Here is a 72,089-nt window from a genome sequence, read left to right on the forward strand (position 1 = left end):
AAAAGCTTAAAATGTAAATATAATAAAATTAATGTAAAAAAGTAGAGCTTTTGTTGGATAGTGAGAGCGTAAAAATGACTATTCCCACTCCAGTGAGTGCAACAGTAGGGAAAATGTTGGATAGCGTAGGGGTAAAAATTACTATTCCCACTCCAGTGAGTGCAACAGTAGGGAAAGCGTTGGATAGCGTAGGGGTAAACATTACTATTCCCACTCCAGAGAGTGCAACAGTAGGGAAAGCGTTGGATAGCGGGAGGGTAAAAATTGCTATTCCCACTCCAAAGAGTGCAACAGTAGGGAAAGCATTGGATAGCGGGAGAGTTAAAATTACTATTCCCACTCCAGAGAGTGTAACAGTAGGGAAATCGTTGGATAGCGGGAAGGGAAAAATTACAATTCCCACTCCAATGACTCCAACAGTAGGGAAGGCATTGGATAGCGTAGGGGTAAAAATTACTATTCCCACTCCAGAGAGTGCAACAGTACAGAACGCATTGGATAGCAGGAAGAGAAAAATTACTATTCCCACTCCAATGAGTGCAACAGTAGGGAAAGCGTTGGATAGCGTAGGGGTAAAAATTACTATTCCCACTCCAGTGAGTGCAACAGTAGGGAAAACGTTGGATAGCGTAGGGGTGAAAATTACTATTCCCACTCCAAAGAGTGCAACAGTAGGGAAAGCGTTGGATAGCGGGAGGATAACATTTACTATTCCCACTCCAGAGAGTGCAACAGTAGGGAAAGCGTTAGATAGCGGGAAGGGAAAAATTAATATTCCCACTCCAGTGAGTGCAAAAGTAGGGAAAGCGTTGGATAGCGTAGGGGTACAAACTACTATTCCCACTCCAGTGAATGCAACAGTAGGGAAAACGCTGGATAGTGTAGGGGTAAAAATTACGATTCCCACTCCAAAGAGTGTAACAGTAAGGAAAGCGTTTGATAGCAGGAGGGTAAAAATTACTATTCCCACTCCAGTGAGTGCAACAGTAGGGAAAGAGTTGGATAGCGGGAGGGTAAAAAATACTATTCCCACTCCTGAGAGTTCAAAAGTAGGGAAAGTAATGATTTAATTGTAAAATAAGATTACATTAATTATCAATACCAATAAAAAGTTAATTAAAAATAATTACCAATTAATAACAATTAATTACCATTGAAAAAAAATAATTAGCAATTAATACAAAATAATTACCAATTAATAAGTAATTATCAATTATCAATACACATAAATAAAAACATTAACATTTACTTTATTACAATTAATTTACTTCCCACCCAATTCCCCTATAAACCCACAACCCACTCCCAATAATGAAAAATACAATTAACATTATTATCAATTAATCAATTAATAAAAATCATTTTGCAATTAATAAAAATTAATTAGCAATTCATACAAATTATTTACCCATTAATACAAATTAATTACCAATTAATAATTAATTATCAATTAATTATCAATACACATAAATAAAAAATAATAATTTACTTTATTACAATTAAATTACTTCCCACCGAATTCCCCTACAAACCCACAACCCGCTCCTAATAATAAAAAATACAATTAACATAATTATCAATTAATCAATTAATATAAATTAATTACCAATTAATAAAAAATAATTACCAACTAATAATTAATTATCAATCAAATAATTATCAAAACATATAAATATAATTATTATTTATTTAACCATAATTAAATTACTTCCCACCCTATTCCCCTATAAACCCACAACGCGCTATGGAAATAAATTACGCAAAAATTAAATTACATAACATTCATTAGTTTATATAAATTAAACATACATTACAAAAATAATACATAATTTTAACACATACACTACCATACATAACACTAATTTTTTTTCGATATTATAGATATCGATATTTTTAAATTCGATATTATGGTAATCTATATTTTAAAATTCGATATAATGGAATTCTATCTTTTTAAATTCTATATTATGGAAATTGATATTTCGTACCCCAATTTCGATATTCTGACCTATTTATATTTTGACTTCGATATTCTGGGCAGTCGATATTTCTGATTCGATATTTAGGGTGTTCACCCATGCAGATGTGCGTGTTGATGGCTTTGCGGAATTGTGGATGTAGGCCTGGAGATCTGTAGATGAGTGTTACTCTGAGGATTGCCAGGTGGTTGCAGCAAAACCGGATTTGTGACTGAGAGGGTGTACTTGGGAATAAATTGCAATTCATCCTCCGGGATTCTTGCCGTTACTGCGGGTGATCTTGTATCCGTCTGAGATGGCAATGAAGAACTTGTGTGCTGAGGATGCTTTTGACCAGGTTACTGTCATGAAGGTGATGTGTGGGGCCATTGTGTTGAGGAGGTAACAGAGTCCAATGGCGTGCTTGTGGATGGAGCAGGTGTGGAGTAGGAGGCACATGACCTGGTTGTTCTGACAGGGTCTGGTAGGCGGGGCAGCGCTGTGTAGGCAGTTGGAGTTGCACACTCAGCATGCAAAGGGGTCGTGTGTGCGCTTAGGGGTTGCCTGATAGCAGGCGGTTGATTGTCTGGAGGACATTGCTTGGAGGGTGGCAGCAGCATGAGCCTGTTGTGTGACGTGGGTCATGCAAGGACCAAAGGCTCGTGCACTGTGCACGTTGCAGGCGCAGACGGTCCTGCCTTTGGCACGGCGTTGGTGCAACAGTGGCACAGACAAGCTGCTGGCTGCATTTAGAATGGGTGGAGGGGGAAGGGAGGAGGTTTTTGTAGGCGTGTGGTTTGCCAAATCAGGGCACTCGGTGGGGTGGTGCCGCAGGTGAGGCAGCAGCAGGCGGAAGGGGTGAGAATCTAGGCAAAAAGTAGCACACAAAGACAAGGAGGTCAGAAAGGCACAGTGCAACAGGTGTATGTAAAGGAAGGAGTGTCAGGTTACTCATGAGTCACTTCGAGAAAATGTATGAAGAATAAACAAAAATGACGGCCACAGGATCAGGCAACAAAATGCGGAGCTGCGCACAGGAGACACACCGTCAGCAGGCATTGACGTCCCATCGTGGGGAGCAACCTGCACAAATACATACACAACCAGGTACTTTATGCACAATAGAGATTATTAGCCATGAAGAAATGCATGCATGTTGCCGAAGTACACATACACTCATATGCTCAATCTTTGACAATTATGCCATAGATGACACATGCAAACTAGCAAGAGATATGCAGTGACAGAGATGAGGCACTTTGGATTGTGCAGAACACCTTTATTGCACAAACTCACACAAAGGGAAATGCATCCATACAAACAGACTCACAGGTCAGTTAACAGAACATGTGGGACATACGCTGGACCCCCCCTTCACAACACGGATGTTGTAAATCCCAATGAACTGGCACACAAGTCAAGGGGATGAGCCAAACACATCCTGCTGCACACGGAGAGGCTGCAAATCACCATAGAGCCTGTTGTTGTGATGTCCCACACTATGTCCACCCGTAGCATCTGCAATCTTTCAGAGGCAAGGTTTACGCACATTGATGCCTTCATCAGACTCCACACTCCACTACAGATGACTGTCAAGAAGGGTGACTATCATGTCATGGGAGTGATGCTACATGTTATATGCTCCATGGTGAGAAGACATGTATGCATGGCACCACAACATGCACAGAAGCAGTCCCCACACATTCCAAACCCATACCACCACCAAAACCTTGCTGCAATCCTTACCCAAACTGATATTTCCATATGTCCGTGCATGGAACGCTGATTCAGCACACGTTGCAATCCTCATGAGGAATAGCAAGAGGACAAAGATGACACGAGCAGACAACAGGCGCAAAAACCTGGGAATGACAGACACACAAGAAGTCACCTAAAACAAATCTCGCCGCACACATGGTCAGTTACGAAACATGAACAATGTTGGACACATGCAAATTTCAAAGAAAGTCTCTCTGCAAAACTGTGTGGCATGACATCATCACTCGAGTGACACATAAGTACACACATCTAAGTCACTTTGCATTCAGTCAGCTGGACACACACATTGCAACACATGCCACTCAATGCTGCAAGCTTGCACAATCATACCCAGTGACTCACCATTATGAGAAGAAGTTGCGTATGAGCTGACTCCGGATATCATCCTCCTCCTCCTCATCACTTGCCTCATGACCAAGCCCTGGATCCTCCACGGGTGGGTGTTGCTCCTCATCAGGATCAGGGATGAGTGGCACTGCCTTCTCAACGGCCATGTTGTGCAGCATGCAGCACACAATGAAGATTTTGCTTACCTTCTCCGGTGCATATGGGAGGGACCCGCCTGTCTTGTCAAGGCACCGGAATCGGCTCTTCAGGAGGCCAAACATCCTCTCAATCACTCGCCTGGTCTGCCCGTGTGCATTGTTGTCCCTGTGATCTGCAGCTGTTCTTGGGTTGCGGAAAGGTGTCATTAGCCATGGCATGTTGGGATAACCAGAGTCCCCTACATGGAAACATCATGTAAATAAGTGGGTCAGGAGATGCCGTAAGAGCCAAAGATACCTCAACACACTGGACCAACAGAGTATACCCACCAACAAGACATGCTCGTTCATTGTGCAGCCGCAGCATCATTTGTGGCACCCTGCTATGCCTCATGATGTAGACATTGTGTGCTGATCCTGGAAAACGTGCACAGACATGGGAAATCAGCATGTTAGCAAGACACACCACAAGGGCATTTATTGAGTGGTAATGTTTACGGTTGCGATAGGCTTGCTCCTGTGCCTGAGGTGGTACCAAAGCCACATGTGTCCCATCAATGGACCCAATGACATGGGGCATCCCTCCCAGGGCATAGAAATCACCCTTCACATCTGTCAACTCCTCAGGAGTAGGAAATTTGATGAATTCATCAAGGTGCTCCAACATGGCTGCCAAAACATCACGCAGGACACGGCTGAACATTGTCTGTGACATCCCACCAACATCAGCTATGGTCAATTGAAACGTACCTGTGGTAAAAAAAATGTAGGGCTGCAATCACCTTCATCTTTGGGGTCAGCGCAGTAGGATACCTGTGTCGCGGTTGGAGGTGTGGTGCCAGCCTTTCGGTCAAGTCCTCAATCAACTGTTAAGTGAATCTGTAACGTCGGATGCAGGCACGTACCCTCATGGCAGCCAAGTCTGGCATTGTTCTCGGGACAGGCAGTGCCCTGCAAGATATTGTTAGGAATCATGAAGATTGAGAGTCTGCCAACATCAATGTCAATGAACATAGCACATGCTAAACTGCTACTACACATCAGGTAACTATGGAGTCTGGTGTGTGCAATACATCCAGGACACATATGCCACCTTGCTGGCACTCCTACGAAAGCCAGATACACCTGTTGATTGGAAAGTCTACATGACAGGCCCTGAAATGAGCTGGGGGCAAGTCTGAATGAACAGCCAGAGATATCACCGGAGTGACAAACATCCACATAGCTGCATTGGAAGGATGTCATCTCATCCAGACAGTTGACTGCAAGGCACACGCACAGGTCACATGGAATGTCAAATGTACATATGACACATATTGCGATGAAGGGGTACACGCGACAACAATTAAACACAGCCATTGAAACGATGCACACATGTATGCCTGTGAAAATATGATGTCCAATGCACACAGAACCTACAGCTGTGGGAATCCACATGTGGCATGGTGTGCGTAGATGTGTGCCATGTCCATCTCTACACAGACTCATGTTGGATGCACCAACAGCAGATGCAATTGACGGAACACTAACAGCAAGCTCCTGGGAACACATGACACACACCTGACATAGTCACATAGGGGCATGCTGATCGTGACATGTCAGTTGAGAGAGTGTCCATGTCCCTGGCATCAGGAGACAGGTGCGGGTGGTGATGACTGTGCCATCCCACTGCTGCTGTGCATGACACAGTTGGACTACAGACACACATGTGGCAAGTGTCAAGGTGATGTGTGCCACATATTGCCCCATCACACATGCCAAGTGTACACAGGTCATCACACATCAATTGTGCAACTAGATGAGATGACCTGTGCAATATCACTGGCTGACACACCTAGGGCCTGCACATGAAAGTATGCAATGACAAGTACTTGATGGACATCCTTGTGCGACTCGTAGCCCTCCATTCCTGGCACGTGTACGCCTGTATTACCATTGTAAGCGTGTGAAACGCACCGTAAACCCGCTATCATTGCGTGTGTACCCTTCGTTTCACCATTGTACTTGTGCCGTAGGGGTACGTATGAAACGCACCGTACACCCGCTATCATCGCGTGTGTACGCTTCGTTTCACCATTGTACTTGAGCCGTAGGTGTACGTGTGAAACGCACCGTACACCCGCTATCATCGCGTGTGTACGCTTCATTTCACCATAGTACTTGTGCCGTACGGTTACGTGTGAAATGCACCATACCTGTGTGTGGATTTCAAAATTACATAGGGGATACATAAAGGACAAGTATTAGGCCCTAAATGCATGCTGGTTGTCATGGATACTGAGTTTTCAGTTGAAATGTGTCCATCAGGTGTCCTGGAACAGTCAGTTGGCCAAAAAATACAATGTTGCAAGGTGGTTGTTGACTTGACATGATGCTCAAAATTTGAACGATGCAACTGTGTGTCATAGGTGTATGTTTAAAGGGATTGGAGTAAACGTACGATGCAAATGTGTCTGACCAATCACTATGTACTCCTCACAATGAATGCCCCTCGGCAAGACAGATATAAGGCAGCCAGAACCCATGAGAGGGCACTTGCCTGCACAACTTTCCAGTCGACCACACTGCTGCTGTCTCTGCTTCCTCTGGACCATGTCACGTACTGTGGAGAGGGCCCAGCCATTCACCCTGGAAGAGAATGGGGCCTTGCTGGACGTTCTCCTCCCACAGTACCCCAAGCTGTATGGGAGACCAGGGGAGCAGGCTAGTGCTGACTCCACTACCTTTACCTATGCACCTGTTGTGTGACTGTCACTTCTGGCATTGTGTCCAGGTGTGACAGACATACACTGTTGTTTAGAGTGGGTCCCAGGAGGGGGTCATGCTTATGTCTCTCATGCAGAGCATGAGGTAGTTCCTGTGTGCACTCCTCACTTGCATTGTGCTTACTGTGACATTCACTGCATAGTGCATGACACATTCAGCCTGGCAAATCCTTGGTGGCTTTTTTTCCTATTGTCCTGAGGTGATTCAGTGGTCCCCCCGGTGTGACAGGTGACTGTACCCACAGATGTGTATGAGTTGAGTGGACCTGTGGTGAGAGTGTCCAAATGATGTGTATGACCTCATGGACATTGATGTGTGTGAATGTTCCTTGTCATGTGGGTGAGTGTCTAGGTGAAGTGTTGCACCACAGCTGCATGGAGGAGGCAACAGATCTACCCATCTGATGTGACAAGTAAGCTGTGCTGTGTGTCTGACTTGCAGAGCTGGCACGACGCCTGTGACACCCCACTCGCAAGTGGCACATGTGCAGAGTGAGAGTTGTATCTGCTGTTGTGACTGACAGGCGAGTGATCTGTGCCTGGGTGTGTCTGTCTAGACTGCTGAGGGTGCGTCAGTGGAGTGGGACATGTGACTGCTTGACACGTGCTGGCCATCAGCCTGCTGTTGCATGTGCTGCACAGTGTGTGCCATGATCAGTGAGTGTGTCACACCCCTCATGCCACCTGTTGACTTTCAATGCCATGTAGTTCATTGGGGCTTGCACACAGGCCAATTTCTTATTGTGAATGATGCAATTCCTGTAAGCATCCTATTCCCTGTTCAACATTTTAAAGATGTTCAAATGTGTGTCTCTGGGACATGGAGCAGGTGTATTGATGTTGTGTCACTTTGTCATCCTGACAGGTAACTGCCTACAAGAAGGGGGTGATCTGGAGGGACATCGTCAGGGCCGTGAGATCTGCGGGGGAGCGGAGCCTGCCCCAGGTCCGCAAAAGCTGGCATGACATCCGGTGCTGGACCCAGCGGATCGCCGGGGTCCAGCTGGGGATCGACTCTCCTTGCCCCCACGGCAGGTGCCGACGCCTGACCGCCCACATGAGCCGTGTCCTGGCGGTGGTATTCCCTGACCTCGACAGGCAGTTACAGTAGCGACTGCAGCAACGAGGGGGTAGGTACATGGTTGTTTGTTGTTTTATGTGTCACCAGATTTTGGAAGTGCTCTGTAGCCTGGATACACTCCCAGAGTTTATATGTGCAGTGCATTTTCCGTTCCCCAATGTCACCTGGTGCTCTTTTTCATCCCTTCCCCTCCTTGACATGTGTCCCCTGGTCTGTGTGTAATCACATTTGCACATGGTCATCTAAGGTTCCAGTTAATCTAAGTGCACATTGCTTCTGCATCATGTGGGAGGGTGGTCTGTGACTTGTGTTGGTACCTGGCCTGTGCCATGACCTTTTCACTATGTTGGGGGTCCATATTTGTTGGCACTGATGATGATTCTCAACATAGGAGTGTGAGGTTTCAACTGAACACCCTTGCAGCATGCATGACCAATGTGGTGACCTCAGACATGATGTGCATGAGTGTGAGATATGCATAGTGCCATGACGGTTGCTCATTCCAGGAACACGGAGCAGTGTGCCCACTACAGTCCCCTGAGACACCCTGGCCTCCTAATCATGTGTGTCATCCAACACTGTGCACATTCTCTGTGGGTTCAGCATAGGACTGCCTTTGTGGCATTGGTCCCTGGCCTAGTTTGTATTTTTCTAATGTGTGCTACATGTGTCCACTGGACAGGGATACACCATTTTGCTTGTGCATACTCACACTGGGCAGTGCCTGTGTGGCTATTCACAAAAATCTGTTGCTGGTTGTTTGTCACAAATATGTGTTGCCAGCCCCAGGAGGTGATGTTGTGTAAATCTAGCAATTTTGCTGTACAGTTTTTGTTACCCTGAATAAGAGGTGTCACTTCTTGATCTATATCAATAACATTGACTCAGGTATGGGTGGTTGTGCGGTAGAGGCCTACATGAGCACCCCTGATTTTTCCTTGCCAGGTCTGACCTGTGTGTGAGAATTGGCTGTACACAGGATCACCGTGCAGTGCCCCTGTGATGCTGGCCAGTGCTTAATGTTCGTGCTTTGCAGCCTGTGTCATTTTTTCTAAAACATGATTCCTGCTCATACATTTTTGGCACCTGTGTGTGGTTGAGATGCAACGCAGTTTGGACTTTGTGTGCTGACATCTGTGTGGACATTCTGGCTTGCCATGAGGGTGTCTCCACAGTACAGCTATGCTTTTTAACAACCTAATTGCAGGCCTAGTAACTTACGCATTGTCCTGGGTGTGGACATTGGTGCCACTCCAGATGACAGGCAGTAGGTCATATGTGTAGCCAACTGTGTAATCAGGTGACAGATGACCATGTGACAACTGACATAATTCAAGTTGTTACTCTAAATAAATTGTACCTTGGCACTCACAGCACTTGTCAACAGTTCTTCATGTTTTAAATGTGGTAATTTGATGATTTGTGTTGAGAACACTGATGTGCCTGCATGAAAGATGTCTCCCAAGTAATTGCACACCAAACGACATTTCCACCTTCATGGAACACGCTGGCACCTTTGCAAAGAAGCCACTGTTAGAATTAAATGGTGTTGCAGATACTCCATATACATGTTCCCACAGTGGTCTGGATTTTGTGATACTCCTTTGTTGTTGGTGATACAAACTAACACGTCTCAAGACATCCAGACCTCTGTGGGCCCATGTATATGTACTTTCTGCAACACCATTCATTTCTAACAGTGGCTTCTTAGAAAAGGTGCCAGCTTCTTCAAAGACAGTGTAAATGTAGTTTTGTGTGCACTGCCTTGTGAGACATATTTCATGCAGGCACATGAGTGTTCTTTTTGCTAAATGGTGAATTGGCACATTCCAAACATGTCGATTGTGTAAAGGATTGTGAGTCCCAAGGTACCAACTTTTTTTTCGTTTTGTGTTCCAAAGTACTTACAGGTCTCTGAGTGTGGTGACACCTTGAGTATTGAGGTGTGTCCGTTAACGTTGGGTGCACCACTACTGTTTCTTTTAGGGTAAACAAGAGGTGGCATGACTTCATTGTATTGCTGTGCTCACCGGTTCACAGACACTAGCTTCTCAGTGTATTTCTCATTCAAGTAGTGGCCTGGTGTGTTCTTTTTTTCCTTGTGTCCAAGTGGCATAGTGGGTCTACCAACTGGGCAGTACCGGGATTACATATGTGCGGAGTAATCTAGCTGTTACTCATGATGCATTGCCTGATATGCACTGTGATCAATTGCTTTTTGTGCTCATGTGTCAGATGTATACAGGTGACTGATGCATTTTGGTTTCTTCTCCTTGCCCAAAGCATCTTCATCCGCAATGGAGGGAGACACCTGCACGGTCCTGGAGGAGGGACCCAGCGACAGTGCCACCAGTGCTGTGGAGTCAGGAGGAGCCAGTGGCATGGAGGGCGAGGGGAGTCAGTCAGAGGACCTGTCTGGACACGATACCAGCTATGACGCAGACGGGTCCGACGCTGACCTCCTGGGGGAGGCGGAGGCTGCAACACCACCTGGCAGCATCCCCACATCTGTCCCCACCTCCTCCATTACCATCTCCGCCCTCCCAGTTGCTCCCGTCCCTTCTGTCCGGGCAGAGGCCCACCATGTCTCCTTCTGCCCAGGCACTGCACCCTCTGCCCCTGTCACCCCTGCTGCCCTCAGTGAAGAGTCTGTGGACATACTGCGACAGTTGCAGGTTGGGCAGGCATCGGTGCTGAATGTCCCCCTTGGACACACTCAACTGCTCACACAGATGGTGTCGTTCCTGGAGGACATATCAGCAACGATGTCTGACCAACACAGGATTCTGTGGTCCATGGACTCTTCCCTGACGGCAGCAGTTAGTCTCCTGCAGCGCTCTGTCCCCCCTACCCCAGACCCATCCACACATCCCTCTCCCATGCCTGTCCAGCGCACACCCAGACAGTCACGGGAATGCACCCCACCAGACACAGCCAGCACACCCCCAAGTAAGGCAAAGCGCACACCTCCTGGCATGCACACTCAGGGGGATGTGGGCACACCCACAGGGTCTAGGGACAGACGACATACACGCAGCCACAGTCGCAGTCCGCAGTCCTCACAACCCTGTTCCTCCAAAACCACTCCCCTTGGCTCGCCTGCCAAACTCTCACCCAAGGATATCTTTATGGGTGAGCTGGACCTTGCCCCCACTGTGCAACCACCCCACAAGCGGGTGAGGAAGTCCCCGGGCATGGGAGTTGAGTCCCCCACCAGGTCAAACCCCTCCCCCAAGAGCGCTGCACCCCATCCATCACCCACCACACCCTCTGTTGACCCTTGGGAATCCACAGGTGCAGGGGTTCAGATGGAGGCACTGGCAGCGGTGTGCAGCGCCGAGCTCGCCTCCACCTTCGGCACTGCCCCACCCGCTGTGGTGGAGACATCCCCCCTGCACCAACAACACCTACCCTTCCCCCTCCTGTCCCTGCGGTGCCTGGTCCTGCCACAGATGATGCCCCCACCCCGGTCGACAAACCTTGAGGTTCCTTTGTGCAGGCAAGCTAGGGGTAGACGCGGTCCCCTACATCCCCCCTTGGACTTGAATTATGGACTGGCCATTGGCCTCTGTAAATAGTCTTATTTTGCAAAAAATGTTTGTGCTGAATAAAGCCTTTATTTTTACTTTCAACACTTTTGCATTTCAGGTACTTGATGTTGGTGCTGAGGCTCCTGGAGGTGGTGTTCTGGTAATGTGTTAGGGTTCTGAGAAATGTTTTTGTATGATGGTCATGAGGTGTACGATGGTATCTGTGTGCCATCACAATGTCTCTGCAAAGAATCATTGGAAAGTGTGTGTTAATTTTGTTTAGAGACATTGTCCCAAGGAGTGTTCATTCCTCTGTGGCACCTGACATCTTCCCTGCAAACAGTTGCACAATTGTTGTGCTGACCTGTGTCAACAATTCCTTTGTTGGTGACGAATCCCTTCAACAATGGCCATGCCTGCTCACCGATGTCTCCTGCTGAATCGTCTGTGCCATCCTTCCTAGTCACTGTACTTGTGTTTTGAGTATGTCAAAATGCCTTAATGGACAAATTCCCCCTTTTCAGCACTATGCATGTGTGTAATCACGGCCTATCCCACAAATGGTACTTGTTATGCAGGGTATTTGGGCACCTGACCGACAATTGTGGGCATTGTATCTAGGGGACTTCCACCCTATTCCTTCCATGAGAGACAACATCTTGGTGGCTGGACCAGCACATGGATATTCCTATCAGTCCTGGGATGTGCGTGACAGTGTGTGTTCCCTTTGGCTATCTTAGTTTTGGAGGCAGTTACATGACTATACAGTCTTGTGGCATGATATCAGGGTGTGTATTGTGCTGCATCTGCCATGGGTGGGTATGCATGTGTTATATGTCCTCACACCCACATGTGGTGTGTCATGCAGTGTGTGAAAGACATCCATCCTCCTGAGAGTAGGACACTGCTGTCAGTTATGTGTTGTCATAGCACTATCATCATAGTCCAAAGTTAGGGATGCGTCCATACCACCATGTAGGTGTGGTCATCTGATAATGATGTACACCCCCCCATTTCTCTGTCCACTGCTGGTAGTCATGTGCACCCACCCCCATATGTCTGGACACTGCTGGTATTCATCTGCACACACCCCTCATATTGCAGGCCACTGCTGGGAGTCCTGTGCACCCATCCCCATGTCTCTGTCCACTGCTGGGAGTCATCTGCACCCACCCCCATGTCTCTGGCCTCTGCTGGGAGTCCTCTGCACCCACCCCCATGTCTCTGTCCACTGCTGGGAGTCCTGTGCACCCACCCACATATGTCTGGACACTGCTGGTATTCATCTGCACCCACCCCCATATGTCTCTGTCCACTGCTGGTATTCATCTGCACCCACCCCCATATGTCTCTGTCCACTGCTGGGAGTCCTGTGCACCCACCCCCATATGTATGGACACTGCTGGTATTCATCTGCACCCACCCCCATATGTCTCTGTCCACTGCTGGGAGTCCTGTGCACCCACCCCCATATGTCTGGACACTGCTGGTATTCATCTGCACTCACCCCTCATATTGCAGGCCACTGCTGGGAGTCCTGTGCACCCACCCCATATGTCTGGACACTGCTGGTATTCATCTGCACCCAACCCCATGTCTCTGTCCACTGCTGGGAGTCCTCTGCACCCACCCCCATATGTCTCTGTCCACTGCTGGGAGTCCTGTGCACCCACCCCCATATGTCTGGACACTGCTGGTATTCATCTGCACACACCCCTCATATTGCAGACCACTGCTGGGAGTCCTGTGCACCCACCCCATATGTCTGGACACTGCTGGTATTCATCTGCACACACCCCTCATATTGCAGGCCACTGCTGGGAGTCTTGTGCACCCACCCCCATGTCTCTGTCCACTGCTGGGAGTCCTCTGCACCCACCCCCATGTCTCTGTCCACTGCTGGGAGTCCTGTACACCCACCCCCATATGTCTAGACACTGCTGGTATTCATCTGCACACACCCCTCATATTGCAGGCCACTGCTGGGAGTCCTGTGTACCCACCCCCATATGTCTGGACACTGTTGGTATTTATCTGCACCCACCCCTATATGTGTGGCCACTGCTGGGAATCATCTGCACCCACCCACCCACCCACCCCCTTGGAGCAGTACACTGCTGGCCTGGACCTACACACACACCAATATGAAGGTAACATGCAGGGCCAGTCCGTAAGCCCAACATTCATGGCGTGTGTACGCCTCATATCCCAAATGTACTGGTGCCGTAGGGGTACGTGTGGTACGCATCGTTCCCACGCATTCATTGCGTGTGTACGGTCCGTATGACTGTTCTTCTGGTGCCGTAGGGGTACGGGTGGAACGCACCGTACCCACGCATTCATTGCGTGTGTACGGTCCGTATCACTGTTCTACTGGTGCCGTAGGAGTACGTGTGGAACGCACCGTACCCACGCATTCATTGTGTGTGTACGGTCCGTATGACTGTTCTACTGGTGCCGTTGGGGTACATGTGGAATGCACCGTACCCACGCATTCATTGCATGTGTACGGTCCGTATGACTGTTCTACTGGTGCCGTAGGGGTACGTGTGGAACGCACCGTACATGTCCACTTCCGTTGTTGCGGTACGCAGGGGTTGCTGGCCACATTCCCCAAGAACAGACCCTGGTGGTAATGTATGGACTCCATATTATAGGTTTTGCTTTGGGTATGGGGTATGTTTCCTGCCCCTCACCCCCCACCCTGGCCCCTGGGTGTTGTTCTCACCTTCTGCGGCGTGTGCATCGGGTCCGGTGCACCAGGTCTTAGGCTAGGAGAACCAGGATGACACGTACGATGGGGTTCAGGGCGTGTACGTCGCGTACCGGGGCTCCGTTGCATAGCGGTTCGCGTCAGACTCTGCTTTTCTGGCTGTGTTTGGCTCCCGTAAAAAAAGAGGCGTACGGAGTGACGTAGGGACGAATCGTACTTGCTGGGCCGGAAACCGCTGCTTGAATGCGTCCGGACGTCGCGTACAAGCTGTTCTGGATCAGAATCGTTGTTTTTTTTTACCCGTACGGTGTTTTGTACGAAACATACAGAAATAGGCTTTCTGTACGAATCGTACTTCCTAGGTTGTACGGAGAGTTTACCGGGTACGAGTCATACGGAGAAAACGCTCCGTGCAACGATTCGTACAGCCTTTTCCCAGGATTGGAATCAGCCCCTATGTCTGCATACTAAAAATATAATCATTATATGCATTTGAAATATCCAATATTTCTTATGACATAAGTTTAGTATATACAATATCTTTTTAAATGTCAATACAACTATTTCAATACTGTTACTATTATACATTAATTCTGGAAAGACTCAAAATGAAATCCCTCAACAAGACAATCAGACTGTCAATCACACAGCGTACCTGCCATTCAAATCACATATTAACCATCCATAAACATACAACAAAAGTTCAGTAAAATGAAAAAGATTTTATATGTATGCAGCAACAAGGACCAAACTCAAGATCCCTTTATCTGTATATGAATAGACACTTCTCATGTTACACTGAAACCATAAATTTCAAATTACATGATGGATATCTAGATTCCTAAATGATTATATGTAATGATTGTAATCAAATGTTCTGGTCCTTGCGTTCCAATCCAGGGTGGGTGCCTTGGATTGGAACACAAGAACCAGAGCATTTGCAGTGTGATTGTGTTGGATTTTGAAAATGTATTGTATGTACTTCACTTTTGTGAATATGCCATCAGAAATATTGAATATTTCAAATAAATATGATGTTTATATTTTTGTGTAAAAAATTGCTTTCAGATTTGTGTTTTGTCGGCACTGAATTACTTGGATTGATTGCAATTTATTGCACTTCGAAATTATTGATGAGATAGCTTACCAGGCAGGTTGTTTTATGTTTGAATTATGGTCCAGTACAGTGTCACAGAGATGGAAGGTGTGGAATAATGTTGATCAAAAGAAACATTCTCAAATTGTTTGCCAGGAGTCAGTAGGAAAACAACACAGCAGGTGTGGGAAGCACTGCATAACTCTTAGCACTACATTCAGAGGGAATGCATTGAATTGAGGTATATACCACAGGTGATTACACTGTTTTGGGAGAGGGTTGCCAGAGCCTAGCAATGCTGGTGAAGATGTGCAATGTTATGTGTTTGAAGCAAGGTGATTCACAAGGGATCTAAGTGAGAGTAAAAATGTCTGCTAGTTGTTGGGTACATGCCATGGACATAAATCATGACAGAACAACTCACAGCTGTAAGTTAATGTATCAGTCCTGGCCCTTTCTATATTTCCCCTTGAATTGTTTGCTCAAGCATCTTACAAACATCATGTGGACCAGGTGAAGTCTGATGTCCACGCCACACCTTGACAGCTCCCACACCGTTTATTCCTGGAGTTGTGAGCAATAGTCTACTGCCACTGCACCTCCCCCTCTAGTTCTTCTGATCCCCCTGAAATTTGATGCCACTGTGGTTAGCAATAGATCCACAACCCAATAAAATTGTTTCAACTCCTCCCATCAGAGAAGGTACCACGATCAAAAAGACTTCTGAGTCTACCATGAAGAGTAGCCTATGTTCAAATCTCTCCACGTTGTATCCATCTGACAACTTGTGATGACCTAATGACATTCTTTCATGACAAGAGGAATATAATTCAGGCTAAGATCATGCATGACCACTCACTCCTCACAGCTGGGGACCTTGTGGAAAAAATTAATTACTGCTTCAAAGCTACTCTGTGTTTCTCTGTGCGGGTAGCAACCCTCCTGCACTTTCAACAAGAGAGAGAGATCCTCCAGTAGGCAGGCGCAGTAAATACCTGCACCTGCCTGGAGTGGGATGTCTATTGAGTCCATTGTACCCCCTTCCAGTGGGCTTCCCCAGGGTGCACACTGTTAGTGCACCACCTTTTGGTGATGCCTTTCAGCACTTCTCCTAAGAGTATGTTTGCATCTGTCCTTTGTCCATAAAACAGGGCAGGTGAAGAGTCAAAATGATTTTTTCATTTGCATGGGATCACACCCCATACAAATGAGGGAACACCTTCTGAAGAGAAAGTTGAAGCTATATGTGCACCACCACTATCAGTTTTACAGAAAGGGCTACACAAGCATCTGCTGCCCCTTCTATAATAACAACGGGCCCCGGGGATGCTAAACGTGGGCAACACCTGTTGCACCCCATGGGACACTATCTGTAATACCGCCCCAGAAGTACTAGGAATCTACTTGATTACTATTCAAATGTGCTAAGAACCTACCTCATTACTATCCTTTAGGGAGTGGCATATTGCAACTCACACCACTTAGATGTAGTCGCAGGTATGGTCGTCTGTTGGGGTCAGCAATATGATGTGCCAGTGATCAGATTTAAACAAAGAATTTTTCTAATGCAGCCCATTCTTCTTGGAGAAAATGGGACTCCATTAAAAAACAACATATATATTTTTTTAAATCTCCCAAACAACTTTTTGTTTACATTCACAAAGTGGAACGGGTCCTTAACAATGAATTGCTGCTGTAATTGCTGTTGCAAACCATTGATACATAGTATTTCAAATCACAATTTGGAAAGGATGCTCTAAACATCTCCCTTTCAAATTGGAATTAGGAATGCATTTCTAAACCCATTTTGTGATTCTGTAAGCACTTACCGAATCATAAAATGGGTATAATAAATATTTAAAAGCTATTTAGTGATCACAAACCATATGATATAGTAAATCGCTGGCACTGCGACTACTAAATAGATTTGTACATCTGGCCGTCTGGCTGCTGCTGAAAAAACTGATGCTCACCTTTCTGACTGCTAGCTGATCTCAGACTTCTCGTGCATACAACTACACTCGGAGCATTCCTCAACTAACAACGTTTCACAGAACAGGACAACCTCATTGAGGTTCCTAGAGACTCCATCCTTAGTGGGTAACTAAGTCCACACCCATGAATCTGTGACAAGTGTTAACTTCCATGGATCGGGCCAACCATGCTCTGATCCAACTCACTCTTCCGAAAGCTTCTGATACTATGGGTGGTGAAACACCATGCAACTATCCCTTTGCATCATGCAGAATTGAGGGAGTTTTCCTTGTTCGTCTTCTTCGTATAGAAAAAGATGTACCATGTCAACTTGTTTTTTTTTACTTGTCACCCACACTTGAAGCAACTGCAGAGTTTCTCAAAGGTGCACATTGTCACTAGCTCTCTTCAACAACTAGATGATACCTCAGCGCCTAAAACCTAACCTGGGTTTCTGTGTGCATGCCAGTGATATCCAGATTCAAAACATATTACCTAAAATACAGGAGAATGACCAACTATTAATTGAATTAAGTGCAGTTATAAACTCATTAAAACTAGCTCTGTCTCAAACATGAAGTTTCTGTTTCTGATCAAAGGAGACCTCATCCCGCTTGTCTTGACAATCCCTGTTCCATTTGCCTTCCTCTGTCTTCACCCCAAGAGGTACTCAATTTGGAAGTCACTTTCAGGATTTATTTCTGCCTCACTTCATCTTAACAATGTCACAAAAACATCTTTCTTCTATCATTTTCCATAACTGCCATCTATTTCACTACTGCCGCAATGCATAGACCTAATCCTTCATACAATCTTCTTCTGCATTTACTACTGAAATGGCATTTAGGGAAACCGCCCTGTCACAATGCTAGTGAAACTCCACCCTGAAAACAAAATCACACAGCTTGCCTTCTCATTGGCTGGAAATGCAAGGTTTAAATCTCTGCACACCCTATGTTGCTTTACTGAATCCTGGCCAGGCAAAACATTAGTTTAAAAATCCTCTGCTTAGTATGCAATATCTTACATAGCAGGGTGTCCCACTGCTGTTTCAATTTGATGATACCTTGCCAGCTGACCAGCCATTAAAAGATATTCACCCTATACAGAAATCCATCCACTCAGTACAATCCAATTATTTTGGGCAGAATTCAGCATATATAAAGCTAAACACTGTCTAGTGTTGTACGATTATAAGGTTTGCTACTCGTAAATGCCTTTTGTGAATACCCAAAATCATAAAGTTGGACTTTCAGCTCAGATTACCCATGTGAATCAGGCCCATAATTTGGACAATGTGAAAGGTGCGCTGGGGCAATTCATACTTTTGTGTAATTGAATATTATGTAGTTTGGGTCAACCTTTGATATATAATCCTCATTGTCATTCAGATAATGGGTGTAAAAGTTCGCAGTATGATCATACTTCCATTTGTGCAAGTCCAACTGATAATATATGCCCATAAACAACAACAAATATGTGACAGGCCAGGGCTGTATCCTAGGGTTATAGCCAGTGTGCAGCTTACTGTGAGTGCTGCTCTAAGTAAGACAAGGTTAAGTTTTAGTCTGGCCTAAAGACAGCTTTACGTCTCTCACCATCTTTGTGTAATAAAAAATCATTAATAAAAATACATACACATACACATACACCTATATAGAGGGGATTTGGGTGAGCCCCCCTCATTCATTTGTCATTCACATTTTGAGTCCACTGACCGTATTGTACATAATGGAGCAATGGTCCAGCCTACTTTAACCATTGGTTCTCTTGCACTGTGAGTTGTCATAGTTTACTTGATCACATGTGCATATCTACTTAAATAGAGAGCACTTCAGTGCCAGCAGTTTCCCTGGTAACTTTTCCATATCCACCAAAAACCTAAAAGAGAGCTTTTAAGTACCACGACTAGTGGGCCTATACTTTATTTTGCCAATGCTTTTTCTTTCCTTTGTATTTGTTTTCTTCCTTTGCTTATGATTATGTGCTTAGAGCTCAGAGTACAATTTTGCACTCGTAAGAATGATGATCTTATCTAAAAGGAATTTCATACCTGTTCTAAGGACACCTGACACAAGGAGGCACCATTCTATTAACATTGCATGCAGTCATTCAATTAAAAACTAGGAGGTTCATTAGGATGTAGGGTGGAAAAACACCCTTACCGCCATGGAAGCAGAAAACAACCGCCCGCCGGCCCCGTGGGAATACTGGCAGCCAAATTAGCATTAACCACCAACAAAATCTGACCGCGGAGGTACGAGGTCCAGAATACCAGCCCATAGCGGGCACAGATGGCCAAAATCCATCCACGGCAAGCGGAAAAACAACAACCCACCGCAAGTATAGCGAAGACACTGCCCCGTAAATTAGTATATCCCTGACGGTCCCGCGGTACGTACCGCCATCTCTGACCGCCGCGGTCGCACAATGGGATGAATGGGAGAGCCAGCGGAAGAGCTGAAGCATAGCCACCGCGGCGGACGAACTATCAAAAATATGGCAGACGATGCCAAAAACCCACAAGAAGGCCAAAAAGTGCACACAGAAAACTAGACATGCCTCCCAAATACACAAAACACACCCCAATGACACAACCACATGGCAAAACGAAAAATACAAATCCCAGAACAACACACCTGTCAGCAACACCCCAATTGGACTCACCAACATAGCTGAGTATAAAATCAGCCCCTTCACTGACTACAATCCCTTGCAAAACTCCAGGCGAGAAGGGACACATACCCCAGCTGACAGGAGAGGCAAAGGACACAACATCACCAGCCACACCACACACAGCACCTCCACCACCTCACAACCAGCACAACTAACCCCCTGCACAACACACACCATACACAGCACAACCACAACCACCACTCACACTCCCGCACCCACAATCACTTTGCACACCACCCACCATGGCCAAACAGAAAATGCCCAAATTCACTGAGAGTGAGTTGAAGGTCATGGTAGATGAGATAGTCAGAGTGGAACCACAGCTTTTTGGTACCCTGGTTCAACAGACACCATTAGACATAAGGACACAAATGTGGGCTAGGATAGTACAAAGGGTCAATGCAGTAGGGACCACCCCAAGTTCCAAAAAGATCATGAAGAGGTGGCATGATCTGAAGAGGATGGCCAAGGAGAGGAGGAGCAAGAACCGTGAGATGGCTCAAAGGACTGGCGGTGGTCCTCCCTCTCCACAAAAAACATTCACACAATGGGAGGAGAAGGTGCTTGCCATACTGCATCCAGAGAGTCTCACAGGAGTATCCAAGGGAGTGGAGGCTGGTAAGTACAAACAAATGACTACCGCCACTCTGCAATGTACTGCCTTGCACAACCACAAAGCTACACCACCTAGGACACATACCATACATATGCACCACACACCCACAAAAACATGGCTCACAGATCCAACATTGAACCACTCCCATTCACACCAAACATAGCTAACCACATAACCAGGGGGGCGTGTGTACAGGCAGACAGCACTACAACAACCACCAGGTAGCCATCTTCACAATGAGGGTGTCTGGGGGTGGGGGAGCTGCACCACTACTCTCACCATGCCCCCTGTCCCACACCTGAGCAGGATGGATCCCTCCCCCACCCCACTCAGGAGCACTTGGAAGCCATTGCAGTACACCAAACAAACTTACAGGTAGGTAGCAATCTTTCCTGGGAGGGTGTTTGTGTCTGTCAGGGCTGCACTACAACTCCCACCATGCCCCCTGTCCCACTCCTGAGCAGGATGGATCCCTCCACCACCCCACCCAGGAGCACTTGGAAACCATTGCAGAACACCAAACAAACTTACAGGTAGGTAGCCAGTATGTGCATCCACCCATTTTTCCCAAATTAAATGGTGCCATATGACAACACCAGCCCTCACATTGCACAAAGAGGCATACCTACCCCATTGCCAAGCACAGTGTGCACAAAGGTAAGCCAAGGAAACTGTCACAACCACCAAAGTGTGACACACCAATGCACAAGTAGAAGAAAGCCTGGGCACATTCATGCACAGCAACTAGTTACATGTGCATCACCATGGGGCAAGTGCAACAAGGACCATTCTCAAAATATGAAAGCATGTGTGGTGGCACAAATCAAGATATGCACATGACAGGACAAAGGGATGCAGGAGATGACAGTGGCCAGACCATGGCCAGATGTGACATCTGCTAGGTCAGACAACTAAACCATGAGTCCACAATTAAACACATGTTGTGCCAGGCCCTAGATGGCAACAAGTCCCAGTAAACTTCAATTGTACACGGTTTGCATGGAATGCCTTGACACCTCACACCATGGACAAGTATTGCTTGTACCACTGTATCATGTCAGGGAGCACAGTACATTTAGAATAAATAATGAGGTGCCCCGGTGTCCCACAGAACCTGGGTATACGTAGGAAGTACAGTACTGCACACAGTATACAATGTGATGATATGTCAATTGTGCAGTGTACAAAAAGTGAATGACACACAGCTAACCCAAAGCTTGCCGGTTGCACTGCAATGACCATTTCCCGTCTGACCCACAGGTGACCAAGAACTCACTGCTGAGGACAACACCATCAACCTACAGAGCCAGTCTCCACCCCAGGTACAAGGAATCTCGGATGTTGACTCCCAGGATTCCGAGGACGATGAGCTTGAGGCTGGCCCATCTGGTGTGCCACGGAGCAACAGGTACCAGGACCCCCACGTCCCCCCACCACTTCTGCCGCAATAACAACTCCACAGCAGACCCCTGCTGCCATGGCCTGTGCGGCCACCGCCACCACCACCACCACCATCAGTGCTGCCTGCCACACCCTTCCTGTCACAGAGGATGTCCCGCACACATCACCCATGGAGGAGGGCAGGGAGAGGATGCGGGTGCCCACAGTGGTGAGGCAACAGGTCCGTGGCAGCAAGGCAGGTGGGAGGGGCAGGGTCACCAAGCGACATTAGGAGGCTGGGACCCACTCCCTGGAACACATCACCAGAGTCCTGGGCGCATACGAACAGGCCCAGGGACGAACGGGCCGGTCAGACGATCTGTTGCACGAGCTCATCCTGCTGAGGATGTCCATCGACATACGCATGGGACAAATCGTGGACCTCTTGGGCCAGCAAGTGGCGGTACTGAGGGACAGGCATGTGCCCCAGACAACACCTCCGCCTCCCTCTGGTGGGCTGCACAATGACAGTTCACCATCCTCCCCTGCGCCCACAGAGAGGGGTGAATCCTCAGACCACACTGGTCCTGCAGCAGGGCCCCCCCTGCCAAACGATGAAGGGGCCGTCCCAAGAAGACCCTGGCAGTATCTGGAGGCCAAGCACCTGCCAGACGCCAGTCACAGAGCCAGCCATGATGGCAACCCTCTCCACCACTGCATTGACTCTATGGACTGTCCTGTCCCACACTGCCTTGTGATTGGCATCTGCCTGTTGGACTAGGTCACCACAGCAATGTGGTGACTACTCGACCATCTCATCTACCACAACTGTCAACTCACTGCTCCCCCAATGGAAATGTACACCCCCCTTGCATTTCACCATAGTAAATAAAATATTCTCACACACATGTTGTTGTGTCTGCTCCGTCTTTATTGCAGGGTGTACAGTCTTCAACATGATCAAAATGTACCAGGACCATTGGCTGTAGGTAAGCAAGGAGAAGTCGAAGGCACCTAGCGAAACATGACAGAACAACTGTCACATGGTCTGGGTGTGGCATCATAGACATCACAGAAGCCCTAACACCAGGATAACACAACATGCACATGTCACAATGGCCCCCAAGTGTCAACATACACGTCCCATTGATGATCCCAAATGAAATGTCCTATAAACATTTACAACCACCACTGATTCTACAACTGGCTGATGCTACAATTCTCACATGCCCCTTCACAATAACAGTAATATCATTAGACAATGGGTATGTTGCACATTGACACCCACCGTCAAGTGAAGTAGCGGGTGATGAGCTGTTCACACAGGTCAACACCTTCCTCCTCTCCACTGTCCTCATGACTGGACACGGCTTGGTTTGCGGGCTGGGGCCTTGGGTCCTCACCATCATCCAGAAGCAGGGGAATCTCCCTGCAAATGGCTAGGTTGTGGAGCATGCAGCATGCAACAACAATCTGACACACCTTTCCTGGCGAGTTTGGCAGTGCACCTCCGGTCTTGTCCAGGCACCGGAAACATGACTTGAGCAGGCCAAACGTATGCTCCACCACATGTCGTGTCCTCCCATGGGTCTCATTGTAGCGGACTTCAGCCGGGGACCTGGGATTCCGCAGTGGGCTCAGCAACCAGGGACGGTTGGGATATGCAGAGTCACCTAGGTATGAAAAACACAAATAGACATTGCAACGTCGCAGAGTCTAAGGGGAGCAGGTCACACACACAGCACGCCACACGACTAGGCACACTCACCCACAATCCATACACGCTCTGGAAGAAGATTAGCCATCAGCTGGGGCACTATGCTGTTTCTCAGGATGCAGAAGTCGTGGGCCGAGCGTGGGAATTTGGCACACACCTGCGAGATGGTCATATCTGCCAGGCACACCACCTGCACATTGATGGAGTGGTACTGCTTGCGAATGCGGTAAATGTGCTCCCTTGCCTGTGGAGGCACAAGAGTGAAATGGGTGCATTCAATGGCCCCAACAACATTGGGGATGTGTCCAAGGAGATAGACGTCTCACTTCACAGCTGGCAATTCAGCACCCCTGGGGAAATGGATGTATCTGTCCTTGTATAGCATCATGACGGACAGTACATCATGCAGCACCATGCTGAACATCGGTTTTGACATCCCACCAGTGCTGGCCATAGTCTCCTGGAACGATCCTGTGGCAAAAAAATGCAGGGCTGCCATCACCTTATAAGTAAGGGTGAAAGCAGTTGGATATGTCTTGCGTGGTTGCAGGTGGGGCTCCAACAAATCGCAAAGGGTTTTCAGGGTGACTCTGTCCAGGCGGCATTTGCGTATGATCGCAACATCCTCCATGTCCTCAAGCACCGTCAAGTGACAAATCAAATTTGGCCTCCTCCTATTGGAGATGATAGTGGACACATGTCAATACAATACACCAAGAGATGTGCACAGCATATCACGTTCTGGATGACACAATGACAACAATGACTGACATCTATAGTGACTAACAGACCAGCTTACATGGAGGGACACCTTCAGCTACACAAAGGGAACATTGTGTCAACTTACACAAGACGAGTACCTCAAACACCATCTTTAGCTATGTGAATTCACATAGGGATCTGGCCACAGTACACATGTGCACGCCTGGGAATCTAGCATCCAGCATATGTGTAACTAATCAAAACCACTGTCTCCTACCTAGCTGCCGTACCGGTTGTGAGAAGGTGGCCTGATATATACTGTCCACTAGTTTCAGTGGGCACCTTGTATCAGTCCAAACAACTCTTTATGGTGATAGGTTAAAGACAACCTTTATTGAAAGCTATCCTAGTGGTAGCTATGGAGAGCAGCCTTCAGGCTAAGTCTTGAAGGAATGTAAAGCAGCTTGTTTTACCAGTCTATAATCTCTTGAATGATCAAATGAAAAGACAACCACACCAGGTATATATTCAAAATATATGTATTTAAGATAAAACACACCCCTCTAGTCTCTTTATGAGACTGGAGTTCGAAGCACTTAGTTTACAAGATAGCAATCATCAGTATTAGCACAAATACACGCTTGGGCCCTAGGGGCGTACCAAACCATATACCAAAAAAGTGGTATAAGAACCACGACTGGAATAGACACTAGGCCTATAGCCTCTAGAATTGCTGGGACCCCAAGGAACCACCCAAGGTAGTGACACAGGGGACCCACGGGGACTGTATGCAGTATGTAAACACAACCGCGGGTTCCCGTTATCTTCTATGGGCAATGTCGCGGTTGGAAATGTAAAGATTAGGGACACTTCTAATCGAGTCAGGACCAAACCCTTTTGGACTTAGGAAATTCTAGGGCTAGCACCCACAAGAGCACCGGAGTACTCGAGTTACCTCACCCAGGGAAGCCGGGAGCATAGGTGTCTTTGGTGTCAGGTCGCGTCGTCGATTCCGATGGAAGCCTTCAAAGAACTGCTGCTGCCGTGAAGATGAGAAGTGTCCGAAGAGATCAAAGCCTGGATCTGGGATGGAAGGAGCCTGAAACCAGAGGGGACAGAGTCTGGGTCACTAGCCAGTGACAACGGGCAGGATGGACCAATGCCCACAGATGTCGGGTGCTTCAGGTGAGTTGATGGGTGTCTTGACTCTTCAGCCACGAGGTCGAGGAGGTGTCAACGAAGTCCATGAGCTGGATTCAAGCTGCCCACGAAGTCTGTCGAGTGCTGCGGTGTCGGTGACCAGAATGGACCCAACAAGCCTTGGCAACGGCAAGTCACTGGATTTCGGAGAAAGGACTGCGGTGCAGACCAGCAAGGTCTGAGGGACTCACTTAGAGAGGGTAAGTCAGGGCACATCTGGAGCAACCAGGAATGCCCAATGAGAGAAGGAGTTGCCTTTGTGGGGACCTGCTAGCCAACGGGCTAGTGATCGCGAAGGAGCATCGAGCGGTTGCACTTGAAGCTGGCCCATGGGTCACTAGTGGAGTGGAGGCCAACAATCTTCGGTGCAAGAGGTGCTCAAGGCTGGGGATACTCAGAGCCCAAAGCACAACTTTGAGGACGACCAGGAAGATAATGTTGCTGCAAAAGTTCACGGTGTCCAGGGGTCATGGTTCCACTTAACCCACGTTAGCCACAGGCCTCAGCTTTGCTGTGGACTCAGGGTAACCTCAAGGAAGTCTGGTAATCTACCTCTGGTGATGCAAAGACTTTGGCATCTGGCGGGAGCTTCAGCGATGCAGACTGGTCAGTTGCTTCTTTGGTGCCTGCCAAGCAGGGGAGTCACTCCTTGACCCCAAGGGAGATTTCTTCAGTCTTCTAGTTGAAGTAGAACATCAAAGGTCCAGGATATATGTTGCAGAGTTTCGTCCAGGGTAATCTCAAGTCCTAGAGACTGAATTCCTATACTTATAGTAAGTTTAGGAGATGGACTAACTCTAAGGCCCGACCTATGGATGGGCTTGGAAAGAGGGGTGGTTACACCCATTTCCTTTGTCCAGTTTCGTGCCAAATCAGGGGCAGGTAGCCCTTGCAACTGGTTTGAACTGGAGTATTCACAGGGACACCAAGTGTGCCCCCAGTGCCGGACTTCAAAGCACCAGAGAGTGCTCCCGCCCAGCCCCAATACACATCAGCCTGTCTGGGGAGGTGGTTACACCTCCCTGCGACAGGAAACCTATTGTCCAGGCCTCCCCTGCCGGAGTTTTGGTCAGTAGCAGGAGGCCAGACCCGTGTCTGTGGCAGAGGCATCCATTTTGTGATGCCAGGGCTCAGGAAAGTCCTACCGGGTTTAGCCATTGTGAACATGTCTCTCCCTCTAGAAGGGTGGAATGCTACCCCCGCCGCCAGAATTTGCAGGGGGAGGGGTAGTATTCCAAAGCGTTTGACACCAAACACGAACAATTCCAAAGTTAGCATTTACCGCAAGGGTATAATGCACTTAAGAGTGTATGGTATGTCTGTATCACAGAACAGCAACAGGGAAGTATTTCCAAAAGCTGCAGAGGGGCTCAGCTCATGCTTGGGCACCCTCTCACACAAAACCAAGCACTCTGCCTCCAGGATTGTCAAGACCTGCCATAGGAGTGACTTTTAGGTTTATTTGTGTCTGTATAATGGAAGTGATATAGGTAGCCTATACCACAGTAAGGGGTGCAAGCACACCCATACCCAGGCTGCAGTAGCAGACCTGTGGTGCCATTTTGGAGTGCTTCCCAGGGGTGGCATAATACATGTCTCAGCCCCTGGTAGGCCTCTGAGGTACCTATGCCCTAGGTAGATAGTATACCATATACTAGGGGCTTATAAGGCGCTCCAGAATCCAATTAGATATGTACCTAATGTACATGCAAACCATTTTACAGAGAAAGCAGATAGACTGGGGCCCTGAATAGCAGGATCCCAGTCCAACTAAGTCATAAACCAGCAAAACACCAGGAAAAAAGTGGGGGCAACCATATAGTCAGATTCCACCTTCCTACACCGGTCACACCTTTATGCGTCATTACAACCTGGCACACATCCACCACACAATGACCACAGTTGGCGCTGGAATGATGAATGTGTTCATGAGCAGACATGAGAGGCAATGCTAAATAGATCAACATTCATCGAGACAAACATTGCTGTGATTGTCACTGGACCTCAACACATTGACATGTGTATACATTGTACAGTCCAGGACTACACTGTCCTGCCTACACCAACATCAATTCCTGAAGTGAGATTTGAGTGGGTACAGACAAATGTACATTACACACACACAAACATGGCATGTGTAGCCATCATTGGAGTCACTTGAACATTGACATAGTGTGCACAATGATGTGCCATTGAACATGTTGGCACTATGCACTGTTGATGTTTGACAGATGGCCATCGCCATTGCATGGCACCCATATTGCGGTATCTACCGCATGGCATGGGCGGTGTGTCACCAGCACCCCCATTCACACCAGTTCAGTAATCATAGGCATGGAGACATGTGGAATGGCGGTTGGCATGCTCCGCCACTAAAATCGCGGTGCCTTGTGTCAATGCATGGCACCCATATCGCGGTAGCTACCGGCTGGCACCGGCGGTGTGTCACCAGCACCCCCATTCACACCAGTGCAGTAGTCATAGGCATGGAGACATGTGGAAATGATGGTTGGCATGCTCCGCCACTAAAATCACTGTAGCGCACACCGGGCCCCTGCGGTGTTACACCGCCATGGAGCTCGCCCTAGAGCCACTGTGAAGCTCGATAGCGGTGGCATGATGCAATTTTGAAAATCGCGGTACGTGCGCTCCGCCACCGCGGAGTCGGTCATTGGCTGCATATGAAAAAGGCAGACATGGACCACCAATTGCTGCAGCTTGGCACCTTTGAAACGACCCCAAGGGGCTATATATGTGGGAGTGAGCCTCACATTGCCACTGCTCACAGAGCCTGCTGCCTGAGACCCCTCACCTGCTGCTGCCTCCAGGGACTGCTGCCTGAGACACCTCACCTGCTGCTGCCTCCAGGGACTGCTGCCTGAGACCCCTCACATGCTGCTGCCTCCAGGGACTGTCATGTTGAAGTCTGGGTCTGTGTTGTCCCCTCCTGTTCCATCCAGTTCTGTCATTGGCAACACGTACTGTGCCCCCATGATGCCCCTAGATGTGCTCAGAACTAGTTGTGTGTCTGTTTGGACAGAGTCACAAGCAGGGTGTTGTGCTGTGTGATCATCACATGGCTCACTCATGCCTGAGTTTCCCGTTTCCATGCACTGCTTGAGTCTATGTAGTGAGTTGGCACAATGTCATTGCACAGGGTGCTGTGCAACATGTAGATTTTCTCTCCTTTTGTCATGCATTGCTTGCATATGTTTGTTCTGTTTTTGCGATTGACCTGACCCTTCATCTCTCTCTCCCATGCAGCATCACCTGTGGTTATGGAGGGACAGGAGACGGACACCAGTGGGGGTGAAACTAGTACCACAGCTGCCCAGGAGCTCAGTGACACAGATGTTACCAGCGCATCAGAGGGGGCAGGAGTCTGCTGGAAGAGTCCCAGCCTGAGACTCAAAGCACCACATCATCCGATGCCAGCGGGGATGCGTCCATGTTGGAGGGCACAGGGAATGGGGACTCTGCATCGACTTCCACCACACAGCAGCCATTGCCGATCCTTCCAGCCACTTCCTCTGGTGCTGCCCGTGTCCACCTCAGTAAGAGTGTCCTTTAAGTCTGGGCAGAATTTGCAAAAGTGCTTTTCGCAAAATAACGCGAAACGGCAAAATATCTCTGCCATACGCGAAATTTTGCGTGATCGTGGAGATTTTTGTGTGCTGAATAATGCATTACTGAATCTGACTTTCAACTCGGGCACCTGCTTTATTTATATCTGTAAGACTTACAGATATAAATAAAGCAGGTGCCCGAGTTGAAGGTCAAATAGTTAAATGCTTTCTGTTGGTGTTTAATTTTTGTGACAAGAGCATCGTGCCAGAATCCATTCTGCCCTGCATATTTATTTAAGAAGATGCCACCGTTTTGTGCAATACCTCTACTCAACTTGACCCATGACCTGAGCTGTGGCAGCGTCAGAAGTGCAATCAGAGATAATAAAGCAAACAACCATGTGAGTTAGAGGGGGCATGAACTGTACATGTCTGAACCTGTTGTGTACCAAAGAGTGGAGGCAGGGTGGTCTCGAGACTACAGCACAGGGTCTGGAACCTCTGAACTACTTGTACTGGCCCTGGCACCTCCCTACCCCTCCTAGTTAGTACCAGCCCTGGCACTGAGTTCTCCCCTCCCATCCCCCGGCCCACCGAGGGGAGCAAAAAACAGGGCCCATCAGATGGCAATGAACACTAATGGGACACAGAGTTTTAATTATCCTCATCACACATCCTCTTGCAGCGCTCAATTGCAGGAGCCTGCTTGCCTCAAGGCACTCCCCATGCGTAAGATACAGGAAGTAATACTCAGTGAATGGCCCAGGCCTCACCATCATGATTACGAGCCTAATTCTAAAAGTCAGCCACGCGCCTATTAGACCCACCGCCAACATGGAGCATGTGTCTTGAGAGATCAGGCACACGTGGCACTGATCCACCTCGGCCCCCCCCCACGATGCACACACAGGTTCTCCGGTTCTTCCCTATTCCCAAAAAGAAACGTGCAGAGAAGCCCCTCTTTCATTCCTTAAAACTTAAAAGAACCAAACACCTGTTATTAACCCTTGAAGTAACCCAACATGTATTCTGCTGAGCAATTTATATTAAGGGTGGGCAACAATTTCCGTTCCCTCATGGATCGCGGAAGTTTCGACATTTTCACGTTCCGCGCGGAATTTTCGCGACCGGAATGGAAATTGTCGCCCACCCTTGGTGTCCTTCCCCCTTGGCACCGCTGCCCCTGTCCCTGCCCCCCCTGCTTCCATCAGTGCTGAGTCTGTGGACCTTTTGCGCCAGCTGTGTGTAAGCCAGACAGCTCTCCTTAATGCCTTCATTGACCACAACAAGAAATTGGCCCAGGTGGTTGCTTTCATGGAGGGCATACATTCCGACATGGGTGGGCTGCACCAGACAGTCCAGGCTTTGTCATCAACAGTGATGTCTGCCCTGCAACAGGCACATTCTCACAGTCCAGCTGCAGTCCCTTGGTCAAATCCCCGGGCAGTGGCCACGTATGACGATAGTGACCACGGTCCACATACATCAAAGTCATGATACAGTACACGAAGCACACAGCAGCAGCAACCCAACCGGTCCCGTGTGCAGACACCTTCCCCACAGAAGACCAAAGGCACCCCAAAGCGCAGGGAGAAAAGCCCGTCAGGCGACACCAGTGGACAATTAGCAGAGCAGCAGACCACAGGCACACATGCCTCAGTGGCATCCCTATCCAAGGACTCTCCTGCCCCTAAAGCATCGCGCAAACATACATGTAGAGTGTCTGTGCCCATGAAGGAGGTGGTGCATGCCAAGGGTACACCTAGGAATGGCTCCAAGGCAGTACCACCAACCACCTCGACTCCCATTCCAAGCCCAGTGAAGCAGGGGGAGGAGAGCACTGTAGGGGTAACACCTAGTAACAGGGGAAGGGGGGCAGAGGCGAAGCAAGGCAATGCCTGCATCTGCTGCAGCAGTGGTGGTGTGTGTGCCTGTTGTGCCCACACCAATTCCCATTGATCCCAAGTAGTCAAACCATTTAGGATCCCCAAGAAGTGGAAGGACACCCCTCCACAATCTCCCAGCCACACTGTGACTCCCGTCTGCATGACTCCACCTCTACGTGCCACTACACCACCTGGTTCAAACAGCCCTCCCGCTTGCCAAGCCACTGATCGCTCTACCTTAGCTGTTCCGCTCTCTCCCCCTTTAGGTGACCCGACAGTCCCCGAGACACAGCCAGCTCCCAGTCCGCCTGACAGCCAAGTCTGAGTGTTAGTCACCCTCACACACGTGTGTCTCACCCAGGTGGGCCTGTACTGCACATTGTTGCCCCCTGACTGTGTTGCTGACCATGGAAAGATACAGTCACAAACATTCCCTGTGCAGCTTCTCATGGACTCAGTCTGCAGTATGTCATGCCCACTGGCCTTGTTGTTCACTGCTGTTTTGCCCTTGGCTGTGCAGCTTTTCATGGACATGCTCTGCACTCTGCCCTGGCCACTGGCCTTGTTGTTCACTGCTGTTTTGCCCTTGCCTGTGCAGCTTCTCGTGAACATGCTCTGCACTCTGCCCTGGCCACTGGCTTTGTTGTTCACTGCTGTTTTGGACCCTTGCCTGTGCAGCTTCTCATGAACATACTCTGAACTCTGCACTCTGCCCTAGCCACTGTACTTGTTATTCACTGCTGTTTTGCCCTAGCCTGTGCAGCTTCTCATAGACGTGCTCTGCACTCTGCCTTGGCCACTGGCCTTGTTGTTCACTGCTGTTTTGCCCTTGCCTGTGCAGCTTCTCATGGACATGCTCCGCATGTTGTGCCTTACACTTCTCGTCTCATGATGACTATCTGTGCAATTTGTGAATAAAGATAGTTGCTCCAGTTGTCTATTTTACCACTGTCCTTACTGAATAACGTTATTTTGCTGTGTGTAAATGGTTTACTGTGCCACATGGTCTGTGTGGCACTTCAACATAGTCAATGTTTGGGCTCACTTGCTCTCTTTTTTTCAGGGGTGACAGGGTCTTCAGTTCTTCTTGGCACAGATGCTTGTGGTGGCAACAGTGTCAATTTCGAAGGGTTTGCAGTTGTCATTTACTTGATTAGTTCATGTTGACTCTATTGTACACATGTCAGGGTGGGGGGCACTGTCAGCATAGGGTGGGTTTCTGCACACAGTATTGGAGGCAGGCTGTCCAGGGTCATCATGTGTGTATTCTTCCTATATGTGTGCCCAGTGGTGTATGTGTATGGTCATCTTGTGATGGCCAGTCACCCTAGTCCCATGGCTTACTTTCCATGTGTACTCTTGGATGGCCAGGTAGTGTGCAGTGTGAAGGGGATGAGTTTGTGGGGAGTGTTGATGTGTGCATGCCTATGCAATGTCAACTACACACATGTCACCCAGGAGTTCTGTGTCTGTTGTTTTGATTGTTCATCCCTGTGGATGTGGTTGTATGCCCATGTGTGAGTTGTATGTTGTACACTGTGCAGTGTGTTGGTGTGTCCTTGCAGTTCTGTCTGACTCCTACTTGTTGTTTTTGTCACTTGTGAGTATGCAGAGGGTGTTATTGGCAATTCAGTATTGTGTTTTGTAGCACATCCATGTGTCTGGTGGCTGTTTGTGGGATCTGTACAGACCTGCTGCTCCACACTGCCATTGTGGTTGCGTTTTCTCATGCCTTGCTGTCCCATGGTGCCTTTTTGTCTCCAGTGTGGCATGTTGTTTGTGTTGTCATCCTATCCTCTATCTGTGCTTCAGCTGCCTACCCATTGTGGGTCTGCACTCCCTCTCTTTGTGTATGGTACACTCCTGCCATGTCCCATACTGACATGCAGTGCACTTCACTTTGGTGTGAGCTGTCCCCTTGATCTGTATGTGTGTGTGCCTCCCCATGACTTCATTTGTGCCACTGTGCTTTGTGGTGCAGTTCTTTGTCCGGGGTCAATGTGTTACTCAGTGCATTTCCCCAATGGGTCATGTGTCATGTTCTGGTGCTGTTTGTCAGTCATGGTTGCTGATCTGCAGTTCAAATGTGTGTGCTGCCCAGTCCTGTGGTCAAGTTGTTTCCACCTTTGTGTCCCAGACTTGTGCATCTATTGGGTGTTGTGTGGATGTATGTGTGTTGTTTGTGTTATTGCTTCACTTCCTGGGTGTGCTGTTGTGTGTATGCTGTACTATATGGTGTTGTGTGGGTTGCTGTTCTGTCACTGATGTATGTGTGTGTCTGGTATGCTTAGTGTGCACACACAACTTGTTGTGCATGCAGTGCTGTGTGCGTATGTTGCCTTGTGATTGCCTGGTGTGCATCCCCTGATGTCGTGCTATGTTTGCTATGTGATTGTTCTGCCTATGCAGCTGTTGTTTGCTTTCTGTCGCTGTGTTGTTCTGTGAGGGTGCACTTATTGTGTGTGTTGTGGTATGTTGTCAGTGCATTGTTCCTGAGTGATGAGGTTGTGCACTCCTGTTGTGTCTATGCTCCCATTGCCTTTCCCCAGTTTAGCTGCACAGGGCATGTCTGTTGTTGTTGTTGTGGCTCTGTGTGTGTTTCTGTTGTGTTATGTATTTGTCTGTTGTATTTGTTTCCACATTTGTGGTGGCATCCGTGTGTGTGTGTGTGTGTGTGTGTGTGTGTGATGTTTGTGGCTGGGCCCAGGGTGTGTGGTTGTTTGTGTGTGTATTGCCTGTCAAGTATTGCCAGCCTTCATTGTGTTTGGCACTGGTGTTGTGTGCCACTGGCGTGAGGGGGGTATGTGTGTAGATTCTTACTGGTGTTCGTCAGTCCTGAGGTGTGTAGATGGCCCCTGTGTGTAGTGCTGCTGGTGTACTCCTGTGAAGTAGTTGTATGGATGTGCGGCTGTTCCCAGTTTGAGTTCAGGGCCTTCCTTTCATCCTTTCATCATTGTGCCTATACATGGTTTTCCTTGCTGTCTCCCTGTGTTGTTGCACTGAGCAGTCTGTGGTTTGGTTTCACTGACTGTGCCAGCCATGTGCTCTTTGATGGTGTGAGGGTTTTGTGCTCTGTTCCCTGTGTTGATGTGATGTACACATGCTTGTTGTGTGTCTCCATGGCCTTTCATTTGTGTGCAGGCCAATTTTTTTCCCCTATTTGTTGTGCTCCGTTGCTGTTGGCATTTAGGGTGTGTATGTGTGTGTGTGTGTGTCGTTCTGTGATATGTAAGTGTGACTGTACAGGCTCTGTGTCCTTTTGGATGCGGATTCCTTGTGTGTGTTCATTTGTTGTTTTTCCTCATTGCTTTTTCCCTGAGTGTGCTGTTGTGTGTGTTTCCCTGGCCCTGTGCCACTGTGCTGTGTGTTGTGTGTTCCTGTGCAGCCACTCCTGCATTGTGTGTCTCCATGATTGTTTGTTGTGTGGTGTATGGAATGTATTGCCCTGGCTTATTGTTGTGCATGGGGTGCACAGGGGGGCACATGGCATGTGCCTTAATGGGGTGTGCTAGTGTGTGGTGGGAATGGGTGTGTCCCTGTGGTCTTTGTGCCCTGCCCATGCCTGGCACTGGCCCTGCCTTCTGCATTGTGCGCATGTATTTGCTTGTGTTCGGCGCTGGCTTGACGTGACCAAGACATTGCTGCATGGTGGTGGTAGCTGTGTGTCCAGGATGCAAAGGGGTGACTTTGTGGCAGGTGGGTGATTTGTGGGTGCCCTTGTGGATGTGTCCCTGTCCCCCCTAGGGTGTCTGCTATAGATTTGGACCATGTGTCAGGCCGTGAGTTGTGTGTCGTGTTATTGCGTACCTGCGTCGTCATCCGCGGTGGTCCATGAGTTCCTGGTGATGTAGCAGGTACAGCACGGGAAAGACGTACAGAGCAGGGTCCATTGCGGTCGTGTCCGGGTGGTGTGGACCAGGACTCTGGTTTTGCGCTCCACTGTTGAGTTTCCGCTGTCTCTGTTTAGGTGGTGTCTCCGCTGCAGTGCGTCTGCTTGCTTGAGTCATCCTAATTTGTGGACCGGGGCGGACGTCATTCCACATGGCGGAGGGTCTCCATTGGCTCCCACCGCCACGGTGGCGGACTCACTTTGATGGAGGGGCGCGTCGCACCACGGTGGTTGGAAATTGGCCTATGTTTGACCATACTAATATGGCGGGCGTGATGTCCACTGCTAGCGGGAAGAAAAAGGCATATTTCGGCACCGTCGGCGCAGCGGTGGTCCCACCCCCCTACATTCTAATGGACCCCTAGATATCTTGCAACCACACGGCTGCTATATGTGTTAGCATATTTTCTTTTTCTTTCTTCTTTTTATTTTGTCTTATATTTTTCCAATAAAAGATATTGATTTTCACCATTTTACCAAGGCAGACCTAATGCTTTTGTCAATTCTTGTTCTTTTATAGACACTGTTGTTTAGCATACCATCCTCCTCTCAGTACTAAATTAAGCTATGCAAAGTGATTTTTAAGCAAACCCACGACACCACATAAAACTGAGTTATAGTCTTGGCTTAAATATTCCAACAGATGGCTGTGATGTTCGTTTGGCCATTAAAAAGAGGTGATTTGAAAGGGGACATCTCTATAATGAGCTTTAAAAAGTACCTTGGTTAAGGTCTAGGGAATTCAGTACAATTATTTCTTCTATCTCTTTAGCTATATTTTAGAAGGGTGAAAGGCTGTAGCACTAAAACTCTGAGTGGCATGGGTTCAACGTTCAGAGTCAGCCAACGCTAGTGAGTGGCAGCAGCACATGAGGGCCCTGAATAAGAGTCAGACAAAACAGAATTAATGCAAGGAGCTCTGCAATGCCTGATTACGACTGGCCTAGTGTTCCAGCAATTGTTTTTCTCCATTAAAGGAATATCAGGCCCTATTTGCCAGTTGACAAAAATTGTATGAGACTTTGTCTGCAACAGCAGCCAAGCTATGTGCTCCTCAGTCCCTGACAAATATTTATTTTTAGCAAGGGGGCAATGGTGGATTTCTGCTAAGGCAGAGGAGTGCTACCCCACTGCTTTGTGAGCAGTTCAAAAGGTAAAATAAGAATGTAATAACACAATGTTATTATCATTTTCTTTTTCCTTCTTGGCTCAGCTGGTTAAGGCCGGGGTGGGACTGGGCTCTGACAGGAACAGAGGGAGTAGTGGTGGGCACTCTCAGTGCGCATGACGATTTGGCCGGCAGTCTTGGGTTGGACAAACAGTGATGCACACTTTGAATGTTCTCCACTGGCTGTATTGAACAGCCTGGGTGGAGAACATGCAGAGCCTCTCACTCCCTCTCTGAGAGCTGAACCACGATGCTCAGACCAATCACAATGCTGCTGTTACATTTGTATGTTTCCTGCTCCTGGGATCGATCAAACAGCCGAAGAGGACCAAAAGGAAGCAGCTGGCCTGCAGGTACGTGTTTTCATTTTTATTTTGTTCATTTACCCTCCTTACCCACTCACTCTGCCACCCCCATTAAGTAGCAGCTTACTTTTCGTCCCTTTCTCTCCCCTACCCTTCCAGTCCCATTTTCACCACAGGCAAGGAAACCACTTCCCCCAATTTCATCAGAGCAGGTGGGAAATGGAAGTGTTATAAACCTCAGAACAAGGAATACTTTGTGAAACTGAATTAAAAGTGTAGTGAAGGAGCGGACCAGTGATACCAAAAAACATTAGATGAACCCCACCAATACCAAATCTCTAGAAAGCAGTATGATTTGGTGTAAATGTTGAAGTGATCAAAATACAGTGTTTAGTAGAGACACCTGTGATCTTATCTATGCCAACGTTGCATATTTGGCTATTAGAGAGAGGTCCTGTTGAAAGTGAATAACCATGAGTAACAAGTAGGAAACAGCCCAGTATCAGGAGGCGAAGGGAAGAAAATATCAGCTGATTTGAAAAGCTCTCAGGATCACTTAGGTCATTGTTGGCTCCTGCAGTTCACAAGTGTGAGAAGTTGGCCTGGCATATGTTGGTCACTAATTACAGTGGCCACCTTGCACCAGTCCAATTTGACTCTTGATACATAGGTTTAAAGACAACCTTTTAAAGAAAGCTATCCTAGTGGTAGCTGTGGAGAGCAGCCTTCAGGCTAAGTCTCTGAGGAATGTCAAGCAACTTGTTTTACCTTATAATCTCTTGAATTACCAAACGAAAAGACACCACACAGGTATATATATCAAATATATATGTATTTATTTCTAAATATACTCTATTAATCTCTTTATGAGATTAGAGCCAGGTAAACATTCAAAAGATCAACAGTTTTCAATAAATTACGCACAAATATGGCTGTAGCCCTAGGGGCGTACCAGACCATATACTAAAAAAATGGTGTAACAAACTCGACTTGCAAAATGAAGAGGCCTAGGGCCTTGGGAATCGCTGGGGATTCACTTCTGCAGTGTTAGCAGGTAAGTAATCAGCCCACAGGAGGCGCGTGCAGTGTCTAAACACACATGCGGGTTTTCAATACGTTTCAACGGCAAATGTCGCGGTTTGTATTTTACAGTTCTAGGGCACTTCGCAAAAGTCAACAAGCAAGCAACTTACAGGGTAAGTATTTCGAGGGCCAACACACACTTGGGCACTGAAGTGCACGAGTTACCTCACCCAGGGACGGCGGGTGCATAGGTGTCCTTTGGTGTCGGGTCGCGATGCTGTTTTCAATGGAGATCCTTGAAGACTTGCTGCTTGTGATGACTGGAGAGGTGTTCGTTCGAATCCGACGATGGATTGGAGTTGCAGAAGACCTAGAAATTGAGGGGACAGAGTTCAGAGTCACTTGCCAGTGACCGGTGGCCAGCAAGATGGATGACCACAGCTGTCGTGTCTCTCAGGTCAACGATGGTGTTTTGTCTCTTCGCTCACGAGGACCAGGAGGGATTGAAGATAACCAGCAGCTGGCTTTGGAGGTTTCCACAACGTCTGCAGCTTAAGACAGTGTCGGCACCCGGATTGGAGCCAACAAGCCTTGGCGACTGCAAGTCTTGTGTAGAGTGAAGATTGGCAATGGTGCAGACCAGCAAGGTCTGTTGGACTTACCCAGCAAGGGTAAGTGAGGGCAGGCCCGGAGCAATCAGGCGAGCTCTTGAAGTTGATGTGGGAGTCTTCTGGAGAGTTACTAGCCAATGGGAAAGCAGCTGTGAAGATGCCTTTGCAGGAAAAGTTTACCAACAGCCCACGGTCATTCGGGAAGAGGTAGGCCACTGATCTTCGGTGCTAGACCTGCTCAGGACTTGATCAACAAGTGGTCCAAAGCACAACTTCGTAGGACAAAGATTAGGGCTTGCACTCGAAATCAGTGCATGGTTCCCTGGTATTGCTGTTCCTCATCACTCGTGGGGTCCAGATGCCACAGCTTCGCTGGGGACTCAAAATGGTCAACGAGAGGTCAGGAAATATGCTTCAGAGGACGCAGGGACTTCGGGCTCCAGCAGGAGCGGTAAAGTTTGCAACCGTAGTTCAGTAGTTTTGGTGCCTGCCAAGCAGGAGAGTCACTCCTTGACTCCAAGGGAGAGCCTTCGGTCTTCTAGAGATAGTAGAACGTTTAAGGGCCAGGATTCTTCTTCGTAGAGCGTCGTCCAGGTGTAATCTAAATTGCATTGGCAATGTTTGGTATCTTATAGTGAAAAGATGGGAGGGACTAGCTCTATGACCACTCCTCTAGGAGGGTCAGGGTAGTGGGTGGTTACACCCACTTCCCTTTGTCCAGTTTCGTGCCAGGACAGGGGCAGGCAGCCCCTGAACCGGTTTGAAATCATATGCACAGAGGAGCCTACTGCTCCCCCAGTGCAGGACTTCAAAGCACTCTAAGAGTGCACCCACCCAGCTCCAATAAACTAAATCCTGTCTGGGAGGTGGTGACACCTCTCTGTGACATGAAACCTTTTGTTGGGCTCCCCCCACTGTGAGTTTCGGTGGGCAGCAGGGGGCAGCCCGGTGTCTGTGCTGGTGGCATCTATTTTGTGATGCCAGGGCTCTAGAAGATTTCTACTGTGTAGTACAGTGGGTACATGTCGTCCCCTCTAGAAGGGTGGGATCCTACCCCCACACCAGTTACTGGTGTGGGGGTAGGATTCCAAGTTGTTTGACACCAAACACGACATGTTTTGATGCAGTCATTCCAAAGTTAGCATTTACCGCGAGGTTATAATGTACTTAAGAGTATATGGTTTAACCGCATCCACAACAGCAGTAGAGAATAGACTCTGCTAGCTGCAGAGGGGTCCTGCTCAGGCAGAAGCACCCCCTCACATAGTAAACCAAGCACCCTGCCCTTGGGATTGATAGGGCCTACCATAGTGGTGACTGAAAGGTGTATATGTGTGTGTATGGTGAGATAAAGGAACCTATACCTCAGTGAGGAGTGCTAACACTACCTCACACAGGCTGCAGTAGCAGGCCTGTGGTGTCAGATTGTGAATGCTTCCCAGGGGTGGCATAATACATGCTGCAGCCCCTGGTAGGCCTGTGAAGTACCAATGCCCTAGGTACCTAAGGTACCATATACTAGGGGCTCACAAGGCACCACAGTATCCAATCACTAGTGCATCTAATATGCACACCAAGTTGTTTAGAGAGATCAGTGAGACTGGGGCCCTGATTAGCAGGGACCCAGCCAGACTATAGTCAGAAACCAGTGTATACATCAGAAAAAAAGTGGGGGCAACATAAGTGCAGAACCTACTCTCCTACACAACCCCCCCAAACGCAGGGACATTAAACTAACCTTGACCATTTGAGTCTTCATGTTCTAAGTGGAAATAACTCGAGAGTCCATCTGCATTGGCATGTTGGGTCCCAGGTCTATGTTCCACTGTATAGTCCATCCCCTGTAGGGAAATGGACCACCTGAGCAGTTTAGGATTTTCACCTTTCATCTGTTTGAGCCATAGGAGGGGCTTATGGTCAGTCTGAACTATGAAGTGAGTGCCAAACAAGTATGGCCTCAGCTTCTTCAGGACACACACCACAGCAAAGGCCTCCCTCTCTATAGCTGACCAACGTTTCTCTCTAGGGGTCAGCCTTCTGCTTATGAAAGCTACTGGCTGGTCTTCACCTTCATCATTAAGTTGAGACAGTACAGCTCCCACACCCAGCTCTGAAGCATCTGTTTGGACAATGAACTTCTTTTTGTAATCTGGACTCTGCAAGATGGGGGCAGTGCACATTGCCTGCTTGAGGTCATCAAATGCCTTTTGACAGCTAGCTGTCCACTGAACCTTTTTTGGCATTTTCTTGGAGGTCAGATCATTTAAGGGGGTCACTATAGATCCATATCCCTTAACAAACCTCCTGTGATACACAGTCAGGCCCAAGAAGGCTCTCACCTGTGTCTGGGTGGTAGGAGCTACCCAGTCCATTATGGTCTGGATCTTGCTCTGCAATGGTTGAACCTGGCCTCCACCTACAAGGTGGCCCAGGTACACAACCTGACTCTGCCCTATCTGGCACTTAGTGGCCTTGATAGTGAGGCCTGCTTTCTGCAGGGCCTCCAGTACATTTCTGAGGTGGACCAGGTGATCCTGCCAGGTGGAACTAAAGACAGCAATATCATCAAGATAAGCTGAGCAATAGGTTTCCATACCAGTCAGAACTTTATTCACCAACCTCTGAAATGTGGCAGGTGCATTCTTCAAACCAAAGGGCATTACCACAAAGTGATAGTGCCCACCAGGGGTCGAAAATGCTGTTTTAGCCTTGGCATCATCAGCTAACTTGGTTTGCCAATAGCCTGCTGTAAGGTCAAATGTACTGAGATACTTGGCTGAGGCCAAAGTGTCTATTAGTTCATCTGCCCTTGGTATTGGGTAGGCATCAGTCCTGGTGACTGCATTGAGGCCCCTGTAGTCAACACAAAACCTCATCTCTTTCTTACCGCCCTGGGTGTGAGGTTTTGGGACAAGTACTACTGGGCTAGCCCAAGGGCTATCTGAGGGCTCAATAACACCTAGCTCCAACATTTTCTGGACTTCAGTCCTGATACAGTCCCTGACATGGTCAGGTTGCCTGTAGATTTTACTCTTTACAGGCAGACTGTCTCCAGTGTCCACCTCATGGGTGCACCAGGAAGTCTGACTTGGGGTCAGGCTAAACATATGTCTAAACTGCTGTAGCACTTGTCTACATTCAGTTTGTTGATGTTCAGTGAGGCTGCTTGCCAAAGCAACACCATCAACTGACCCATCTTCAGGGTTCTGTGAGAGCAGGTCAGGGAGAGGGTCACTCTCCTCCTCCTGGTCCTCATCAGTTGCCATGAGCAAGCTCATGTCAGCCCTGTCCACATATGCCTTAAGTCCGTTGACATGGAGCACCATAAGGGGGCTCCTTGGAGTGCCAAGATCTACCAAGTAGGTGACCTCTCCCTTCTTTTCAACAATTGAATGGGGGCCACTCCATTTGTCCTGGAGAGCTGCTGGGGCCACAGGCTCCAACACCCACACTTTCTGGCCTGGCTGGTAAACAGTCAAGACAGCCTTTTGGTCATGCCAAGCTTTTTGAAGTTCTTGGCTTGCCTCAAGGTTTATACTAGCCTTCTTCATGTACTCTGCCATCCTGGAGCGGAGACCAAGTACATAGTCCACTACATCTTGTTTGGGAGGTTTGAGAGGTAACTCCCATCCCTCCTTCACCAGACATAATGGTCCTCTAACAGGGTGCCCAAACAGAAGTTCAAAAGGGCTGTAGCCAACCCCCTTCTGAGGAACCTCCCTGTATGCAAACAGAAGGCAGGGAAGTAAAAGGTCCCATTTTTGCCTCAGCTTCTCTGGGAGTCCTTTAATCATTCCCTTTAAGGTTTTGTTGAATCTCTCAACTAACCCATTGCATTGTGGGTGATAGGGGGTAGTGAATTTGTAGTTTACACCACACTCCTTCCACATTGCAGTTAGATATCCTGACATAAAGTCAGAAACTCTGTCAGAGATGACCTCCTTAGGGAAACCCACTCTGGAGAAGACTCCAATGAGGGCCCTTGCTACCACAGGAGCTGTGGTAGTCCTTAGGGGTATAGCTTTTGGATACCTGGTGGCATGACCCACTACCACCAGTAGAAATCTGTGCCCAGATGCTGTTGGTGGGTCAAGGGGACCAAAAATGTCAATCCCTACCCTTTTAAAGGGAACCCCCACCACAGGTAGTGGTATCAGGGGGGCCTTTGTTGTGCCACCTGTATTGCCACTGGCTTGACAAGTGACACAGGAGCGACAAAACTCCTTTGTGTCTTCAGACATGTGTGGCCAATGAAAATGTGGTACAAGCCTGTCCCAGGTCTTGTTTTGGCCCAAGTGTCTTGCCAATGGGATATCATGTGCTAGGGTCAAGAGGAACCCCCTAAACTTCTGAGGCATTACCAACCTCCTGGTGGCTCCAGGGGTAGGATCTCTAGCCTCAGAATATAGGAGCCCCTCATCCCAATAAACCTTATGGGACCCACTAGCACTCCCAGTAGCCTCAGCAGCAGCCAGCTGTCTGAGGGGTTCAAGAGTGGGGCAGCACTGTTGCTCTTTGCTCAGATCTTCCCTGGAAGGTCCCCCTGCCCCCAAGAACTCAACCTGACCAGGCTCAAGTTCCTCTGGGGCAGTTCCTTCTACAGGCTCTGCTTCTCCTCCCTCAGGAGGGGAATCTGAGATCTGAGACAGAGGGGAAGGCCCAGCCTTAACCCTACTGCTCCTCCTCTTGGGTAGCACCTGGTCGATAGTTTCAGGATCCAGAGCTGGTTCAGCTTTATGCATTTTGGCTTGTGACCGGGTCACAGCAAATACCTCTGCAGGTATGCCCTACATCTCAGCATGAGTCCATAATTCTACTTCAGACCAGGCTGAAGTCTCCAGATCATTGCCCAACAAACATTCGACAGGGAGGTCTGCACTGACTACTACCTTTTTGAGGCCAGTTACCCCTCCCCAGGAGAAATTCAAAACTGCCAGGCTATGGTTGGTCCTGGTGTTGCTTGCATTGGTTACCTGGTACATTTCACCCAGGATGATCTGTGTAGGGTCCACTAGGTCTTCTGCCACCAAGGTGACACTAGCACCTGTGTCCCTAAATGCCAAAGCCTGTTTGCCATTTATGATAGGCTGCTGTTTGTATTTGCCCAGATTACTGGGGCTCACTAGGAAGGACATATCAAGTTCTCCCTCACAAACTAGCATTGCCTGTGTTGGTACTCTGACTAGGCCAGAGTCCACATCAGAACCCAGGGTCAACCCTACTACACCCTTATTCTGAGTATTACCTCCACCACTTGCTGCACTAGGGGAAACAGTTGCCTTAGGGGCTGGAGTGGTGGTGGTTTGGTCTTTGGACTTTGTACATTCAGAAGTCCAGTGCCCTTTCTGTTTACAGAATTTGCACCAGGGCTTCATTTGGCCTTTTCCCTTTGCAGATTGTGACTCCTCACCAGTTGCAGATTTTTGGGGCCCTTGTGAAGACTTCTGATCTTTAGATTTATCCCCACCTTTCTCTGAGCCTTTAGGATCTTGCTTCTTAGTGTCACCACCTTGTTTCTGGTTTTTCTGCCTCACCCTGGTTCTGGCCCATTTGTCTGCCTTCTTTCCCAATTCTTGGGGAGAGGTCAGATCAGAGTCCACCAGGTACTGATGCAACAACTGGTTCTGGCAGTTATTAAGGATCTGTTCTCTCATTATAAGATTATACAATCCCTTAAAATCAGTTACTCTACTACCCACCAGCCAACCTTCTAGAGCCTTGGTTGCACAATCAACAAAGTCAGTCCAATCCTGAGTCTGTGCTTTTTGGGTGTCTCTGAACTTCAACCTGTACTGTTCAGTGGTTAAGCCAAACCCATCTTTTAAAGCACTCTTCAGGGCTTCATAATCATTAGCATCCTCTTCTCTAACAGTGAGGAGCTTGTCTCTCCCTTTGTCTGAAAAGGAGAGCCACAAGATTGCTGCCCACTGTTTCTGGGGGACCTGTTGAACTTTACAGGCTCTCTCCATAGCAGTTATCCATTTGTGGATATCATCCCCACTCTGGTAGGGAGGAACAACCTTGGACAGGTTCCTATGATCTGGCATGTAATCTCTGCCTCTAGGGACACTGTTGCTGCCACCAGGGGTATCTAACCCCTCCTTCTTAGAAGCTCTTTGGAGCTCGAAGGCTTCCCTATCTAAGGCCAATTGCTTGGTTCTGAGAGCAAGCCTAGCTTCCTCATACTGGAGCATCTTGAACCTTGTTTCAGAGGAGGACTCTCTGGGAAATTTGGAGTCCCTCTGTGGAACAGATTCTCTTCCAGAGTGGTATGAATGGTCAGAGTCCCTAGACAGGGACCTAGGCCTTTCCCCCACTTTGTTAGTTCTCTTAGGGAGAATTCCTCTGTTCTTTTCAGACCCTTCTGGGTCTGGCCCTTCAATCACATACTCCAGGTCATCATGATCTTCATCATCAGACCCAGAGACTATGTTTGACCCACCCCCTGATGCAGACCCACTTTCTCCTAGAGCTTGTCTCAGGTCATCTGCTACTAACAGATCTATCAGGTGTTGTGATGAGGGACTCCTGCTCCCCCTCAGTTCTCTTTCAAAGCATAAGGCCTTCAGTTCAGTGTAGGCTATATCTTTGTACTGAGATGGTGTGGACCCACTGGCTCCACCATGGTGTGACATACTAGTGTTGTGCAGTGATGTACTACCTACACTAGTTGTGGCCTACTGAACCTAGCTTGAGCTGTAGCAAGGGTGTGCTCATCCCTTCACAAGCAGCTCTAAGTTCAGTAGAACTTATTGATACTAGCTTGACTTTATATGTACCTTGAGTGTTGTAAATTAGAACAGCAATGTGATTAAGCATTTACTGACGACATTAATCCTTTTGCTTTAGATCATGTTTTCTCCGTTATGTTGACCGAAGTTTGGACTCCATTTTGTATTGTCTTGCTGCCACGTGTTCGCCACGAGGAGAGTCCGACCTTTGTGTTAGTTGCTCCTGTAATCTGCCTAGTAACAGTCTATAAATAGCTCTCTCTTGTCCATTTGGCGCATGCCCAGACTTGACCACATCTGTTATAATTAGCCTTGCTTGACCATGTGTTTCGCGGGCTCAAGGAGTGTGTTGGCTCCGCCCATGTATTGATTCAGTATCGAGAATGACCATAAATGGTAATGTTCTTCGGCCTCATGTTGTATCCACCCACTTATGAGCCCCTCTGGTGTGTATAAAAGGGGACTGTGTACGCAAGTTCTTTGTGCTACTCTATGCAATACTGAAGGGTATTGTATGGATTGTAGGACCACCCTTAAGGGTTAATAAACCTTGTCTTTGTACTTTGCAGTTTCCGTGCCAACTTCCTTATAGATTCCGTTACAGGAGAGCGAACCCTTGTGCTTTGCGGGCCTAGCTGGGGCCTGTATTCATCAATTGGCGCCCGTCACGTGGGGCTCATCGGCGACTCGGATGCTCGAAGGACTGGTCGCGACGAAGGTGAGGAGTTTGGCCGGGGACGTGATCACTGCCAGCGGCGTTTTAGCCCTGGCATCCCGAGGTTTTTCTTCCTTCCCTTCCGAGCTGACCGTCTGGGTGGCGCCGGTCATCGACTGAGACCTCTTCTGTCGGTCCTGCCGTGAGAGCCGTTTGGGCGATTGTGGAGCTTGGCAGTTGGAATCTGGACTCTTGATTGGTAAGAACCGTTGTACGGTACTTGCTCCGAGTTTTTGATGCCTGGGTTGGCTATTTGAGTTTGATTGATGATGACTAGTCATATTTTGGATTTGTCTTTGTGAATATATATGCGTTGCAACACATATAGGCAGGTAATGTGGAGAGATTTCTCCAGAGCTGTGTAACTTTGAACGGCGCAACGATTAAGTGCCATTTTTTTTATAATATTGCATATTTTGCATTATCTCTGAGCATGCCTGCTTTTAGCGCACTCCGTAAGTGGTGCTGCTGCTTTGGACACCGGTTGAACCTCGAGGAATCTGCTCCGGCTCCCCCAGAGGGGACGCCTAATAGGGATATGTATGTGAAGCATGGTCTTTCTTCCATAATGTACAGCACAGTATGGAGGAAATACACGAAGAAAGATCCTGAGTTGCGATGGCCTTCGTATGGATCGTTTGATATACGTAAGATTGAGTATGTGGAACAGTGTATGTGTAAGCGACGTGCTCGTCAGGATATGTTTGAATGTGTGCGATTATGGGTGAAGGAAGTGCGTGAGCGAGAGAAACGTGAGAAAGCGCTGTTTGATAAAGAGCAACGGAAGAATGATCATGTGCGAGCACAGGAAGCGAAGCGTCGGGAGGACAAAGAGCAGGCGGACAGACAAGAGAAAGAGCGTAGGCTCCAAGTTTCGGGTCAATATGTTGTTCGCCAGCCACTTTATCCTGTCCTTAATAATCCTGATGATGATTTTTATTTGCTAGATCGCTCTCCGCCCCCTTATGTTGGCGCATCTGCTCCGCGGCCGCAAGATTCTGGCCCGGCTTCGGGTAAGGTAGACACACGGTCCATGTTATCGGCCGAGCATATGGCTGAGCTTCGGAAACTTTCCCTCCGTGCACTTAAGGGCAAGATGTCTAAGGAGGAGTTGTTCCATACTTGGGGGTCGTGGCAAGATAGAGAGAGGGTGTATTTTCTGTCTCATTTCGCGGATGAAGTAATTACTGCTTTCCGAAAATATTCTAGTGTCCTTGAGCCTGACGAAGTGTCTTCGGATGCCGGAGCATTACGTAATGGTGTTTTTTCTCCCCCTAAGGCTCCTGAGGCGGCTCGGCGGCTGTTCGCTTTGCGGGACGAGGTGCTGGCCCTTAGAGAGAAAGCACGCCAACAAACGGAGGAGGAGAAGCAGTCGGATTCGTTTGCAGCAGGGGGCCACTCATCCACCTCCCAGTCAGATAAGGATGACGTAGTGCATGCTAAACCAATGCGAGAGGCAGCGCCTTTGTATGTTCCTCCTAAAGGAGCAGGGACTAGCTCGGACATTACCTCCGCCGATGCTAAGGGATATTTCGTGTATAACTGGGTTTACACTCCGTGGCATAGGGCTGATGTTATGGCATTGAAGAATGCGCTGCCCGACCCTTGCAAGAATCCAGCGGCCTTCTATGAAGAAGTTGAGGGGGCCTTGAATTCTTGCGTTATGACTTTAGCAGATATAGACCTGTTCTTTGGCCTTATTCTACCACCGGATATGTGGCGATCTGTACGAAAGGTAGATGATATAGTTACCTTTAAGGCCCGGTGGTCTGAGCTTGAGGATGAAGACAGGGAGAGGAAGCCCGCGCAGAAACCACCGCAGAGTATTTTAGATCTCCCTGCTGCTATTGTGACTAAGCTGAAGACGATTATCCCCCCTAAGAAGATTGACTGGAATATGTTAGCCGCATGTAAACAGAAAGTTGACGAGTCAGTTGCAGATTTCTTCACGCGCTTTGAGGAAACGTTTCATGACTTCAGTGGCCAGTCGCTTACTGACGACACTGGCCGCCACCTTTTCGCGGACAAATATGTGGCTAATCTGCTACCGGCAGTTGCGGCCCGTTTAAAAGCGAGCGAGAGTTCCTGGTCCTCCGCGACGCCGACGGCCCTTCTGACTATCGCTCAGTACTATGAGCGTCAGGAGCACGAGGCGAAGGGCCAGGAGGAAAAGAAATCGAAAGATCTTAAGACTAAGGTAATGTTGGCACAAGTATATGGCCCGCCCCGACGGGGTAATAATAGAGGAAGGGGAGGATCTTATGGTCCCCCTTCGGGCCGATCTGATTTGAATAGGAACCAGTGCGCGTATTGTAAGCAATTGGGCCATTGGGCCAGGGATTGCCCAGTGTTGCGTGCCTCGCGTCAGGGGCATACTCCGGGTGGCCCGAGAGGTAGAGGGGGTTCCTCGAACTTTAGAGGGAATTCTACCGATCATGTTCGTTTCGATACTGCTGGGCAGCACCGAGATAGCTCAAATGTTTTCGATCGCCAGCATCAGTATCACGTATCGGAGATTGATCGGTCGGGATATCATGATTCGCAGCATGCATAGGAATGCGTTGGATGGGGGTTTGAATCAGTTGAGGTGCCGGTCGATCAGACGGGTCCTTATGTATCGGCTGAGGTTTTAGGTTCTACTGATCAGTTCCTAGTAGATACAGGAGCGACACGTAGTGCATTGTCTAGGTACTTGGTTCCGGGGGCTCCCCCATCCGGCTCAGTGGTTACATCGGTAGGGTTTGACGGTACACTCTCCCGAAGCCCTCTTTCACAGCCCCTTACATTTAAGGTTGATTCTTTTTCTGCGCCCTGTCCGTTTCTGCTTGCTCCGTATACACCGGATAACATTATGGGCCTTGATATGTTAAAGCATTTTAGGGCTACGATCCGCTGCTCCCCTGAGGGTGTGAGGGTGATCTTAAATGACAACTACCCCCGGTCTGGGCGGATGTGTACGATATCAGAGGATGCGTTGTTGGCCACCCTCCCTCGAGCTTTATGGGCAACTTCGGACACAGATGTGGGACAAATGGTGATTCCTCCGGTCCACATTAGTGTCCAGGAGGGGGCGGTGTTACCACGCCTCCCGCAGTATCGTATTTCCCAGGAGGGCGAGGAGGCTCTCATACAGATTGTGCAAGATTTGATCGCAGTGGGAGTGGTGGAAGAAGTTCCCTATAATATCTGTAACAGTCCGATTCTCCCTATTCTGAAAAAGGACACGGATGCAAAGGTCTATCGGTTCATAATTGATTTGAGGGAGGTAAACAAGATCGTGATACCTCAGTACCCGGTGGTTTCCGATATCACGACGTTGCTTACCTTGGTCCCGCCTACGGCAACCATGTTCTCAGTGATTGATTTGAAAAATGCCTTCTTTTCTATTCCCATTCACCCCGATAGCCGATTTCTTTTTGGGTTCACATTAAACAATAGATCTTATCGTTTTTGTAGAATTCCCGAGGGCTACACAGAAAGCCCTAGTATTTACAGTCAGGCTTTGAAACGACAGTTGGATTCCTTTGTTTTACTCGAGGGGGTCGCCCTCATTCAATATGTCGATGACATCTTGTTGGCGGCTGACACCCTGGAGTTGTGTGAGAAAAGCACGTTATCCTTACTTTCCTTTTTAGCATCCCACAATCATAAGGTATCTAGGAAGAAATTGCAATTCTGTAGACCAAAGGTGACTTATTTGGGTCACCTTTTGTCTAAGGAGGGACGTGCACTCACACCGGATCGTATCCAAGTAATTTTGGATACACCGAGACCATCCACACAGAAGGATGTGCGTGCATTTTTGGGCCTTGTTTCTTTTTGTAGACAGTGGATATTGGGGTTTTCACACATAGCTAAGCCATTACTAGCTCTTTTGACAAAAGACACGCCTATCCCAATCCCTTGGTCAGATGAGTGTGATGCTGCTTTTCAGCAACTGCGACAGGCCCTTTGTTCAGCACCAGTGTTAGGGACCCCTGATTATGCAAAACCCTTTTCGTTGTATGTGCATGAGAAAGATGGATGTGCATTGTCGGTTTTAGTGCAGATGCACGGCGACAAGCAGCGCCCGTGTGCATATTTCTCGGCTGTACTTGATCCTGTCGCCCGAGCATTGCCTGGTTGTTTTCGCTCGGTTGCGGCGACAGCTGTGTCAATACGCCAAAGCGAGGGAATTGTGTTATCTCACAAGCTGTTGGTATTAGTCCCCCATGCTGTTGATGCACTGCTTAATCAAACAAAGACGCAGCATTTGACCAGTGCCCGTTTGACGGGATATGAGTTGACGCTTTTGGCTCCTCATATCACGTTGAAAAGGTGCGTAACACTAAACCCGGCAACATTGTTGCCATACCCCGAAACTCAGCCTGAGGCGCGGAAAGCGCATGATTGTATTCTTGTGACTGAGGAACAAACAAAGGGTCGTATTGATCTCCAGGATACGCCCTTTCCAGATGTAGATGGAGAACTGTGGGTGGATGGATCCTGTCTGAAGCTACCAGATGGTACGACTTCAGCAGCGTATGCAATTACCACATTACAAACAATAGTGGAGACAGCACGCATACCGCAGAAATCAGCTCAAGCAGCGGAACTGATAGCATTAACACGAGCATGTGAGCTCAGTACAGGATTATGTGTGAATGTTTACACAGATAGCCGCTATGCCTTCGGAGTAGCGCACGACTTCGGCCTACTCTGGAAGGAGAGAGGGTTTCTAACGTCACATGGGGTGCAGATAATGCATGGAGAGTTAGTTCACAATCTTTTAACCGCATTGACATACCCAAAGAAAATTGCCATTGTTAAGTGTAGCGCCCATAGGAAAATAGTTGATAAAGTTGGAGAAGGGAATGCGTTAGCAGATCGAGTAGCACGGGAGACTGCGATGCAGCCCGGTGCTACTGCCATGTATGTAGTAAAGTCACAGGTGGAAAGATGGCGTGATGCGAAGGAGGAAGTGCGAGAAATGCAAAGGACCGCTTCTGATAAAGAGCGGGAGCAATGGGCTAGCGAGGGAAAGTTGGATGATGAGGGTTGTTGGAGAAATAAGCAGATGGATAGATGGAAGTTACCCACGGCTTTCGTACAACCTATGGTTCAGATGGCACATGGGCTAGCACATGTTGGAGCTTCCGCAATTGTGAAATTGCTTACTCAAGTTTGGGAGCATCCAGAGATTGCTAGCACGGCAAAGAGGGTGGTGCAGACTTGTATGATCTGTCTGAAGTATAACCCAGGAAAGGGTACTCGAACTCCAGCAGGAGGATTTGCGACACCTACTGCACCCTTTGAGGTTCTGCAGATGGATTACATCCAGCTTGAGCGCTGTAATAACCTGAAGTATGTTCTAGTAGTGGTCTGCGCTTTCAGCAAATGGGTTGAAGCGTACCCTACGAAAGACAATACTGCAATGACTACTGCAAAGCTGCTGCTGAAGGAGTTTTTCCCTCGATATGGCGTTTGTAGACTTCTGTGGAGTGATAATGGCCCTCACTTTGTAGCGGATGTTATAAAGTATGTCTTGAAGGGTCTAGGCATCACTCAGAAGTTCCACGCCGTGTTTCACCCTCAGTCTGCAGGCCTAGTCGAGAAGTATAATGGTACACTGAAGCTTAAAATAGCCAAAATTCAGGCTTCGACGTCTTTGACTTGGCCAGACGCCCTGCCACTGGCGTTATTGTCAATTAGATCAGTGCCGCACTCTCGAACTGGCCTTACGCCGTATGAAGTGGTATTCGGACGCCCAATGAATATTTGGGGTCCACCAAGGCCTAAGGCTGTGTATGATGTACCTTGTGTAATGATGAGCGATTATCTGGCACAGTTAACGGATAACTTGGTTTCTATTCATCAACAGGTCCGAGAGGCGCTCCCTGATCGGTCTACCGGTGAAGGACATGGTCTCCGGCCTGGTGACCATGTGATGGTGAAAGTCTTTGACAGAACGAACAGCTTGGAACCGAGATGGGTGGGCCCTGAGCAAGTCCTCCTTGCAACGAGGACGGCTGTGCGAGTCTCGAACAGGAAGAATTGGATCCATTCCTTGCATTGTCGAAAGGTACCGCCCGGATTGGTGGAGTCTGCCGTGCTGACCGATCAACGAGAAATCCTGGCAGCAGAGACAGGCCGTGCTGCAGAGCCAAGTGACACTGAGGAGCTCTTTCCGGACCACGCGACTTCTGGAGGAAGGCGATATCATCTTCGACCGAGGAAGTGAGGTTTCCAGTACCGGGACATACTGTCAGAACGGCCCTTGGGTTAGTGAAACGGAGAGCCGATGAGGCAAGGGGGGGGGATCAGCCCTGCATTAGTGTAGCGACACCCGTCTTGGCCCGCTGGTGAAGAAATCAACCGCTGCCCAAGGGGAAGAGTTCTGACAGACTTTTTAGTTTCAGGAAGATATCAGGGTATTGTTTCTTTTGACATGGAGAAGAAGAAAATCCTTTGTGCGTTGGGGTTCATGCTAACAGTAGCTATTGTTGGGATAACCATATGGTTTGTAGAAGAGGTAACTCCTGCTCGGAAAACACTTGTGTTGACGACTCCGGTGCCTGCGGAGCACTACTTCTATACATTACCGTATCAAGAGTGGAAGCATCGACAATCTTACTTGAACAACACTTTCATTCAGATGCTGCATCATACCCACGTTGCTACAAATGCTACGAACTGTTGGATATGTGGGATGATGCCGGCCCATCAGAAGAAAGGAGGTACGCCATTCATACCACTTCCTTTCTCTCATAATGGCTCTTGTAGAGCATGGTACACCTTACTATTTGCCACTAGGAAACCGACAGTGGAACGATTGCTTTTTTAGACTTAATAAAGAATGCCATCAAGACAAGAATGGGTATCCACAAGCGAATGGGACAATTTGGGAGTGGGAAGAGTACCGACCAGACAATGAATCCATTCCCTACATCTTCACGAACACCAGAGACACTGTGGGGAAGGACAAATTCGTGATCCAAGTGGCACAGGCTCAAGCGGACCTGTGTGTTCAGAGTGTGGGTTTTATCCCTGTTGGTGTCAGTGATTGCTTAACTGTCTTGAACATTGATGGGTTGAACAACAGTACCTTCCTAGCGTCCCATAATACCTATTTTGTGTGCGGAAATAAAGGTTATTACCGTTTGCCGGCTGGGTGGTCTGGGGTATGTTATGTATCCTTCCTATTACCTCCTGTATTTCTAGCACCAGCATCTTACCATAAGGACTTGAAATTGTTGAATAATGTGACTGTAAATAGGTATAAACGTACTTTATCGATTGATGATGTGGATCAAACTGATACCAGTTTGCAGCAGTATATTGATTTTAACTTAGGACTGTTTTTCTTTGTTGGAGCCGCTTTGAATAGTAGGAAGATCCGAAGATTAACAAGAGTGGTAGAAGCTGTGACAAATCAGACTGCTGCTGCTCTTGGGAATCTTACGGAAGAGTTACAAATAACTAGGATTGTTGCATTGCAGAATCGTATGGTATTAGATGTAATGCTAGCTGATCGAGGTGGAGCCTGTAAAATTATTGGAAGCAGTTGCTGTGTGTTCATCCCTGATCATACGCCATCCGTTTATAACGCTATTAACAAGTTGCATAAAATAGCAGCTGAAATCCACACAGAAAACGGCACTTGGTCCTTTTCTGGATGGTTTTGGGCATTGGTTACTGCCTGGGGATGGAAGGTCTTAACTGGTCTCTGTATTATTATAGCAATTCTGTTCTTTTTCTGTATGTGTGTTCAATGTGGACCATTGTTCTGTTCTGTATGCATTTCATTCTGCATTCCAGATAAGAAAGCTATTGCCGATGTTGCTCATCAGAAGCGTCTAGCCAAAGAGGTTAAAGGAATGATGATAATTGACATATATGATGATTTTTGGAAACCGGATGTCTTCAGTAAATGCTGAAAGGGTCGTCTGTTGTAAATTAGAACAGCAATGTGATTAAGCATTTACTGACGACATTAATCCTTTTGCTTTAGATCATGTTTTCTCCGTTATGTTGACCGAAGTTTGGACTCCATTTTGTATTGTCTTGCTGCCACGTGTTCGCCACGAGGAGAGTCCGACCTTTGTGTTAGTTGCTCCTGTAATCTGCCTAGTAACAGTCTATAAATAGCTCTCTCTTGTCCATTTGGCGCATGCCCAGACTTGACCACATCTGTTATAATTAGCCTTGCTTGACCATGTGTTTCGCGGGCTCAAGGAGTGTGTTGGCTCCGCCCATGTATTGATTCAGTATCGAGAATGACCATAAATGGTAATGTTCTTCGGCCTCATGTTGTATCCACCCACTTATGAGCCCCTCTGGTGTGTATAAAAGGGGACTGTGTACGCAAGTTCTTTGTGCTACTCTATGCAATACTGAAGGGTATTGTATGGATTGTAGGACCACCCTTAAGGGTTAATAAACCTTGTCTTTGTACTTTGCAGTTTCCGTGCCAACTTCCTTATAGATTCCGTTACAGGAGAGCGAACCCTTGTGCTTTGCGGGCCTAGCTGGGGCCTGTATTCATCATTGAGTACCTTTAGTGGTTTTCAGTTAGTAATTCAAATAGAGATTTTCTGGTAAAACAATGGCAATCTTGAATCCCACCACTGCCACCAATGTGAGAAGTTGGCCTGGCATATGCTGGTCACTAGTTATAGTGGCCACCTTGCACCAGTCCAATTCGACTCTTGGTAGATAGGTTTAAAGACAACCTTTTAAAGAAAGCTATCCTAGTGGTAGCTGTGGAGAGCAGCCTTCAGGCTAAGTCTCTGAGGAATGTAAAGCAGCTTGTTTTACCTTATAATCTCTTGAATTACCAAATGAAAAGACACCACACAGTATATATATCAAATATATATGTTTTTATTTCTAAATATACACTACTAATCTCTTTATGACATTAGAGCCAGGTAAACATTCAAAAGATCAACAGTTCTCAATAAATTACGCACAAATATGGCTGTAGCCCTAGGTGCGTACCAGACCATATACTAAAAAAATGGTGTAACAAACTCGACTTGCAAAATGAAGAGGCCTTGGACCTTGGGAATCGCTGGTGCTTCACTTCTGCAGTGTTAGCATGTAAGTAATCAGCCCACAGGAGGCGCGTGCAGTGTCTAAACACACACGCGGGTTTTCAATACATTTCAATGGCAAATGTCGCGGTTTGTATTTTACAGATCTAGGGCACTTCGCAAAAGTCAACAAGCAAGCAACTTACAGGGTAAGTATTTCGAGGGCCAACACACACTTGGGCACCGGAGTGCATGAGTTACCTCACCCAGGGAAGCCAGGTGCATAGGTGTCCTTTGGTGTCGGGTCGCGATGCTGTTTTCAATGGAGATCCTTGAAAACTTACTGCTTGTGACGACTGGAGAGGTGTCCGTTCGAATCCGACGATGGATTGGAGTTGCAGAAGACCTAGACATTGAGGGGACAGAGTTCAGAGTCACTTGCCAGTGACCGGTGGCCAGCAAGATGGATGACCACAGCTGTCGCGTCTCTTTAGGTCAACGATGGTGTTTTGTCTCTTCGCTCACGAGGACCAGGAGGGATTGAAGATGACCAGCAGCTGGATTCGGAAGTTGCCACGATATCTGCCGAAGATGACAGTGTCGGCACCCGGATTGGAGCCAACAAGCCTTGGCAACTGCAAGTCTTGTGTAGAGTGAAGATTGGCAATGGTGCAGATCAGCAAGGTCTGATGGATTTACCCAGCAAAGGTAAGTGAGGGCAGGCCCAGACCAGCCAGGCGAGCCCTTGAAGTTGATGTGGGAGTCTTCTGGAGAGTTACTAGCCAACGGACAAGCAACCGCAAAGATGCCTTTGCAGGAAAAGTTTACCAACAGTCCACGGTCACTCGGGACAAGGTAGGCTGCTGATCTTCAGGACTAGACTTGCTCAGGACTTGGACAACAAGTGGTCAAAAGCACAACTTCGTAGAACGAAGATTAGGGCTTGCACTCGAAATCAGTGCACGGTTCCCTGGTATTGCTGTTTCTCGTCACTCGTGGGGTCCAGATGCCACAGCTTCGCTGGGGACTCAAAATGGCCGACGAGAGGTCAGGAAATCTGCTTAAGGGGACACAGGGACTTCGGGCTCCGGCGGGAGCGGTAAAGTCACTCCTTGACTCCAAGGGAGATCCTTTGGTCTTCTAGAGATAGTAGAACGTTGAAGGGCCAGGATTCTTCTTCGTAGAGCGTCGTCCAGGTGTAATCTAAATTGCATTGGCAATGTTTGTTATCTTATAGTGAAAAGATGGGAGGGACTAGCTCTATGACCACTCCTCTAGGAGGGTCAGGGTAGTGGGTGGTTACACCCACTTCCCTTTGTCCAGTTTCGCGCAAGGACAGGGGCAGGCAGCCCCTGAACCGGTTTGAGCTGGCATATGCACAGAGGAGCCTACAGCTTCCCCAGTGCAGGACTTTAAAGCACTCTAAGAGTGCACCCACCCAGCTCCAATAAACTAAATCCTGTCTGGGAGGTGGTGACACCTCCCTGTGACGGGAAACCTTTTGTTGGGCTCCCTCCACTGCGAGTTTCGGTCAGCAGCAGGAGGGCAGCCCGGTGTCTGTGCTGGTGGCATCCATTTTGTGATGCCAGGGCTCTAGAAGATTTCTACCGTGTAGTACAGTGGGTACATGTCCCCTCTAGAAGGGAGGGATCCTACTCCCACACCAGTTACTGGTGTGGGTGTAGGATTTCAAGTTGTTTGACACCAAACACGACATGTTTTGATGCAGTCATTCCAAAGTTAGCATTTACCGCGAGGTTATAATGTACTTAAGAGTATATGGTTTAACCGCATCCACAAACAGCAGTAGAGAATAGACTCTGCTAGCTGCAGAGGGGTCCTGCTCAGGCAGAAGCACCCCCTCACATAGTAAACCAAGCACCCTGCCCTTGGGATTGATAGGGCCTACCATAGGGGTGACTGATTGGTTTATATGTGTGTGTATGGTGAGATAAAGGAACCTATACCTCAGTGAGGAGTGCTAACACTACCTCACACAGGCTGCAGTAGCAGGCCTGTGGTGTCAGATTGTGAATGCTTCCCAGGGGTGGCATAATACATGCTGCAGCCCCTGGTAGGCCTGTGAAGTACCAATGCCCTAGGTACCTAAGGTACCATATACTAGGGGCTCACAAGGCACCACAGTATCCAATCACTAGTGCATCTAATATGCACACCAAGTTGTTTAGAGAGATCAGTGAGACTGGGGCCCTGATTAGCAGGGACCCAGCCAGACTATAGTCAGAAACCAGTGTATACATCAGAAAAAAAGTGGGGGCAACATAAGTGCAGACCCTACTCTCCTACACAACCCCCCCCAAACGCAGGGACATTAAACTAACCTTGACCAATTGAGTCTTCATGTTCTAAGTGGAAATACCTCGAGAGTCCATCTGCATTGGCATGTTGGGTCCCAGGTCTATGTTCCACTGTATAGTCCATCCCCTGTAGGGAAATGGACCACCTGAGCAGTTTAGGATTTTCACCTTTCATCTGTTTGAGCCATAGGAGGGGCTTATGGTCAGTCTGAACTATGAAGTGAGTGCCAAACAAGTATGGCCTCAGCTTCTTCAGGACCCACGGATCTCTGACATATTATCGACAGACACATTATCGAACTACACAAATATCGCATCAAATATATCGACATCAAAAATATCGACATTGTATACTTATTTAAAAAACTACACTAATATCGACACTACAATATCGTAATACAATTATATCGATCACACAAAAATCGCACACATAAATATCGCAATACTAAATATCGACACGAGTAAATAAATATGACACATGTCACAAATATCGATAACCAAAATATAGACATCAATAATATCGTTTTTTTTAAATATATCGACAATTCTAATACTAATAAAACCAATACTTTAAACAACATAAAGACAATATTTTCCGAAAACATACATTTTCAAATGAGATTCTACTTAAACATAAACATAACATTTATAGCGATCTCAATATTTAACATAATAAAAAAACACTGAAATAATTATCACATTGGCATTTCGAACACATTTAAAAAAAATTACTACACATTATAAACAATCTTTTTATATATAATGATTTAAAACTCTCCTCCTTTAACCCCTTCCATGCTCATGACGGAACGATTCCGTCATGAGCATCGGTTGAGCTGTGCTCATGATGGAACCGTTCCGTCATGGCCCCGCCCGCGCTCGAACCCTTCAGCACCGCGGGGGAATCCGCACAGCGCTGAAGGGGTTAAAACTAAATATACTCTTACTTAGCATTTTCCATAAAAGGAAACCAATTAACTAAAAAAAATTCAAACCATCCAATAGAAAGGCCACATACAGAAAACAACCAATAACATTCAAGAAACAATTTAAAACCACTATATAAACCAATTAAAACAAGTCTTCTACTGTGCCTTAAACCTTGAACGAAGAAGAAACTCTGCTAAACAGAAGAAACCTACATCCTACTACTATTCTAAAAACGTAAGTAAATATTCTTTTCTAACTAAACTGCCAAATTAAACTAAAAAACTAATTTATCTTTACTCAAATAAATAACTAACTTATATATTCCATCTCTTTATGTTTCCACTACAGATATTACTCCAAACAGCTAAAGAAAATATTGAAGATTGCCAGAAAAGACTCACTAAAAAGTAAGTATACAATCAAAATACTTTATAAAATATTAATTAAATCCTACTCAAACCCCAAAACATCCTAAACCCCTAAACAAATCCATGTTCTCTTTTTTAAGTTTTAAAAAACCTGTATAAATTAACACCTATAGTCTATACCACTGGGCATGAGGGAAGGCTCTGTTTCCTTAGGGAGAGGTTGGGCTACTGCATCTTATTTATTAGGGAGAAGGGGCACATAGTAAGAGGTGTAGGGGACGGGGGTACATTGACATGTGGTGGGGGAGGGGGGGAGGTAGAGAACTGAGTGGGAAGGTTGTTCCTTCTCCTGAATAATTGGTCTTGATGATAAATGTGTGGTACTTCCGGGACAGGTGAAGGCGGGGGAATGTTGTTTTGAGTTGTTGATTTGTAAAACAATAAAATACGTTTCAACAAAAAAAATATAGTCTATACCAAACAGCAATACCACCCCACTTAAAAAACTAAACCAACCAAAACAATATATGTTCTTTAACTTTCAGAGACTACATCAACTAAACAGCATTTTGTCTACAAACAACATCTTCATTCAAATACAACCAAAAACACTTGGTAAGTATATATAAAAAAAATGCTTTTTTGCTATTTTCATTTAAATATATAAAGTACTATTGCATATATTTTCATATACATTTTTTCCAGATTTCTAACACATCACGATGACAGAAGAAGCCCAATTTATAACTTCGCAGAAAGGAAAATTCCTATTGTGTTACATGGGTTACACATACACCCAAGAAAAGCAGACGGACCGAAAAGTGAACTGGAAGTGTTCTAAATATTATTCTAACAAATGCTACGGACGAGCAACAACAAGAGAAACAACTGTACTATATACAAGAGAGCATAACCATCCACCCAATCTCTCTGAAATAGAAGTCAGATCAACCCTTGAAAATATCAAAGAATTAAGCACTGGTTCACAAACTGCTACAAGTGTAATCCTAAAAGAACTATTACCTAGAGTGCACAAAGAAGCAAGAGGCCAATTACCATCAATCGCTTCTATAAAAAGAACTATTGCTAGGACCAAAAAAGCAACCACGACAACTATACCATCCCCTAAAACTTTTCAAGAGATCATCATTCCACCAGAATTAACTATCACCCACAATAATGAACCTTTTATTTTTTTTGATAACAAAAGCACAGAAAAAAGAATCATAATGTTTGCTACTGCAAACAATATAACTAAACTGCAACAATGCCAAACATGGATGATGGATGGCACCTTTACAATATGCCCAAAACCATTCTACCAGCTTTACACAATACACGGTCAATATCACAACACTTCCATACCTTTAATGTATGCACTATTACCTAACAAACAAAAAACAACATATAATGAAATGCTAGGAAAACTAAAACAAGAATCAAATGATTGTTACCCTCAAAGAATTATCATAGACTTTGAGCAAGCCATGATAAATTGCATTCTAAAACTGTACCCCCATACAGCTATCCAAGGATGTTACTTCCATCTAAACCAATGTATATGGAGATATTTACAAAAATCTTCACTAAGGTGCCGATCACGATCCGGTAAAAAATTCCCCCGTGCGACTCGTATCGGGTCTTTTTACCGTACGAATCGTACAAGTGCCGTACGAACTGGCAATCACGATTCGCATGGTAAAAAGTCCATACGAACCGCACTGGGAATCATTCCCCACACGTCCTCGGTCGGAAAATGTGTCCGACACGTCCTCGGACGATTTACCTTACAAACGTGAAAAGCCAAGTCCGACCGAGGAATCACGATCCATCCCGTGCGTCCGAGCGTACTACCGTATGGAAAAAACACCGTCCGCACCGAACACCTATAGCAACCATGGAGACATGTGCCCGCATACGCGCCCAACACTCCCCCCAGCCCCCGTACGTCCGACACGTACCCCCCGTATATGTATACCCCCACCCGTCCATGTACACCCCAGTACGTTCCAGTCGTACCCCCACCCCAGTACGTGTCGTACCCCCCGTGTACCTACACCCCAGTACGTTCGAGCCACACCCCCACCCCAGTACGTGTCATAGCCCCATCTACCCACACCCCAGTACGTTCCAGTCGTACCCCCACCCCAGTACGTGTCGTACCCCCCGTGTACCTACACCCCAGTACGTTCGAGCCACACCCCCACCCCAGTACGTGTCATAGCCCCGTCTACCCACACCCCAGTACGTTCCAGTCGTACCCCCACCCCAGTACGTGTCGTACCCCCCGTGTACCTACACCCCAGTACGTTCGAGCCACACCCCCACCCCAGTACGTGTCATAGCCCCGTCTACCCACACCCCAGTACGTTCCAGTCGTACCCCCACCCCAGTACGTGTCGTACCCCCCGTGTACCTACACCCCAGTACGTTCGAGCCACACCCCCACCCCAGTACGTGTCATAGCCCCGTCTACCCACACCCCAGTACGTTCCAGTCGTACCCCCACCCCAGTACGTGTCGTACCACCGTGTACCTACACCCCAGTACGTTCGAGCCCCACCCCCACCCCAGTACGTGTCATAGCCCCGTCTACCCACACCCCAGTACGTTCCAGTCGTACCTCCACCCCAGTACGTGTCGTACCCCCCGTGTACCTACACCCCAGTACGTTCGAGCCACACCCCCACCCCAGTACGTGTCATAGCCCCGTCTACCCACACCCCAGTACGTTCCAGTCGTACCCCCACCCCAGTACGTGTCGTACCCCCCGTGTACCTACACCCCAGTACGTTCGAGCCACACCCCCACCCCAGTACGTGTCATAGCCCCGTCTACCCACACCCCAGTACGTTCCAGTCGTACCCCCACCCCAGTACGTGTCGTACCCCCCGTGTACCTACACCCCAGTACGTTCGAGCCACACCCCCACCCCAGTACGTGTCATAGCCCCGTCTACCCACACCCCAGTACGTTCCAGTCGTACCCCCACCCCAGTACGTGTCGTACCACCGTGTACCTACACCCCAGTACGTTCCAGTCGTACCCCCACCCCAGTACGTGTCGTACCACCGTCAATGTACACCCCCCACCCCTGTACGTGTCGTACCACCATCAATGTACACCCCCCCATCCCTGTACGTGTCGTACCACCGTCCATGTACACCCCAGTACGTTCCAGTCGTACCCCCACCCCAGTACGTGTCGTACCCCCCGTGTACCTGCACCCCAGTACGTTCGAGCCACACCCCCACCCCAGTACGTGTCATAGCCCCGTCTACCCACACCCCAGTACGTTCCAGTCGTACCCCCACCCCAGTACGTGTCGTACCACCGTGTACCTACACCCCAGTACGTTCCAGTCGTACCCCCACCCCAGTACGTGTCGTACCACCGTCAATGTACACCCCCCCACCCCTGTACGTGTCGTACCACCGTCAATGTACACCCCCACACCCCTGTACGTGTCGTACCACCGTCCATGTACACCCCAGTACGTTCCAGTCGTACCCCCACCCCAGTACGTGTCGTACCACCGTCAATGTACACCCCCCCCACCCCTGTACGTGTCGTACCACCGTCAATGTACACCCCCCCACCCCTGTAAGTGTCGTACCACCGTCCATGTACACCCCAGTACGTTCCAGTCGTACCCCCACCCCAGTACGTGTCGTACCACCGTCAATGTACACACCCCCACCCCTGTACGTGTCGTACCACCGTCAATGTACACCCCCCCACCCCTGTACGTGTCGTACCACCGTCCATGTACACCCCAGTACGTTCCAGTCGTACCCCCACCCCAGTACGTGTCGTACCACCGTGAACCTACACCCCAGTACGTCCGAGCCCCACCCCCACCCCAGTACGTGTCGTACCACCGTCAATGTACACCCCCCCACCCCTGTACGTGTCGCACCAACGTCAATGTACACCCCCCCACCCCTGTACATGTCGTACCACCGTCCATGTACACCCCAGTAGTTCCTGGCGCACCCCCAACACAACCTCCTAAGTACGGAGCGCACCCCATGCCCCAACATCACAACCGCATGTACGAGTCGTACAAAGCCACACACAAGGACATAATCGTACAACCAAATGGCCCATGTAAACACCGTACACACGCTCAAAACGCACGTACACAACAAGGACAAAACAAAACAGCACAAGAATACACCATTCGAAAGGCACACAGCCACTAAACATGGCCAACAACCACTAAAATAACACAATCACTGACCTGCAACTGCCAAAAACAAACAGAGGCCCAATACACCACCACTCCTTATAACACACCCACCCAAAATTCAAACACTGCCACACCCACCCATGGACCAATGAAAAGGGCCCACACACACAAACCATGAGCCTTTGCAACAGACTCACTGCTGCCAGACACCACAGAACCAGACTACAAGCTACACCACATCTTACACTTGCACACCTTCACACGACCACCCTCACAAACACCCTCTCATCACATTCACACACACACACAACCATCCACACCCCCCCCAACATCCACACACCCCCCACACCCACACCATCCCCACCCACACCCCTCACCATGCCCACTACCAAGAATCCAAAGTTCAGTCACCGAGAGTTGGAGGTCCTTGTTGATCAAATCCTCAGAGTCGAGCCACAGATCTTTGGAACATTGGTCAGAAGCACCAGCCAGGCAGCCAAAACAGCCATGTGGCAGACCATCGTCGATGCTGTGAATGCCGTTGCGGACACCAGGAGGACCAAGCAGGATTGCCAGAACAGGTGGTACGATCTGCGGAGGAGGGTCAGAGCCAAGAGGCAGGAGGAACACGACCAGGCCAACGCCACCGGAGGAGGGCCCTCCCGCAGAGCCGTACAGTACCATCCCTGGGAGGAGAGGGTGATGGCCATACTGCCGGTTGAGGCAGTTGAAGGAGTAGAAGGACTCCGAGACCCGGGTGAGTACACAAACAACGCACCTCACATGGGGGGAACTGCAACCACAACCAAAATTACTAACAGGCACGCAACCACCACAAGCCATCGCATGACTCAACCACACTCCATGAGCAGGCACATGCCACTGCTGCCACCATGCCCCATGCACCCAGCTGGACAATGTCAAGTCACAGGCCACAGAAGACAACAACACATGACACGGTAACCCGGATGGCGGGAGGCTGGGCACCAAAAATCACATAGTGCGACTCCAAAGCAGACAACAATGCCCTCTGCCCATATGGCCTAGGTCACAGCCAGACAAACACTGTGTCCCAACACAGGAATGACTTGCCAGCAAATGGCGGACGCCTTGCATCAACACATGGGGGTGAAGGCACTGTTTTGCACATGACAGCAGCTAATGAACAGCCAACATTGTGAAAGAGTGGCAGCACACACCACCACAGCAGCAGCGCACAGACACACAGCAGACAAAATGGGTGCCTGGAGATCAGAAACAAACTCACATCAACAGGCCAAGGGCCACTCAAAGATCTGCCAACAGTGTGTGCCCAGGGAGCTGGGCCAAGGTGACAGAGGGTGACACACGGAGGGAGGGAGAGGGGGACAGAGAGGGAGGGAGAGGGGGACAGAGAGGGAGGGAGAGGGGGACAGAGAGGGAGGGAGAGGGGGACAGAGAGGGAGGGAGAGGGGGACAGAGAGGGAGGGAGAGGGGGACAGAGAAGGAGGGAGACACAGGGAGAGCAAATCAGTCCTTTGGTGTGTGGGAATGTCTGCTCGTCAGCAGGTGGACTGCGTGCATGTAGACAAGGGTGGCCAGTGCCAGAACCCCCCCTCTTCATCATGGCAAAACGCAGGGCCATGTCACAACCTGTACACGAGCACAAGGACAGCCACCTGCATCATATAAGTGTGTGGATCCACTCCATGTGCACATGTACAGTGCTACAAGGAAGGCGCAAATGCATGGCTCGCCACACCTGCACACTCCACTGCTGACTGCAGTCACACTTGACGCAGCAAGTAAGACTGTGCCACACATAGTTAAAGGGGCCAAATTGGTGCCCAAGGGACACACCCATGCACAAGTGCACTGTGAGTGGAATGCAAGACAGATCCTAATCCCAAGAGGAAATGTGCCAACTTTGAAACGGATGAAACATGGATGTTGCATGGACCAAAATTAACATTTTCTCTCTCACACACAGGTCAACGTCGTGCTGCACCCCCCAACACTGGGGGGGAACACTCACAGGACCCGGATCTGCAGGAGACCGATCCCACCGGCAGCGACCACTCTCACCACTCTGCGGACGACCCCGACCGACCTGGCCCCTCTGGTGTCCAACCACCTGCAGCACCTGCGTCAGGTACAACCGTGCCAACCACCACCCCCACTCCTGCCACATCCCAGGAGACACCCAGGATCCCTGCCACAACACCACAATGCAGCCAGGCTCGCCAGGAGGGACACGGTGTCCCGGGCACCCAGGAGGAGGCAGGCGACAACGCCAATGCCACCCCTCAGGGGTCCCGGAGACCCGATGTTCCCACAAGTGCAGGCCAGACGCAAGTGGGCAGGGGTGGTGGGAGTGGAGGACGGCGGAGGCACGAGCCTGACCAGTTGGCTGGGGATCCGGTATTTTCCCATGTCCGTAACATCCTGGACTCATACCGGCAGGACACCACGGGCATGGCCCAGGTTGTGTCCGTCCTCGAGGGGATCAAGGTCCAGCAGGCCCAGCAACATGCGGAGCTAATAGCCTGTCTACAGGTACACCAACGGAGGATGGAGGACAGACAGGCTGAGCAAGTGACGGCGTCCCAGGGGATTCACGCTGCACTCCGTCGGATTGCCGACACCATGGCCGACCCTCCCTGTGCCAGAAGGCGGAGAACATCACCACCCACAGGGAGGGATCATGAGGAGGAGGAGGAAACATCCGACGGAGCATCCCAGACGTCGTCACGGCCTGCTGCTGAGGTTCCCCGCAGGAAGCCGGGTCGTCCACGGAAAGGACCGTGAGGGTGGCTGCTACATCACCATCTCCCAGGACACCTGGCCTGGCACCTGGCCCACTGGAGCAACAGCATCACAGCATCAAGAGACATTCTCTGCCACATGGCCCTGCTGGTCACTGGCTGACCAATGTTGACAAAGACTGTGGCATGGACTCTGAGGATTTCCAATGGCAAGGACACCAACTCCCCTACTGAACTTTGGATTCCCTAATCCCGGAAAGCCCCTCACTTTGTCCCCCCCCCCCCAATAATAAATCACACTATTAAGAGTAGATGCCTGCTGGTAGCATTATTACCTAACATGTGTCTTGTACAGTCTAAACATGCCTGAGTCATCTGTTCACTTCAACCATCCACACCCTGGGGCCTGAGTCTGGCACAGGACACATGGGTCACAGTTTATTAGGCAAGACAGACATGGAGCACCATACACACCCGTGATGGGCAGAACCAGCTGAGGGGGTGGCCGAACAACCGTGCTGACAGACACATTGAGTACAGCAACAGTCATGCGCAGAGGTCAGGGATCCTGGCCCGTGTCCTGGGGGGCACCCAGGTATGTGTAGACAGGTGGCAGAACCATGTCCTGCAAGCTTGAGTCCGGTGGATGCAGAGAATTGGGTCATGGACAACGTTGGATGCATGGGGATGGCACATGTCACAATACCCACACAGTCATGGACATCATGCCCAATACACAGTCTCAGCACACACACACAGCTTGCATCTTGCCACTCGACACATTGACACATAGCCACAATCAGGGAATACCATGCCAGGCATGCAGGATGCTCCGTGCCAACACACCAGCATTGACTGAGAAGAGGCACCTTGGAGGCATAGGGACACCTTTATTAGTCATGTGTTTGGGATTGCAGAGGCAACTTGAAGTACACATGAACACATCATGTGGAGTAACATGTGGCTCCAACACTGGCACCCCCCTTCTGCAGCACAATTGCGTGATAGCCATGGAACTGGCACACAAGCGTCGGCTAACAGCTAAACACCCACAGCTGCTCACGGAGAGCCTGCCATACACCATAGATCCGCTGATGTGGAAGTCCCACGCCATGTCAAGACAATGTTAACCGTATGTGTCCGAAGGCAGTGTCACACACATTGATGCCATCATCACAATCCACTATCCCATCACTGATGACTGACAACCAGGCAGCCCATCTATTCAGGTGTACCCAGCTGCATGTCGTGTCCCATGGGGATGCCACATGTCTGCAGAGGAACCAAACCCCGACCGGGGCAGTGTGCACACATCGTGAACAACTGCCACACCCAATACACCCCAGATGCATCCCTTACCCCATGGAGACTTCCAAACGTGTCCGTGCCTGTAACGCTGAGTCAGCCCACGATGTCATGTCCATGAGGAATAGCAGTGCCACAACAATGCAACCAGCAAACGGCATGCGCAGGTACCTGGGGAAGAGAGACACACAAGAAGTCAGCCACAAAAAGCACAGCCACTTGCATGTGCATTTACTCGACACATGTATGGATGACAACATGCTAGGTCACAATTATGACTGGGGAAATACTACCATCACTGCCACCATCACTCCAGTGACACACCCACACACACCTCTGACCCACGTGCCATACATGCAAGTGGAGACACACATCACAACGCATGCCACACAGGGACCAATGCGTGCACACTCAGACCCTGGTACTCACCACTAAGCAAAGAAGTCGCGTATGAGCCGAGTCCGGATGTCCTCTTGCGGCTCCACATCCTCCACATCACTAGCCCCATTGCCAAGCCCTTCGTCCTCCACGGGTGGATGGTCCTCGTCATGTTGATTCAGGATGAGTGGCACAGCTCTTTCAACTGCCATGTTGTGCAGCATGCAGCAGACCATGAAGATCTTGCAGACCTTCGCCGGGGCATAAGGGAGTGCACCGCCGGTCTTGTGGAGGCACCGGAATCGGCTCTTCAACATGCCAAACGTCCTCTCTATCACTCACCTTGTCCGGCCATGGGCGGTGTTATAGCGGAGCTGGGCCGGCGTGATGGGGTTGCGGAGAGGTGTCAGCAGCCAAGGCATGTTGGGATAGCCAGCGTCCCCTACATGGGAAGCACATGGACATCGTTAGAACTGGTGTAGCGGTCGTGCTGGTCGGCTATACAGAATACAGGACAGACAGACTGTACCCACCAACAACACATGCCCGTTCGTTGCGCAGCTGCATCATCATATCAGGCATCCCGCTACGCCTCATGATGTAGGCATCGTGTGCTGATCCTGGGAAACGAGCACAGACATGTGAAATCACCATATTGGACAGACACACCACAAGGGCATTGAAGGAGTGGTAGTGCTTCCGATTGCGGTACGCCACCTCCCGTGCGTGTGGTGGTACCAAACCTACATGTGTCCCATCTATGGACCCAATGACATGGGGCATCCCTCCCAGGGCATAGAATCCACGCTTGACCTCAGTCATCTGTTCAGGGGTTGGGAACTTGATGAAGTCATCCAGGTGAATCAACATGGCCTCCAAGAAATCATGCAGCACACCGCTGAACATGCTCTGGGACATACCACCAACATGAGCTATGGTATTTTGGAAGGTTCCCGTGGCAAGAAAATGTAGGGCAGCCATTACCTTCAGCTGGGGCGTCAGTGCCGTAGGATACCTGTGCTGCGGTTGCAGGTGTGGTGCCAGTCTCGCCGTCAGCTCCAGAATCAACGATTGGGTGAAGCGGTAGAGCCGGATCCTGTCATTCTCCTGCATGGTAGCCAAGTCTGGAATTCTTCGGGCAACAGGAGGCGCTCTGCAGTAATTTGGAATTGACAAGGAAGAGTGAGTGCACTACGAGAACAACTCATGTCTACTGAGCACATGTAAATCTGGCAATACACACATGCCACATAGGGAGTCAGGCATGTGCTACATGCCCAGGACACGTATGGATGCAAGGTGACACTCCTTCCAAGACCCAGCTACACATGGTGATTGAGAACCTCCCCATGCCACGCCATGGAAATAGCTGTGTCCCAGTGCAAATGCACTGCCCGACGCAAGACAGGAGTGACATACACCCACACATCAGCAGAAGTGGGATGCCGATTGCAGAGACTGGTAGCGGAACACTGGAGCCACAGGTCACATGACATTACACTAGTCCAGCCCACACACCTTGCAATGAAGGTGCACATGTCATGACTCACCACACATTCCTTGTGAGTTTGCTGACATGGCCTTGTCACGCTACTCCGTGTCCCATGCATACATGTGCACCTCACATCCGATAACACATGTGGCATGGTGTGCGGAACAGTGTGCAATGACAATCTACACACAGCCACATGTTGGTTGCTGCAACGGCTGCAGCTTTTGAGGGTGCTACAACATCAACCTGATGTAAATCCCGGACACATATATGACATAGTCACATTGTGCACTGTGGGTAGTGACAAGTCATGTGTCATGACCCCTGTACCGGGCATCATGGGACACTTCCGTGTGTTGGTGTCCGTGCCATGCCAGTGACGCTCACCCCAAGTGCGCAGTCCCACATGCACACATGTCAAAGGAGTCAAGGGCATGCCTGGCACACATTGCACCCTCACACAGTACACATGTACACATCTCATCATACATCTGGTGCCTTCTCCACTCAGGAGGCATGTTCCACATCACAGCCTGTGACACCTGTGCCCCACACATGTAGTAATGCACAGACGATGCCTTGATGTCCATTCCTGGACAAGTATGTCCATCCATGGACAAGTATGTCCGCCCTATTCCTACATGTGTGTCGCCTATCACCACAGTGATGTGTAAAAACCGCCGTACTGCTGCTGAGAGGGCCTGTGCATGTTCCCAAATCACTGTGGGAGTGCTGCCGTATGTGTACCCATCGTGATGGCGAGCGTACAGGCATTTGTACGGTCCGTAGCACTACGGGTACGCATACGCGTGCAGACCCATAGTGATAGTGAGCGTAGATGCGTGTGTACGTTCCGTACCACTACGGGTACGCATACGCGTGCAGACCCATAGTGATAGTGAGCGTAGATGCGTGTGTACGGCCCTATCACTATGGGTCTGCACGCGTATGCGTACCCGTAGTGGTACGGACCGTACACTCGCATCTACGATCACTATCACTATGGGTCTGCACGCGTATGCGTACCCGTAGTGCTACGGACCGTACACTCGCATCTACGCTCACTATCACTATGGGTCTGCACGCGTATGCGTACCCGTAGTGGTACGGACCGTACACTCGCATGTACGCTCACTATCACTATGGGTCTGCACGCGTATGCGTACCCGTAGTGGTACGGACCGTACACTCGCATGTACGCTCACTATCACTATGGGTCTGCACGCGTATGCGTACCCGTAGTGGTACGGGCCGTACACTCGCATGTACGCTCACTATCACTATGGGTCTGCACGCGTATGCGTACCCGTAGTGGTACGGACCGTACACTCGCATCTACGCTCACTATCACTATGGGTCTGCACGCGTATGCGTACCCGTAGTGCTACAGACTGTACACTCGCATGTATGCTCACTATCACTACGAGTACGCATACGCGTGCAGACCCATAGTGATAGAGAGCGTACATGCGTGTGTACGGTCCGTAACACTACGGGTACGCATATGCGTGCAGACCCATAGTGATAGAGAGCGTACATGCGTGTGTACGGTCCGTAACACTACGGGTACGCATACGCGTGCAGACCCATAGTGATAGAGAGCGTACATGCGTGTGTACGGTCCGTAACACTACGGGTACGCATACGCGTGCACACCCATAGTGATAGTGAACGTAGGCATGCATGTACGGGCCGTTGCCATGCATTTGGGGTGCCCTAGGGCCCCGAAACGCACCGTACCTGTGTGTGATGCTCCAAATTACCTAGGGGACAAGTATTAAGGCCTACATGCATGCTGGTTGTCATGGAGACCAAGTTCAAATTTCGAAATTGTTCTGGAAGGTGCACAGCAGAAGTCAGTTGGAATTCTTCTACTTTGTTGCAATGTGTTTGTGGGGCTGACATCATGCAGGAGAATGAAACCGATAGAGAACCCACAGACTGCTAGGTTTGAAGGGATTGGTGGAAACATAGGATGCAAATGTGAGTGACCAATCACTCTGTACTCCTGTGCATGAGACTGGGCAGAAGGGCACATATAAGGCAGCCAGGTCCCATGAGGGAGCACTTGCCTGCACATCTTTGCATTCGTCGACCCAGCTGCTGCTACTGATTCCCTGGAACCATGTCAAGGGCTGTGGAGAGGACACAGCCATTCACCCTGGAGGAGAACATGGCTCTGCTGGATGTGATCCTCCCACAGTACTCCATGCTGTATGGGCGACCAGGGTATCAGGTGAGTGCATAGGCCACTGCCACAGACTGTCCCTATGTTGTGACTGTGACTTCTGCCATTGCGTCCAGGTGTAACACACATGCCATGTACTGTCGGGGGGGTCCCAGGGGGGGGGTGCCAGATGTCTCCCAGCAGTGCCCTGAGACAGGAGGGGTGGGGGCCTATCACTCACAGCAGTGCCCTGAGACAGGAGGGGTGGGGGCCTATCACTCACAGCAGTGCCCTGAGACAGGAGGGGTGGGGGACTATCACTCACAGCAGTGCCCTGAGACAGGAGGGGTGGGGGCCTATCACTCACAGCAGTGCCCTGAGACAGGAGGGGTGGGTGTGATGCACAGTGTGAGCCTTGATCATTGATTGTGACATTGCCATCATTCCACCTGTGTACCCACTGTGGCACGTACTGCTTTTTCCCTCACCAGGGGATGATGTCCCTATGACAAAGGTGCAATGCGTTGGCTGCATGACATGCCTTGTTGTGACCAGCTAATTTGTACCCATATGTCTCTCTGTGACATGTGGCTGGTGTATTGATGTGGTGTCACTTGTTCCTCCTCACAGGTAGGCGCCACTGCCAAGGAGCAGATCTGGCTGACCGCCGTCAGTGCCGTGAGGGGTGTGGATGGTCGGAGGCGGAGCCTGCCCCAGGTGAGAAAACGCTGGCAGGATATCCGGTGCTGGACGCGGAGGATTGCACGGCTCCTGCTGGGGGACTCACCTGAGAGCCACAAGAACCGCGGCCGCCGCCGTCTGAGCCACCTCCACAGGCGTGTGCTGCCGGTGGTCTTTCCAGACCTGGAGAGGCGCTTACAGGCGATGCAGCAGCCGGAAGGGGGTAGGTACATGTGTGTTTGTTGTGTGTCACCGGCATTTGTAAGGGCACAGTAGCATGAATTAACTGGCAGGGTTTAAAGGTGCTGTGCAGATCCTGTTTGCCCCAGTATAGCGCTGTGCCCCTGCCACCCTTCCCCTCCTTGCAATGTGTTCCCTGGTCTGTGTGTAGTCACTCCTTCACAAGGTGATGTAGGCTGGCGCCTTGTCCACAAGAACAATGACTGTAGCATCATGTGTGGGGGTGGTGTGTAACAGGTTGTGGGACCTTGCCTGTGCACTGTCAAGTTCACTGCATGTGGGTTCCATGTCAGTTGGCACTGATGCTGACTCCAGACATGGGAGTTGGTCTCTCATGTGTCATGCCTTACAGCGCGCATGTCCTATGTAGTGGCCTGTGACATGATGTGCATGAGTGTGCGATACACATAGTGCAGGGATGGTGACGTGTGTTGCAGTCATTACCATTCAGTAGCATGTAGTTGCGTGCCCACTACTGTCCCCTGGGGCACCTTTTCCTCAGTGGTGTATGTGTCATCATTAACGTGGACGATCTCAGTGTCTACAGCGTAGGTTGTGCTCTGTGCCATTGTCCCCTGTCACCATGTATATAGACGTGCTATTTTGTACAGGTGTCCACTGTGCAGCCTGACCTGATTGTCCTTCTACATACTCACAGTTGCCAGTGCCTGTGTGTCTTGTTATACTCATCTGA

Source organism: Triturus cristatus, chromosome 10 (genome assembly GCF_964204655.1).
Source record: "Triturus cristatus chromosome 10, aTriCri1.1, whole genome shotgun sequence".
NCBI classification, from domain to species: domain Eukaryota; kingdom Metazoa; phylum Chordata; class Amphibia; order Caudata; family Salamandridae; genus Triturus; species Triturus cristatus.